This window comes from Hirundo rustica, chromosome 13 (assembly GCF_015227805.2).
Source record: "Hirundo rustica isolate bHirRus1 chromosome 13, bHirRus1.pri.v3, whole genome shotgun sequence".
NCBI classification, from domain to species: domain Eukaryota; kingdom Metazoa; phylum Chordata; class Aves; order Passeriformes; family Hirundinidae; genus Hirundo; species Hirundo rustica.
Genome location: NC_053462.1, coordinates 6,652,856 through 6,720,386, shown reverse-complemented (window position 1 = coordinate 6,720,386; position 67,531 = coordinate 6,652,856). Strand labels below are relative to the sequence as shown.

General features: G+C 40.5%; 1 protein-coding gene across 1 annotated transcript; it reads left to right on the top strand.

Annotated features, from left to right (window-relative positions):
• The first annotated feature begins 6,912 nt into the window (after positions 1 to 6,912).
• On the top strand, positions 6,913 to 58,604 carry MYZAP (myocardial zonula adherens protein). The gene is made up of 15 exons (XM_040077837.1): positions 6,913 to 7,030; positions 11,562 to 11,660; positions 20,677 to 20,835; positions 23,108 to 23,200; positions 25,573 to 25,686; positions 26,546 to 26,698; positions 28,813 to 28,938; positions 29,796 to 29,924; positions 31,667 to 31,752; positions 33,840 to 33,945; positions 44,188 to 44,271; positions 44,694 to 44,794; positions 53,149 to 53,844; positions 54,498 to 54,720; positions 55,354 to 58,604. Exons 1-15 carry the CDS (start codon positions 6,947 to 6,949, stop codon positions 55,489 to 55,491), a joined length of 2,391 nt encoding a protein of 796 aa, XP_039933771.1. The 5' UTR covers positions 6,913 to 6,946; the 3' UTR covers positions 55,492 to 58,604.
• Positions 58,605 to 67,531: the final 8,927 nt, after the last annotated feature.

Below are 67,531 nucleotides of genomic sequence, written 5' to 3'. Positions count from 1 at the left end.
CCCCTGATTTCATGAGTCAATATGACCTGATATTTTATAGTTAAAATACCTCCCCTTCCTTCTCTTCTACCTTATTTTCTTTTTATATGACTTTTAGTATGTAGAAAGGAAAGAAATAATAGAACAAACAGAAGTTCTTTCACTTACACTAAACAACTTTTATGGACAGGTCCCTGTCCCAGCTGTGTGTGTGAACAGGCAATGGGCCATGAAAGTCCATCAAGAACTGCTGAATTCCCATGTACATCATTCTGAGATGAGAGCACATGGAGATCTGAAACAAGGGAGAAGCCAAACAGCCGAGAACTTCTGTAGCATCTGTGCAGATGTTCCGGACAAATGCCTGGTTTTCATCATCCTCTACCCTGGAGGAGGGCTGAAATCAACCACTTGCTATTCTGGTCTTCTATCATAAGATAGAGCTGAAGCAGAATACTGGATTTGTCCTTCTTACTCTTGTGTTTCCTTTCCTGTGGAGAAACAAAGATGAAATATCTCATCTTCCCCTTTGTAAACTAAAAGAAGTCAGTCAAATACATGTAGTGATTTCCTGTCATTAATATTCCCACTCCCTGAAATATGTGCATTCCTCACACTTATGGAAGAACTTGCACTCCACAATTTATTTCTGCCTCAAAAATTTCCTTATTTCCTGCCACAATGACAATGCTGGAAATCAGAAGAGATCTATCATTTGCTATTATCTCTGGGGAGTGGAACATGATTTTAAATGCAGCTACCTGACAGTATAACAGTGGAGCTAATGGTGGGTGTGCCTGTTTTCTACTCTCCTACCTACCTTAACAGGTTCCCATTCGTGACCTGGCTAAGCCACACCCCTGTGTGAACAATGCTGCTGCTCCTGTGCTGCATTATGTTTATATGACATCTATGCTGAACTGTCCTGCTTGCATGACTGACTAAACCAAACCTACTGCTGGAGAATGAGTGGCAGCATTCCAGCATTTCACGGGGATCTCGAGCCACAGGGCTGTGGGCTGTGACCCCGTTGTGAACTAGATGAAAAAGGAAATGGTGAAGATGAATCAGGGGCTGGTACTTTTTCTGCTGAATCAGAACTGTACTGATGCCCTATATGCTTCAGCAAAATCTGAAGTGATGCTATCTAGATCCCTAAGAATTTGTGACTGAAAAATTAAAGTGCAATCTTTTCATTCAGATACAGAAACATGATAAATTAAACTGTCCTATATTTGTCTCAATACATTTCATATGTCTCAGTTGATTTTTAATTCCAGTCTTTTTTGAAAAACAAACAGAATGACTATAGAAGTGTAAAATTATGAGTTATAGACATGCTTAATGAAAAGCCCTCCCAAATAAAGGTAAAAATACCTTTTAATTGAGAAATCTGCCCTTCTAGGGCTTTGCAGCCTTCTTTAAAATCTTAATAGTAGGTTTTTTTGTTTCTCTTTAAACTGCTTTTAACAGTCTGGCTCTACAGATCACTTCTACCAGGCGTCCTTATCATCTTCCCTACTGCTCGCGTTACAAACTCTCTGAAATGCTCTGACATGGATACATAAAGGTACATGGGAGTATCCTGGTACTCTTGTCATTACCTGCTTGGCTTCCAAAGGACTTGCTCTGTGTTCATGCCCAGAAACAGCTTTTCCTGACTAACCCATTCCCTTTTCTCCTTTCTGTCTGTTCCAGGGGAAATTACTGTGCACATGGCATTGTATTACTTATTGAGCTGTCTAGAATTTTTTTACTTTGTTGCTGTATAGCTAAAAAGTACTTTGAGAATTCAACAGGAACGTGGACTTTAAATAGAGAGGATAACAATTAAAAGCAGAAGATATTAAAAGAAACATTTTCTGCAATTGCAGTCTGTGACTCTACATTATCAGTAAATATAACAAGGTATTATTGCAGGTAACTCCAGGAATTTAATTTCTATTCAATTCAACCATAATTGAAATAATTACGTAAAGTACATACTGAGGGCTTTGCACAAATAAAATGTGTATTCTGCGTTTCAAACTCCTGATGTGGGAATTCCTAATTTTCGATTTCTGTGTGAGATCACCAGGAAAGGCTCTGAGTTTTTGTAGTAATCTCGTATTAGCCATGTACCAAGAGTGTTAAGTGAGTGCAAACAGTTATATCAATAGGTCTGAGAAGGGATTTGATGCTTGTAGCTAAACCAAGCTGGACATTCAGGTAGCTGTATGTGTTATGTCAATGCAAAAGGGTAACAGTAACTGCAAATGCAGCGAAGATGGATTTGCCAGTGAAAGACAAAAGAGAAGAGAAAAAGACTCAAGAAAAAAACTACACAGTATTACATGTATTGGTTTGTATATTGCAAACAAGAGCACCTATGGGAACTGATTTGAGGGGCTTAGTTTCTGGTATGTGTCAGGCTGTATTATGACTTTTGGCAGGCTAAAATTTTCACATGAGCTGTAATACTCAAAAAAGAGAGCCTGATAGTTACATGGCGCTGAGCTAAGTGTATGTTTGTCGAATACAACCGTGAGAGCTGGCAGAAAAAAGAAACAGCTTTGAGGAAACAGTTGATCAAGCCTCCAGTTCTTGCTAAGTCTGGTTCTGAAATATTTTACATGCATCTGTCCATTTGATAATCTTTGCTATAAATGGGTTTCATGCCTTAGGGATGATGAAGGCAGAATAGATCTCAATCCCCCTGGAAAGTGTAGGCTATTAGAAGTTAATTATAACCCCATTTTTGTAGCAATACAAATGGGACTTTATAACCTTAATGACCACAAGTGTGAGTTCTTGTACAATTTGTAACTTCAATTATTCCCAAATCTCATAGTATTAATATTCCAGTTGATCATGTGTTACAGGAACTTTTTCCTCTGGATTGTGTCAGCAGTTAGCCTGAAGATGGACAGGAGGTTTTGATGGGAAAAAAACACCAACCAACCAACCAACCAACCAACCAAAAAAAATCAGCCTTTTACCATGTTCTCATTTAGGCAATTTGTTACGGTAAGACCAGGCTACCCAGCCCTGCTGTTCTAAGTGGGCAGACCTTCTTCCTGCTCCATGTACTACCTGCTCTGTGTCCATCTGGTGATCAAGGGCTTTTCATAGAAAGGCCTGTTGATTCTGTGACATCCAGTTTATTTTTCCCACAGCATAATGGTCTTTGGGACTCCTGGGGAAAAAAACATTTCAGTAATGCTAGTGATGGGAAACAAGGTAGTTACAAAAAACAAAAGAAGGTGCCTACACTTTAAATTTCTTGCTGTTTCTATGTAATTATATTAGCTTTTTCACAATAACTATTGCTTCAGATATTCATACTGTAGTGTCATCCTGTAATTAACCTGCTGTGCCTTTGGACCATTGTAGTCACAAAGCACTGGCATGTTTTGAAATGAAAGCTCAGATTCCTGGTTAGAATATGTTCTGCCACCATATTGCATATTGTCTGTGAGCAGTCTGTATGATTTTATACCTTTTGGGCAGTCTGCACAGCTGTAAAAATCAGCAGAACAGAGTTATTTTAGTCAAACTTATTCCCAGGTAATGATTTACTTTCTATTCCTCCATCTTGTTTCTGTAAACTAGTGCCTCATCCCAAGCACAGTTTGAAATGCTCACAGCAGTGTACCATGACTCTTGCAGGAAGAAAGAGCTTTAAACTGCGGCAGATCTACTTCAGATTATCAGAACCAAGGAGGTAAGGTCAGGGGCCTGGCAAACAGGGGCAAGCTGAAACCAAGCAGAGACTTCTCCCAGAGGTGTCAGGGAGTGAAAGAGAGAGACTGTGGGGAAAGAGGGAATGACTGTGTTAAAACTCCACAGGGTGTGAGAGAGAATGGCAAACGTGGAATAATGAGCTGCAGCCATGAATATATGTAGTGTGCCCAAGGCAAGCCACAGCTGGGCACAGGAGCACCTTTCCAGAGCAGAGGAGACCTGTTACTTGCTAGAAGTCTGGCACCTCTAGTACTGTTGGTGGGGAGTCAATTCTGCCCAGGAGGACAAGGGGGTGGTCAGAGGTCCTTTGACTGGGGAGCTATCACCACAGCAAACACACATTTTGGGGACCTGCTGAGTCAGTAGTTGTAGGTATGTCTTCATGTTTCGTAGCCCTTGTAGCTTGTTTTCCACAAGCTTTCCCAGCCACTTTTTGGGAGTGTTTATACTCTTCATGATCAGTGATTCTTCTGACATAATTTCACACAGAAATGTGGTGCCTGGTTTTCTTCAAATCCACTGTTCTCATGGGTAGGAAATAATGAACACTGCATACCAGTCATGATCTTCTATGCATTTGCCACCCATTCCCTGCCACTGTCTTTTGTCTGAGCCCAAGATCACAAATTTGTTTATCCTTTCTTAATCCAAAAATAATTCTAGAGTTCTTTTTCTAGCTCTGCTGTGTACATATCATATTGCTTCAACAGCTTCTCTTGAGCTTTCTTTTTGCCACCTGGGGACTACCATATGTTCACTCCATATAAGTGGTTGGCTCCATAATCCCTGTAGTCTAGGCAGAGCTTTGGGGATGAAGAAAAAGTTGTTCCAAATGTTGCTTTCATGCAAAGAGGGGTCACACAGGCTACACAAGGGATGGAGAGACTGCAAACGGTTGCATGAAAGGCAAGGCAGCAAACAAATTACTCTCATTACTAGAGTTGTGCATCTCGTTGGTGGGGAAAGGGAAGGAGATTCTGAGTGTATCCAAAAAAGGAGACTACTCACCATGCATATAGGTTATTTTTTCTTGGAGGATATTAATTTGACAATTAAATAGAAGATGCTCCTTTTCAAACAAATATTGGTAAGTCAAATAAACATGTCTTTCTGCTGTTTTCCAAGAAATGGGGAGAGCTGAAACAAAAATAGACATAACTGAGAAGACCATATTTTTATTGTCTGTCTATTATCCATGGACAAGTCTTTTGCTCATCTGCACTTATAAGATTTCCATCAAAATTATCAATATTCTCAAAGTTGATGGAGACTTTGCAAATTTTACCAGAGATGTGATCATTGTGCCTTACTTTCTCATGCCAATGACTTTTGTGTCATACTTGTACCATACAGGAAGGGAGGTCCTTTTCCATAGTGTAGTACAAGTTTAGTCTCTGTGCCCATTCTTAGAAAAGCAGTTGTGTTTATGCCTTGCAGTGACTGGGAAGTCCCACACACACACCTTGTTCCAGAGGGAAATACAGTCCCGAAGGTACAACTTGTAACTAACTAGGGTAATCTCACAGGTCTGTGATCTCCTTCTCAGCTGAAACCACAGAGGTCACCAGCTGTCTGCATACCAGAATTTAAACAGACTCATCAGAATGACCAGGAACAAGTGCTAAGGGATAGCCACACCAGTAGACAACATACTTGTGAAGGAACTTGTTCCTGTTGATTATGACACATCTAGTATCCACTTGCAAACCCACAAAAGCAGCATTACAACCAGGACTTAAGATAGGTGTGATTCATATGGAAATGCAATTGTTTGTAGGAACAAGACACCTTGCCACAAAAAGACTCGTGTAACACTCAATCTTGCCTTGAGAGAAATTGAAATACAAGTGGATGTTCTAATTTGTTCGCCTTGGGCTGTATTACCTTCCCCAGGAGGAGAAGAGAACAGTAATTGGGAAAACAAGAAAAAAGATGCTGCATACTAAATGCAGATGCTTCATTCATTCCTCTGCGCTGGGCAATTATTTCTTCCTTTCTTCTTCAGATCTTTGTCACGTCCATAGCTCAATATCCTGCCCTGGGGACAGAGAGTAGCGAGGAGAGGCATTGTGCACAGAGAGGGTGAGGTACCCATAGTTCAGTGCAGTTTCCATTTTTCCAGTGCGGATTTCCTCCCTTCAGTTCTCTGGTCGTTAACATCTTAACGGGTAAGGACATTGCATAGCCATAACTGTTTCTCGTGGTCTTAATTTAATTACATGGAGACAGGAGATAAATTATTTTTAAAATGCTGTTTAAGTTATTTTTCTGTCATTTCTTTCAAACAAAAGCACCTTCTTTGCTTATAACTCCCTTGATTACTGAGGAGTGTAGTGCTCGTGACTGATGCCCAAGGCTGCAGATGAAGGTGTGTGCCTAGGCCATGTAGGGTGATGTAGGGTTATGGTGCAGGGTTATGGGGTAGGGTTATGGTGTAGGGTTATGGTGCAGGGTTATGGTGCAGGGTTATGGCGTCCCCTCAGCCCAGATCCGGAAGAACTGAGCGTCTGAAATGCTGAAGTCCGCACCTGCAATCTGGCTCGGGGCCAGCCGGCTCGGGCAGACCACACTCACCTTGTTGGACCTTGGCACTGAGGCTGAAGCTGTCATTCATGCACTGAGCTGCATCGGCTTTGTGCCTGTCAACCCCGAGGCTGGCTGGGATCTGCGTGCTTTCTGATGAGCCTGGTACCCATTCCTGGAGCACGGACAAGTGACACACCTGGGTGCCTCACGAATTGCTGTGGGAAGGAGGGCAGTGTCCAGCTTTCACATAGCACTCTCTTAGAGTGCTCAAAGGTGGGTACCGGAGAACGGGACTGAGGGCCGCCAGTGGCTCCTGCGTGCCCTAACGCCCGTTTCCCAGTGCCGGGAGGTGCCTGTGTGACAGACGGATCTTTCTGGGTCTCCCCTCGACGCTCCTCTCCCCAGGCTGCACCCCGACTGGGCTGCACCCAGAGTTTCCGTGAGCAGAGGGAATGCCGCCCTGCACCGGCACCTCGGTGTCCCACAGCGACTTTGCCCAGTGTCACCCCACGCATTGGGCACTCCGCTGGCCCGAGAGCCGGCGCGAGGCCGCCAGTTCGGCGGGGCTGAGGGGAAGCGGAGGGGAAGCGGAGGGGAAGCGGAGCCCCGGCCCGCCCCCGCCCGGCCCCTGCGGCCGCCCGCGGCCAAGTGCGCGGGGGCGGAGCGGCGGCGCCGGCCCGAGGAGCCGCAGAGAGCGCCGGCCCGGCCGCCCGTGGGGATGCTGCGCTACAGCTCGGGGCTCACGGTCACCGCCACAACCCCCCGGAGGCCGCCCGGGGACGGCGGCCGCTCCCGGCGGAAGGTGCGCGGGGCAGCGCGGGGGGGCGGCGGGAAGGTCCCAGGGCGGGGCGGCGGGGCGAAGCGGAGGCTCGACGCCCCCCTCGTGTAGTTACCTGCGGAGCACCTTTCTCCTTTTCGTCCCCCTCTCTTTCCTTATTATCGGCGTTTTTAGGTGAAGCTTGCGGTGTGCGAGAGCATCTTTTTGTGCGTTCTTTGTAGCTGTGGGAAAGGAAGAGTTTCTGGGGAGTCCCGCAAGCTTTTTGTAGTTCTAGAGCCTGGCCTGTTCTGTAAACCTGCGGGGAAGGTGTGCTTGTGCTGGAGACTTCCCCCGCATCCTTGAAATGTGCCTGGATATTTACAATCGCGAACTCGCCTACCCTACCCTGAGAAAGCTCACAGTAATGATTTATATGGCAGTAGTTATTTAATTGTATAATCAATTCCTCAAATGCAGATACGTAATTTGCCGACTTTAATTTTTTCGCAAATGCACTAAATAATAACCATGTATTAATCTGTTTGGCTTGTAAAAAGTTGTTAAAACTCAGGCAGCTATGATAGGAATGTCTCTACAGCCACACAGCTTTAAATAGCCCCTTTCTCACTGCTGTTAACTGTGCTGCTATCATTGTGGATGTTGATTCCACATGCGAAAAAAGAAATCAAAGTGATAATCTTATTCTTACCAAAAATACACCCCTGTGACCATGATGTTTCTTGAATTGTGTGGTTATTGTTTTGATGCTTCAAAAATATGAATTCATAATTTAAAAACTGAAGAATATTGTGTTGCTCTGGTTTTACATGAAAGCAAGAGGGTCATAATGTTATTCCTGATAAAAAGATCCCCAGTCTTCCTAAAAAATGAAATTGCTAATGCATAAGAAAGGTTATGATGACTTGAAAATCATAGTTATGTTCCCTGTATGTCTTCTATGTTCCCATTGAGTTTCCCTGTTCTCGTATTTCTTACAGAAGTTACAATAAGGGAACTTCTGTTCAGGTGATAAGCTTCTTGTTTTAATCCCCTTGATAGATTTTACAGGAATGATGAACTGTATTTGATACACTCTTTTAAGAAAACTGGTAAAAATTTAATTTGTGACTACAACCCACTGGGAAGCTGTTGTCCCTTTTTTTAGTGAAGTGTGGCTCCCTTATCATGAGTTGACAGAAGAGGGGAGAGAGACAGTTAGAATAACTGTTGAATAAATGAAAGATGTGTGTCACATTCCTGAGTGCCTGTGGTCACAGGAAGAGTGCCCTTTAATTTTGTGTGGAATCTCATGGCAGAGATTGCATGAATGGAGCAGGCTAATCAACAGATAAATGACCAAAGAAAGTACTTTCTTATTTGCGTTTTAGGATTGAGAGTAAACATGCACTGTTTTTCTGCTTTCACCTTCAAAGATCTAAAGCCAACACTGGATCTTAGGCAAAGGGAGTGATTTTTGGCCATTGAGTTGATAGGGCAGTAGATAGTTACTCTACAAACATGTTATCCCCACCTTTTGTCAGTATCAACGATATTAAATTCTGGTGAGGTTGACCTCCAGGGCTGCTTTGAAGCTGGATCAATACTGAACCACATCTTTTTCCTGTGAGGCTCCTGTAAAATGCTTAGAGAGTGGTTGCTAGTAGAACAGCATGTATTTTTCTGTTGCTGTACTAGTAACTCTGGTTATTCTATAAGAGCATTGCTCATTAATTTAATTAATTTTAATGAAAAAAAATCTGTAATTATTTCAGCCTATAGTTAATTCTGATTAATGCCTTTATGGGTGCTTTGTTTTTTGGAAAGGGGGAAGAGGAGGCTGAAGAGCATCACTTAAACTGAATCTGTCATCTGTATTTGTTTTAAGTTGCACCCTAGTGATTTGAGTAGGATGATAAACATACATGTGGACTGTGGATCTGGGCCATGGATTCTCAGCATTTTAAATAAAGCTAGATTGTTTTTTTATTTCCTTAACTGCCGTATTGCAGTAGCTCTCCTTTATCCTGTCCCACTAGCCTCTTAAAAATTTGTTGAAAAAGTGTGTTTTCACCTGTTACTTTTCACTGCAGTCAGGAAACTCCTGCTGTCTGATGTTGTGTTGGGGTGAACCTGTCCAGTCTTTGTTTTCCTGTCCATTTTCACATTTGTTTCACAAATGATCACAAATTATTTCAGACAAGCTCTAGAAATGCCACTCATGCGTTGTTGGTGTCAAAAAGCCAGGAGGGAGCATAAAATGTTGGCACAATTAAAATTATTTATAATGTTGACTTGCCAAAGATACTGATGCTGCAAATTAAACAGAAGTCAGATAGTCAGATAGTATTTCTTTTTAAAAGTTATGCTCACAAAGTTACAATGTCAATGACATAAAGGTGAGGTGGAAGTCATGTCCGTTCCTGTTTTTTCTCACTTGTTCTTACTATCAGTAAGCAGATGAAGGAAATTGAATCACAGCTCTTTCCCTGTCAGAGTAGTTATCATCCTCCCCCTCCCCATTTTCTCTTTGCATTACCCACTTTGTTTCTGGAAATTACTTTTTTCTTCCTCAGTTGCACATGATCCTGCCACTGTTTGGCACTGAGTGGAGGTCTTTCCTGTTAGGATGTCATTTCCATTTTAAGCCATCGCTAGAGCAGTGTTTGCTGTGGAAGAAGGGCTTGCTGTGATTTCCATGTGAGCCTGCCCATTGATTTGGTCAAGTAAACTCACCGACAAATGGCACAGTGTGTTGTTCCTTCAGGAAGCCCTGCAGAGCAAGAACAGTGCATGTACAGTGTTCAGAACTGCTTCTGGGGGCTGGAGGAAAAAGCAGTGCCTGGTGTTGTTCCTTTCCAATCTCCCTGGTGTTTCTGAATTTTAGCAGATGAGTCTGTAGTGCTGTCCTTAGATAGAATGCATCCTTTGGTGCCTAGGAGGAGCAGGACTGCATGGCTACTTTATTACATTTGCTGCTGTTTCCCCAGGGATGCTGAGGAAGTCCAATTGTTGTAAACAATAGCAGAGTACAGGCTGTGTAAGTTTGTCCTAGCAAGGAACTGGGTGGTACTTTGCCACTGCTGTACAAGCCTTGCTGGGCACAACTTCAAGTCTGGAATCCTTATGATTGCCATTTGGGGTGGGGTAAATGATTTGGGGGTAATAGATAAGGCAAGGTGAAAAGGGCAAGTAAAAAAAGCTTGAATGATGACAACCTTTTGATTGTACAGTGGTTTTAGTCTCAACAAATGACCGTTGATAATTTATATTTCCAGTGTAGTTGTGATGACTTGACTGCCATCTGTAGTGGACTTCTGTGATTTCCTTCACAGTAGCCCTGTAACACCTGTGATGAGAAGGGCAGTTATGGTTCACTCACTGGTGTACAGGTACAGGGATAATTACTTATTTACAGTCACTGCACTGGGAATCTCTGTTGGCTATGATTATCCCCATAGTGATTGAAATAGGCCAGTTATTAGCTTCAGAGAATCATAGACAACCTCATTTCTCCTAACTTTGAGTTGTCAGTCATTATCTATTTCTAGTCATTTCAGGCATTTTTAATGTTTTATCCTAGCAATATGTTCGTACCTTTTTGTCCAGCTTTCCTTTGTTTGAAATCACTGTAAGAAAACATTGGCCTCATCTATCGCTTCCTGCACAGCACAAATTCACTTATATTCCCTATTTATGGCTCTGGTCTTTGTTTGCCAGTCTGTGAGTCCCTTCTTGTTGTAAACAGGAATGTTTTAAGAGGAAAGAGCCTTAATAAGCTAATGGGGAGAAAGGGCACGAGGAAATGATGAGGAAAGGTGATGTCAATTACCTTATGAATCAATGAGTTCCAAAGATGAGGAACTTACTATTAATGTATCTGGATAACTAATCTGTAAGTAGGAAGTACCACCAGCTTCTGTAGTATATGGAGACAGTCTGGTGTTCTTAGAACAAACATAGCAACCAATCAGTATCAAAAACCAATGTACCAAGTTTCATAATTTTAAAATGCATTTCATTGTTTCAGTATTCTTTAGCAAATATGAAAGCATAAACTGCTTTTAAATTTTGGGGGCTTCATGCCGCTTTGTGACTTCTTGTTCTAAATTTTCTAGCATATGGATGAATAAAATTAACAGGGAGGAGGCCAATACACAAAACATTGCTTTCACAGATATGTCTACAGAATAGGTTATATTTCACCTTGATCTTCTCATAGCTTTTTTCCCATTCTTATTCTTTATAATACAGACACATCTCACATATTTTTAAGAACTTTATCTATCTCAGGACACTGTTTCTTACTGGCCTTGCAGACCTGAAAGACCAAACAGGGAGGAATACAGAAGGCAGTACACAACATTTCTAAAATACAGTTGACAGCAGTAGTCTAAGTGCTATTGATTTGTCCTCTCAACAGATTTAAAGAAATGCCAGAAGAAAAATAGTGAAGTTGCAGATAGTGTTTCCATTTATTTTTGCTTGGGAAGAAGAATTTAAATCTCAGTACAGTTCATTCTGTAAAGCAAATTGTTGAAATCATTTTTGTAACACCTAAATCTTGTTCTTCTTTCAGATGAACGTGTGTAGGCTACGCTTAACGGTTCCACCGGATGAAGTGACACAGCCTGAACAGGGAAGAACAGGACCAAAGGAAACTGAGAGAAAGAAAAGTGTAAGTTTTAAGAATCAAAGTTAAATTCTCTATGAATAAGAGGTAAACATTTCCCTACACAGATGTTGATATTTGTTGCTTTGGCAGCTCAGTCATCTTAGAAGATTTAAGAACATGTAGAAGGTTGTCAAGGTGGGTGTGAGCTTTGAACCTAAGCCTTGGAGTTAGTGATGGCAAAACTGCATGGAAAAAAAGACAGTGGTAAAGTAACAACAGGTGATTTGTGACCGAGGTACCTTTAAAACTTGATTACTTCATATTTATATATCAAAGAGCAAGGAATTGTTACTAGGAACAGGGTCCTGTATTAAACAGGGTCTTGATCAGGATCCTCTTGATCCTAAAAGGGTTTTATATTTCGTGGAGGTATAACAGTGTGCAAGATTTGAGTATTAATGTAGTTGATGTGCAGAGGACCTTGATATCTGTGTGTGTCAGCTAATTTCAGTAAAGGGTGATGTACAAATAAGAAATTGAAGAATTCAAGATTGTTCTGAAATTGAAGGGATTTGAAGGTCATGTGCTTAGAAGGGTTCAGAAGGGCTTATGTTTTGCAGAAGTGAGTAGTGTGCACACAGAAAAAGAATTTAAAATTTCCTTTGATGCAGAACTTGTTCTATAAGAGCTGTTCCACTGCAAGAGATGATGTTTAATTAGTCTTAAGGATGAAGACTAAAAAGGGAAGTTGGACAGGCTCCACAACTTCCACATTTATACTTTGATAAATCAAAACCAAACAAGTTGGAGATGTTTGCCAAACTCAATGTCTAAATAGCAGTATGACACTAGGAAGAAAAACTATAGGACTTACTAGAAATAATTTCTTAGTGATACTTAAAGGCAAAAGTAACTGTAAAATCACTGAGAAAGACAAACATTCTAAGGAACACAAAGAAAAATGCTCAAGATAAGGATTCTTTATCAGTTGTTTTTGTCCTGGAGTCTTTTATACATTAAGGTTTTCCACACTGGCCTGGGAGAGTAATTTGTTTTTCAGGTTCTAGAAATGTTACTTACAGAATAGGTTAAAGAGAACATTAATGCAAACTGAACTTGGGCCACCATTAAATAGTAATAATTCATTTTGTACAGAGGTGTTTAGTTGGAACACTTAGAGTAGCTTCTCTGTCAGTCTCTTGTCAGCTTGTATCTGATTGCAGCAACCCTCAGACTGGCCTAAGCTTATGGACCCATTGCCCTAAGAGGAATCTGAGTTTGCTTTTGAGGAGGATAGATATTTACTCATGCCTTACTCACTTTATGGGTCTGAGTAATGTGATAATGAGAAAGGATTGTAAAGGATGAGGGTTGGACAATTTGTAGTGACTTTCTTATGTGACCAAGTTTTTTTCTCTGTGGGACCTTGCATTTAATGAGCTGTTATTTCGCCATAATACAAGTAAAGGCAAGTGGGCTTTATATCAGAGAATGTTAAGGAGAGGATATGGAGACAATAAATGCATTATTTGGCTCAGTGTGGAAAACAGTGATTTATAAGAGATGGTTCCTTATTAATTGAGACCAGAAAACACTGCATGCAATTTGAATATTGTATGTTCTGAGTAGTTTCTATAGTTCAGTACTTTTAGGCAATTGAAAGACTTATAAAGTCAGGCTTCAGAGCTAGATGGGATCTACTCAGCCAGTTTCATAGTAATGGAAAAACACTGAGGAATTGTGCTAACCACTTGTGTTTAACAGTTTCTGTGTGATTAAAAAAATAACCACAGACAGTATATCCATAGTGTATGGAAACAGCTCCAAAAAAATCACTGCTCATGAACTGGTTTTTCCTCATGTCTTTAAAGCCAGACAACAATGAATTACCTGTAGACTTTTATTGTCTCTGTAATCGATTGCTTTATTCAAATTAGTTATACAATAACTTAGAGTGTACACATGCCTCATGACTAGTCATGCTGTGATGCTTTTACAGCAAAGTTTAATTAAAAATAAAATCTAAGAACAATGATCAGGTGTCTGCTGGTCACTTGTGTTCAGCTGCCTTCATGTTAAGGAAATTGCTTAAAGCACTTTGAGAACAAGTTTTACAAATGTTAGATAATCCTCGCACTGTCCTGTGAGAACTGTGCCCCCTTTTTGGAAATAGAGATAATTGAAATTAGGGAACTGCTCTGTTTTCTACCTTGTGCTTTACAATTTAAGGTCAAAAAATCCAGCTTCAGCAAGAATCGAATCTCTTACTGGAATCTAGAGTTCTGTGCTGATTTTAATTGCTGACTCTAATTGCTGACTTGTAAGAAAATGGGAACATGAGAAATGCTTTTGGTATTTAAAATACATTAAATACTTACAGAAATGAACTGCAGGGGAATCTGTGGGATTGCACAGTTTTTGCTGGAGTGTTCAACCAAGTCAGGCAGTCAGAACCTGGCTGCAGGTGCTCTCCTGTTTGGGCAGGACAAGTCTCTGACTCTGCTGCTGAGGGAGGAGAGAAAAGACCTTGCAGTGTTGGAGGGAATGCCAGAAAACTATAAATACACCATGGTGTGACATTTGGTTGTAATCTCCTCTTGCAAATCTTTCATTAGAAGGAGGTGATTTTGAGCTGCCCTAATGTGACATGGTGACTGCTGGCTGTGTTTGTTGCTTGTCTGCATCTCTCAGGCTCAGTACCATTAAGAGGTGCTTCAGTTGCAGAATCAGCTAACGAACTGCACAGCAGCTTTTTCTGGGGCTGACCCCCCAATAACTTGTTCTGCTGCTTGATGTCAGACCAGAAGTGGTTCTTTATCAGTTATGTTGGTAGCTCTTGCCTTAGCCTTTTTCATTGGAGTCCACACTTCACAGGAAATTTGTGCTGTATTTCGTTCAGTCTGTATCAGTGTATCTGTAAGTTTCTAGATGAACTTTTTTACTGCTATGAATCCATGAAATAGAAATGAACCAGTGTAAGAGATTAAAATGAACTGAGGGATCTGGGTGCAACAAAATTGCTGCAGGCAGTACTGCACTAGGTTGTTCTCTCCCTTTTTGTGAAAGGCTGGCAGATGGTACAGAGTTAGAGACTGATCTCAGAAACTAAAGGGGGAGTGAGTTTGTGTTGTGTTGGATGTTTTATACTCATATTTAGGATACAATACCCTGATCATATTTAGGATATGATACCCTGAAAGAAGCACATGAGAACTCACAGATAGAGGCTGGTTGGTTGGGTTGCTTGAATTGTTAGTACTTTATGTAGAGAGAATCACAAATTATTCCAATTCTGTTCCATTATTTCCGTCCATGATAGACAATGGGTGACAGGAGTGTGAGGCTGTTTACTTCACCATGAAGTACAAAGGAATATTGTGCTTGGCACATTGTATGCGAAATCTGCATATCCTGAAGCCTCTCTTGTCTTTCATAATAAAGGGATACCAGACAATTGTAATGTCCCCGTTTGGGATCTGGCTTATTTTTATCCATCAGTTTCTTTCTTCACTGTCATGGTTAAATTTGGAAGTGTCATTGGAAGCTGCAGCTTTTGAGGGCAGAATGTGAAGATATGTATAGACAGACGTTTCATTTTCATTTGGCTACGTGGACAAGAGAATGAAAATGAGATAACACTCTGGAAACTTGTGTCACTTTATTGTCTGTGGCTTTCAGCCAAGTTTGACAAGTGTTTAGTCTTAAACTCAGTTTGGTACTTTGGCTGCATATATCCTCAAACAATTTAATTTTCTTGCTTTTTTTTTTTAAACATCACAACTAAGAAGTGAAATTCTTTTTACTTCCTAAGCAAGAATACAGAAGCATAGTAAACATTATTTTTTTTCTCCAGCAAAAAAAAGTAGGCTGTAAAGAAGCCATAAGGGGAATTTCTTCTGTACATCATGTTGAGAATCAAGCAGAAACTTGTGTCAGGCCGGGTTCAAGAATATGAGTGCAGTGAACATGGGGCTGTGGTGCACATGGAATCTAGGACAGTGCCTATTTTCTGTGCTGCTGCCAGCCCACTCCTGTCAGCAGAGCAGAACTTGTGCCTGAAAAATGTGGTTCATCTGCTACAGGTGATGTTACTGTTTCTCAGTCTCTCCAGCATTGGTTGCTCGATTTTTGCCGTGCACTAATTAAGCAACACCTTTTTCAAAACCTGCACTGCGTAAAAAACACAGGAAGAATTCCACTGACTTCTGAGGTTACTGCTGTGTTTGTTGTATCTTTGTTTCCCAATGTTAAACACTGGCATTCTGTGTACAGATTTCATGGGTTAGATACGGCTTTGTATAATGTCTGGCACTTCTCTTTTGAGATGGAGGCCTAAATTCAGCACCCAAGGAGCTTCAAAGTTGGAACATGTTCAGCGATGCTTCTTGCATTCTTCATGAATTTAAGAACACTCATGTCTGTTGTGGCATATTTTCCCTGTTGTAATACTATTTTAATGTAAAATATTCCTAAATGTAACATGATTTTCACAGGCTGTAGAGGAATATGAAATGACATAAAAACAGAACTACCTTTTGTCGGAGCACAGTAACTCCTCGGTGAGCTCAATGTTACAAATGTGTCATTTTTCTGAATAGAAAATATGTAACATCAGTAACAACATGAATATTCTTGTTCCTTGTGTAACTAGTGAACAGGTAAAAGATAACTGGATATTTTAGGAACACCTGGAATGTGGCTGCTAAGGAAAAGATAAAGCCTTGCTTATCTGATATAATTCTTGTTAAAAAGTTTTTGATGGTGTAGGTAAACAGAAGATCATGAATCAGGAAAATTTTAAGGCCACAGGGATACTTACCACAGAATTGTGTTAAGCATTACATTAGATGCCATTTTTTCTCATAAAAAGATGTGTCTTCTGTGCTTTTGCTTTTAATTTTGGGGCAGGGAGAAGTATAAAATATGAGCCTATCTGACTTTCATTTATAAACTGGTAGATTAGGAAGCAGATCGTCCCTCAGTTTTATTTACATAATGCAAGTAAAACCACGGGTCATAGAAAAAAGAGCTAAAAACTTAAATTTAGGGTTTGGTTTTGTAATATCTTCACCTCTTTCATGCTACTTGTGCTGCCTCCCTGGACAAAGACACAAACAGGATGCATGGTAATTATCAAGACTTTTGCAACCTTGGGGTGTAGGCTTCTGTTTCCAATGTTTATTAGTTAGGTAAACACAGTCAATGTTGCTCTGGTACATTCTGTGATCACAGCAAGCGCGGCTGGCTGTTGCTGCAGCACAGACAGGACGTGTTCCTGGAGGCTGACCCAGGATGTGTGAGCATCCACACCATGTGTCCTTGCTGTCACCTTGGGCTGTCACAGAACTGACTATAGGTACAAAGAAATAGTCACAAAGTGATTAAGCTAACTCTGCCTTTTCAGATCATTAGCTCACATTAGAAGGGATTTGGCTGATATTTTGACCTTAAACAGCAATGGTTGATAAATCTAATTAATCTAAACTTCCATCTTAAAGTATCTTCTGGTTAACTTTACAGTATTTACTGCACCTAAATTCTTGCATGTATTTACTTATGCTGTTATCCTCACTGAGATGCCTCACTGTAGATAAGAGTGGAGACCATTGAGGATCTGCTTGGAAAAATATCTGAGTTCTGAGAGTGGGTATGTATGGGACATAGAGGAAAATAATGGGAACTATTTGACTTTAAAAAAACCCTGTTCTGTATTCTTGAGGATGTGGAAGATCCAGGATTTGTGAAAGAGGAAGCATGGGAGAGAGGATGTGTCAGAGGAAGAACAAAGTACAAGGCAGAAATGGAAAAAACAGTGAAGGGAGGAAAATAGACAAAGGTTGGTGGAAGTAGCTTGAGAGGAGGCAAACTGGCAGAAGTGTACTCAGTGCACGCTCAGTGCTGCAGTTCTCTGGAGATACTTGAGAACTGAGCTACTCAGCTAGGCCTCCTTTAGAGGCAAAGCTGTATTGAAAAAGTAATCAACAAACAAAGCAACCACCTCAACCCTGCATTCAGAGGAGTTTTCTGATGGTAACCTTTCTCCTAAGAGAAGACTGCATCAGGTGAGCCCTTTTTTGGCTTTACTTATACAGAACCCTGAAACAAGTGGTCACTGAGAGGAAGTTAAGAATTACTAATCAGAAAAGGGTGACTAGAAGGTAAGATGGCTGGAATAGAACTTTCATAGCAATGAAAGACAAGACGAAGGTTAAGGAAATATGAGAGCAGTTACTTGTGTAGCTGTTGGCTCACACATCTTTAAAGCAAGCAAGAACTGAAATTTTAACAGGCACTTGTCTGGGGATTTTTTAATCTTCTGAAAGAGAAGTAACAAAGGCATTTTAGGAGGCTTGTGCAAATACAGATAACAAGCAAGTTTAGCATTGTTGCAAGGGACATGTAACCAGTCTGCCTTTGTGCATGTACTGTCCATTATAATGTAAATGTAAATCTGTTCATCTCTGAAATACATATGTAAGTGCCATGGGTGATTCTCCAGCTGCAAACCCATTGGTCTGAATTTGTAGGTCTTTCTGGGGAGGGGGAGGGGGGAATCCTTCAAAGCATTCCTTAGGAATGTGTTCATAATATTCTAAAAATAAAGAACTTGGTCAGAATTTTTATGCCAGAACTCTGCAAACAGCACTTTAGATAATTCTGCTAATGTTTCAGAGACACAAAGGACCTTGGTATTGCTGGTATTCAGCTCTTCACCTCATTAAAAATGAGTGATCATGGGCAAAGGGTATGGATTTATGAATTCAGTGTCTGGTGCCTTGGTAACCTCTAAACAATCGAAGTGATTATTCAGTCTGTTATCAGGAAGATGGAAACTTGTGTGTAATCCCTTTTTCCAGATGCAGGGGAGGAGCCACAATGAACTATGAAAGAAACTGTACAACCCTGGAAGCAAACAAACACAAAATAACTGAGTCATGTCCCCATCTGGTTTCTGTATTTCTCTATTTCTAAGTATGAGATGTAGGACTTTTGTTTGGGCACATCCAAACAGCAAAACAAAACACCCAATAATGCATAATTATGAAACATCTCATTTTGAGGATATGAAGCTTTGCATATAATGTTTTCAAAGTGCAAAATTATATCGTGTATAGGTAGGGCTTGTTGCCCAATGTTTTCTTCATTAAGTGGTTTTAAAGCTTTGTTTTCAAATGAAGGCTTACAGCTTTGTTGTTCTGTGCCTGAAAATTTCTTTATCAGGTGTCTGCCCTGTGACTGTTCCCTTCCCAGCCCTGCACACACACACACACAGAGCTGCAGCAACATGGTTAGACCATTAATGATGTGATAAAGAAGAGCATGTAGGATTTACAGTGTTGAGGAAATTCTGTCAGTGCCATGTGGGAAGGACACAATATAAAACAAATGTCTGTCTCTATCAGTTTTTCTTAATGCAAGTATATTTTCCTGTTAATTTTCCCCTTACCTAAAGAAGCATTTATTCTTATATTGACATCATAATTGTGTTAGTTTAGCTCCTAAAAACTGAGAGTGCTGCTGCTTTAGGCTGCAGGTGTTGTCTTCTCTTCACCATCATGGCAAAGACTGGAGAGCTACAGATGGATATAAGATGCTGAACTTCATCTCTTTAAGCCTCTGGTGTCAAAGAGAGTATTTAGACAATGCTTAGAACAAGAAAACCAAACCCAAACATATTCTAAAGTTAATGTTGTCAAGTGTCCCTGTATCTGGTATATCCAGTAAAAGGAAGTAAGTTCAGTAAAACCATCTATATCTGATTTTTCTCTAGAACTGACCTTTCAGAAACAATATGCAAAGCTTATCAGTAACAGCTGTTTCCAAACTTTTCATTCTAAATTTCCATTCAGAAATCACTGATTATTTTTAGGTTCCTAGTTTGCAAATATTTCACATTCAGTAAGAATATTTCCCCCTTTTTTAAGAAAAGTCATAATGTGGATGTCTTCATTGAAGGTAGTAGTTTAAATTCCTTGTAAGCAAGAAGAGAAATGAGTAGTTCTGAGGACTGACTCATTTCAGATGCTTATGACAGAAGGCTGTTTCCCTGGGCTGATTAGAAGGGAGGAGAGGTGAGCAGCCAGGTCAGGTGGTGATCTGACCTTGTGGATATTCATTTACATGCTGAGGGAAATGATTCCTGCTGTTTGCATGAAGATTTTTCCCATTAAGTGTATTGATGAGATGATCAAGAGGAGTCTGTGAAGGGTGGCTTGAAGCAAGACATGCAATTATTACAAGTACGTTTCACAAATTTCTGCAGGTCAATCATATAAAAAATGTCGGCTCTTTAAAGCAACTTCTGTTTACATAGCAACACCTGATTAAGGAGGTTCATCCTTCTGCAGTATTTACTAATACTGGAACACCCACATAAATGCTATTTCATAGCTTTGCTTTAGCTCTTCCAATGTCAGTTCTGCAACATCTGTAGAAGAAATGGAGATCTGAAATGAGTTTGATTGCTTTGGAAGTTCTTACTTAGCTTTAAATGCAAACTGAAATTCTGCTTTGTTTATCTTCAAGAAAAACACGTATTTTCTCTTTTAAGGAACACTGACTAAAAGGTTTTAATTTATGTTTCTTAGAACTTCCTATGTTTTTTGAGTAAACTTGTGAATTTTTGTTTCCTGTAGCAAGGAGTTTGGGAAATGAGGGATAATTCTGTGGTTGCAAGAGTTTAGAGGGAATTAGAGATCTCACAGTGTTCTGCAAGAATGCAGAAAAGTATCTGGTGGTGAATGAAAATAAGCCAGGTGAAGCTTTTCTTATATGCCTCTACCTCTCCTTGTACAAATCCAGCCAGCTATCTCTAGATGTGCCTACATGACTTCAACTGAAGGCAGTGGTAATTAGACATCTCAGTATTTATCAATTATAAGTTCTTCCAAAAACCTGAAGGCTGACAGGTTGGCTCCAAAATGTTTGGGACTTAGTGTTCATATGTACTCTTGTGCTTTCACTATAATTGGTTTCTCTCCTAGTCCTAAGTTACTGTGGTTTTATTTGGGTTTTTTTATTCTAGTACTGATTTTTTTTTATTTTATTTAATTTTTTTTAATTTTTTTTTTATTTATAGGAGCTCTACCATGTACCAAATGGGATGTCTCCAGGGAAGCTGTCTCATGGGATGGTGTATGGTGTTGTGCACCGAACTGACAACAACCATAAGAGAGAAATGGTGGTTTATGGCTGGTCAGCTGATCAGCTGAAAGAGGAGATGAATTACATTAAAGAAGTGAGTTACACTTTCACCTCAACATTTGTTAAATACCCTTTCCACATATCTACACAGAGCTGTGAGAGTATAATGGGACAACTGATGTCTAGCCAACATCTCAGTTTGAATTGGGAACCTACTCTGGTGCTGGAGGCTGGCCTTGGTGCTATTTGAGTTGGGAAAAAAAGCACGCTCCGTACCTGGGAACTGTGCTTGCTGATGGAAGAAACTATGTAAGCAGCACCTGAAAGGATAAAGTCTTTCTCTTCCTCTGCTTCCCCCATCCCCAAACCCCTCCAGCTTTGAAAAGGCTTCTAAATTAGGTGATAGTAAAATCACTTTGGTGTATTTTGGGGCAGCCTTAAAATAGTCAGCCTAGTAAGGATGTCTTTGTACTACTTTCCTTGTGCCTGCTCGTTTATCACAGATGGCAGAAGATCTGGAAAACAAAAACTGCATTTCTGATCCTGCTTGATATTTTTCTGTTCTTGAAACTCAGCATCTCTTTGCCCATCAGTCTGTCTCAGGTGTGGCAGTAACACCCTCATTACCACAGGGCAAATAATCTGACCTTCTCCCATCCACCTTCACCACCCAGGAGGCTGTTGGCCAGTGCTTATCGTGTTACACTGATTCAAGTGCAAACTGAGTTGATAGAAAAGGGAGGAACACTGACTCAATCGAGCACTGCGATCATGTGTGCTCCTCACATGTGCCTGGTCCGTGGCCATCAGCACTCGATATTCTCCCTGGTACTCCCAGGTGTTCACCACTCCCGAGCTGCTGAGGGTGGGGGCTGCAGGGCCTGGCAGTGCTGGCGAGGCACTTTTCTCTTTTCCTGCCTGGGGAGTTTCTCTGCCCTGCTGGGGTGGTGTCAAGGGACAGGGGAGTTGGCACACAGCAGGGCCAGCTCCCCAGGCTGCACTGTCTGTGGTAGCTGGGGATTGCTTGGGCTGGGACCATCTCCCTGCCCCTGTCGGTCCCTTAGGGAGGGACACGTCAGACCGGGTGCACTGCATGTCTTGCTCGTGCATTCGGGGTACCGAAGATTTCAGGAAAAAGTGGGAAAGACATGGGAGGAGACAGGCTGGCTTTTGCTCTTCCATCTTCTGGAAGCTGTGTCCAGCCCTGCTAATTTGTGATCTTTGGTCTGCCAGAGTAGTGTCGTCTTTAAAAACAGAGTCTTAAACAAGAGTCCTCAGCTTGTGCCGTGTACGTGCTGACTCAAATAGACCAGAAATGATGGGGATGGCAGAGCTGCTGACAGCTTCCTCTGCCTGAGCCAAATTTGCCAAGAGGGTGTGTGTGTGTGTGTGTGTGTGCCTGTGTGCCTGTGATGGGGAGGCACAGGGTGAGTGGTGCTTTCCTGAGGCGCTGGGCAGGAGTCAGCTCCCTTCTCTCTTCCCCATCCCAAAGGGAGCCCGTGGTTAGGGAGCACTCCTTGCATAGGTTTGGTGCCCCACTTTCTGGGAGGCAGTGGGGGCATTCTATGCAGAGCTGCTACAAACATCCCCTGCAGAAGTTCACCTCACCCCAGAGTGCAGACACAGGAAACTCACTGCCCTAAATGACCTGCAATTGGCCTGTGTTTGGTAGAGGTGAGGAAGGGGGGAAATAAAAGGTTGAATTATGGCAAAGGTTGAATAAAGGCAAACAAGATTGTGTGTAAAGCCAAACTGGAAGCCAGCTTGGGGGTTTTTTGAGGGTTTTTTTTTCCCTAGAAAGGCAAGGAATAATTTGTATCCATAGGTCTTGAAATCAGATTGAGTTCTCTGTTCTTCAGATTTGAAATTGCAATGGTAAATGTAAGCTTATTTGGTTTTAGTTAGACACAAGGCTAAAAGACTGAAATGAAAAGGGTTTATGTGCAAAGGATACCCAGGGGAAACCAACCACTTTAAAAAGTATGGAAGTATATTAAATCCATGCCTTTTTTTTTCAGAAACAATATATGATCAAATTAATTTTAATTAATTTAGCAATCAAGTTAGAAAGACATATTAATATTTCATTGAAATTATTTTTTTAAATTATTATTTTACAAGTGTTTAAGCATGTACAGAGAAGTATAGAATTACTCATAGTGACAGTTATTTGTATCATCCCTACGTAGACAAGCCTTGAGACTTAAGTTTTTGTCTTTTTTTTGAGAATAAATTGCTGTTATGCAGTGGTAGATTAACAATGGAAATTACAGAAAGTAACAACGAAGAACAGAGAAGAAAATTATGTCCTAATATATAAACAGTATAATCCAAATGATGAAGGCGTTTGATTTTTTTGACACCAGGTGAGAGCAACTCTGGAAAAAGTAAGAAAGAAAATGTATGGTGAATATGATGAAATGAAACGAAAAATACAGCAGCTTACAAATGAACTGAAAGTAAGTATCCATTCATTTGCAGGGAAAGCATATGGGAATAACTGTTCCACTGTTACCAGAACAGAACTAACCTCCCAAACCACTCCAGTTCACTGTTTTATGTGACATCTGCAGTTTCCTTCCTTTGTTTATTTTTCCATCCAGGAAGGTAAAGGAGGACAGGGTTGCTTTTGCATATGAAATTACTAACTGGCTGGAAATTCTTGGAAAGAAAAGAATGATCTTGATACCGTTGTCTGTGTGTACTGGTAGTTAGTGGAGATGAATGTAACAGCTTCCAGGTGCATTGAATAAATAACATGGTTAATTAGGAAAAACTGATAACTTGGAGTCATTTCAACACTTGCCTCTGTTTTACTGACTACTGCTTAAACACTAAGTAAAAGAAGTAGCAATATTCATTAGTATTAAAGTGCTAAAAATTACTTACCTTTCGGTTTTTAATGGAATATTTCAATGGTCATTCAATGACCTTTCTTCTGACATGCTGCTTTAGCAATAAAAGCTGTTGCACTCTGTAAAAATAGCCTTCATATTAAACTGCTGAGTTGTTTGATCCAAAAAAGTCCCCCTGAAAACTTGCTTTGAATTTATATTCAGCATTGATTTTCACAGCCCTTGTTCAGAGGAAGCTTTGGCAGTTAAAAGTATTCTGACTTCAAGGGACTGGGACCTTGACTTGTGCCCTTTTGCCACCCTCATTTTGAGGCTGTCAGTTCCCTGCATGCTGTATTAGGTACAAAAATCAGAATTTGTTGTAAACTGGTACTTTAATTCTGTGCAACCTGTCTCAAAAAGAGAGGGGGGAAAAAAAAAATCCCCCTGACTAGAGAGTAAGAGAGAGAGAGAACTCAATTTCTGCAAACAGCGTTAAATAGTCGTAATGCTGCCAACAAGACTCACTCTCCCCCTAGCATGCATGTGGGAAATGCTGATTCAGGTGCAGCTTTGTTGTCTTTGCTGCTGATCTTTACTGAATAGCAGTGATGATATCCTGCACTTCCAGAACTTCTGTCAGACCAGTAGAAATCCTGCATGAGTCAGAAATTCTTCCTTAATTAAGGGTTTCTGACCAGCTCTGACAGAATATCTAGTTCTGCAGCTAATCAGCAGTTCATGAAGCTTCCTTCTGACATAAATGGCACATTAGGAGACATCCTTCCCTTTTAATTAATACTCTAGACTGCCTGAAAGAAAGCACAATGTTGTTCTTCCTAATAATGTGAACTTCTTGTTTGGTTAGTTATTTGGGAGCTGATTTGGGTTTTACATGAGTGTTGTCTTTTGTGCTATTTGCAAATCTCGTTTAAAATCCTTTCTATACTCTTTGTTTCAGCTTTCGATCACTCTGCTTTTATCTTAACAACTTCCAGGACAACTTTTTCTTCGTAAAGTTTGTTTGAAATTTGCTCTTCCAATATCCTGCCCTAGGTTTCTTCACACAATTCTTACCTTGTATCTTTCTTAATCCATCCAAAGCATTTCTGCTTTTGTTTGTTTTACATGAGCACACATTTATAGAAGGTTAACAGTGACTACTTTTCCTCTATTCCCTATGCTGATCTAATCTGTGTACAGCTTGGTTACTACACACTTGTTCCCTGTATCAGTCCCTGGTGTTCTTCTGTTTTTATCAAGAAACAAATCTGGTCCATCAAAGATCATGAGCTGGGCTGGCTTCCATTAGTAACACTCTTTTCCTCTTTATTATTAAATCATTCATAATTATTTACACTGTTTGGCTTTTAGTCTCTTCTTGAATGATGTCATTTTGTGTCTTCCCCCCCTCCCTTCAGTTTTTAAGCACGTGTGTGTACATATCAGAAAATGGCTAATTTTCACACAGCAAAGCCCTCTGGCTTCCCCTCCCTGCTTTGTACTGCTTCATCCTTATGTCTTCTTGATGTTGCTTCTTTATGTAGCTGATTAGTCAGTTCTTTGCTAATTAAGGCTTTTCTACAATTCACAGTTCTAGATTTCCTTATTTCTTGCATTCTTCTGCTTTTCACTCTGAATTTTTACAATAAGCCCACTCTATGTATACAGTCTTTCTGAATAGACAGCTGCCAATTGTCCTCTTGTCCTTTCAAAAAGAACAGCTTATACAGTGATTACAGACTAAGAATAAACTTAGATACTCATGCCTTATTTCTGCTAGATTATTTGGATTTTAAGGTTTGTTTGTTTGTTTGTGAGAATATACTTTGAGGTCTGTATATTTAAAGCATCCTAGTACTGTGAAAACGACCTTGGCATCTTTCTCTTCTGCAGCTCTCTTGGAAAGAATAGGTAAACTTGATCATTATTCTGTATAAAACTTCTTTTTGTTTGTTTGTTTGTTTGTTGTTTTTTGTTTTTTTTCCCCTGCTCAGGTGACAAATGCTCATCAGGAATCCTTAGAGAATCATGTGCGAGTGCAGGCTGCAGCCTTAGATAGCTTTAGCGAAATGAACAGCTCCTTGACATCAGCATCAATAGACTTGCAGGTACATCTTCATAGCTGCTTCCCAGCCCACAGCTGCCTTTTCTAACACACATTTCAAAGCATACAGAAAACATGGATGACAGATACAGAGTCTAACACTAAGCAACATCATAAACTACTGTCTTGGATATCTAAAGCACCTAATTTAGGAAACAAAGAAAAATGTTGCAGAAGTTCCTGTGGTTTAAAAAAAAAAAAACATTAAAAATAGTGTGCAATAAAGAGATACTGATATGCAGTAGACAAGTCATGTCTCTATGAAGGATCTAAGGTGAAAACGTGATTTGGTCTGTATAGTGCAAAATGGGGCATCTCCTGACTTAGTTCTCCCTTCAGTTGGTAACAGAAATGAAGTGGCATGTTTGGATGCCAGACACTTGCGAGATTTTACGTACCTGTGAAATGCAGGGGGAGGGACAAGGTGGGAATCAAGTTTCTCTTTTAAAAACTTCTGAATTCCCACATATCTGAGCTGAACAACTTAATGTCTCTGCTTTCTTGTATGTATCAAGAATGTTACATTCTTGTACATTACTTTCTTGTGTTCAGTCCACTGCATTTTGTATCTATGGCATGGCCCTCGGAGAGAAGGGAAGATTATTCATACTGAAATATATCTATGTTATTATTTTTTTAATAGTGTTCTAGGACTTGATTTCACTGAGTATACTCCTCCCAGTAATACCTTCTAGCAACAACAAAAGCCATAATTTTAAATGTTAAAACTTGCTAAACTGTTCACACTGCATTAATATGTCAGGAAGCTCTTTAAATGTGTTGTGTGTTTCATAATCTCTTGCCTATATTCATTCATCAAATTATTTCTGATTTTTAATATGTGCTTTTCCTCTCTCTTCTAGAAAACTCTAGTGGATGTTACATTGGAGAACACTGACATAAGGGAACAAATAAGGAATTTAAAACACACACACGAGCAATCTATGGAAAAGCTGAGAGAAAAGCAAAAGCAACTGGAAACGGCACAAATTGAAAATCAGTTACTGAAGTTAAAGGTGTGGTATATAAACTCCCCTAAAAACATTGCATTAGGTGGATGTTACATGAATTTCTTGGCCTTATCTGTAAAGGGTTCTTCATTCTTCATGCCCTCGAGCTCTCTTATTCCTGTGAATCCATACTGGTTTAATAACAGAATCTCAGCTGGCGACAGGCAGTCTTCCCATAACATGGGCTGCAACATAAGAGTCAGAGATGTTGACAGGTGAAAATTGAAACCATTAAATGGTTATTAGCGTCCATTCCTAATAAGTGAAAGAATATTACAACTCTGCACGTTGCTACATGAATTTTTTGGTGTTGAGTTTCTTTGGTATTGCACCATTTTTAATAGGTAGTCTGTTAAGTCTTATGAGCATGTGGTCAGCAGGTAAGAGCAAGCATCTTCAAAAGAGAATTAAGCTATTTCTTTCAGAGAAATGCAAGGGAATAAAACACAAACTGCAAGGTTTAATATGACAGAAGGCCTGACCATATTCTCCCCTCATCAGCCAAATGCATTCCTTTAATCTCAAAACAAACAAACAAACAACAACAACAACAAAAACCAGAAAAACCACAAATTAAAAAACCCTTTTGTCTCTCAAAAGGTGCCAAGACATCTGGGAATTCATTCTTGGAGGGAATGTAAGAGGATGGTGTGGGATCTGGGACGTTAGTGTTGAAAAGCAGTAACTGCTGTGTACCATGATGACATTCTGGGTGGAGAACACACCTGTGGGGCTTATTGAGGAGGTTTGATTTATTCATAAATCCATGATACCTTAGCATGGAGATGTTACTTAAGTGTATTATAACAGATGCCCTGATACATCCACTTTTTAATGCTTGTTTTTACTGTCCTCATTGCTCAAGGTGTAAGGAAAGGAATGATGGAGATAAAAGGCCAGAGACCCTGTTCCAGTTCAGTGTATCTTAAGGAATCTAGGGTTTAATAATTGGCTTTCTCTAAATGATACGATTCTTTCAGGCTTCCTGAAATATGGAAAGTTCATTTAACTCCACACCCTCTCATAAAGTTGGCCTAGGTGAGATGACAAAGGGGACAATTGCAGTACAAGTGGAGTCCTTCAGGGCTCATCCCTTCTACAAGAATGAAGTGCACTGTTGTTTTTCTACAGGGTACTAAACAAGCTTGTTTCTGCCATGCAAGGTGAACCCAAGGGTTTACTAAACCTTTTGGTCCTTGAAATAGAAAAAAAGTCCAACCCAAATCTTAACCATCAGGACTCTGTATTTTGTAGCTAAGTGTGGTGATCAGCAGGGAACACTTTATTCCTCCTCTTCCTGTCATTTTTGTAGCACCCACAGCATTTCACTATGACCTTGGCTGATTCACAGCATCTCTAGGAAGAGAACTAAGTCCTGTACTAGCTGTTTTACTTCACTTTTATTGTTTTACGTAGGAGATGGGCCTAAGCTGTAAATATTCTATCTGATGTTTAATTACTGAGGGTGTGGTTCAGTCTGTTTTCAGCCAACAGCAGGAAATCCTGGCTCTGAATTACCCTGTAGCTCTAGTAAAGTTTCTGGTTCTGTTGTTAAAAATTAACCTTTCCACACCCCTAAGAATTTTAATTTTCAGTTTGATTGCTTTGCTGCATGGTTACCCCAGTTCTTATGCCTACACAAAGAGCAGAATGTGAAAAACCAAGAGAGGGCAGGGAGGGTACTGCCATAAAGTATTGCTTTGAGTATTTATGGTCATTTAGAAACTGGAGTTGAGTCTAGTCTATCTCTAGTCCATGCTTCAGTAGGGTGCGGGGAGACAGCATCATTTCAATGGAGAAACAAACCGAGTGACTCGGAGGCTGTTATGGAAGGGTTCAGCAAGGAGGCATGGCCTGGTCTTGGATAAGCAATGACTGAATGAGCTAAATTCAGACAACGTGGAACTTGATGGAACAGTAACTTCTACAGATTCAAATTATATGAATACTGGCAAAATGCTGCACATGGTCTTGATGCAAATGGAAATCTACTTTTGCAATGTCAGATTTATAACAAGGGGGAGCTTAACCTCAAACTCTTATTTTCTCATCACGTGAACTCTCTTTCTCCTGCTGCCAGCAATACTGTACTTACTGATGGGAACCTTCCTCTCTCATAGGTGGAATCAGCACAGGAAGCCAATGCTGAAGTCATGAGAGAGATGACCAGAAAGCTGTACAGTCAGTATGAGGAAAAAATGCGAGAAGAGGAACAGAAACACAAGGCTGAGAAAGAAATGCTCCTGGTATGTACAGCCAGTCTGTAAGAGCAGGGCTTAGTTTGGGTGTCGTTTCTCAATCACTTCATACTTCGGAGCTGATGCGTGTTCCTTCACTTCTGTCTCTGTGATTAGTCCAGACATAGTTACTGAGCTTTCCAAAATTTGGGGGTTGAAGGACTAAGAAAAATCTGGGTTCAAACATTGTAATGTCAATGATAATCTAGATTTCAGACTCTGAAATAGGGTAAATAGGTTTTTATGACTTCTGATTCTCTAAAAAAGGAAATACAATGTCCAGTTTTAAGCGACAGTGTAAGAAGGAGAAAGGGAACTACTTCACTGGATGCTACTGGAGCACAAACTCTCCTGTCTCCCAGTTTCCCTCCACCCCCAAGTTAAACCTTTCTGTGAGCAGTCAGTTGTTGGATTTTTTAAAATGATAGAGTCAGATAATGATGGAGATTGAAGATAGATACTCCTTTTTATTCATATTGCTTTACATGTATGGAAAGTAGGAAGCTGAACATGGCTGACTATGGTGTTTAGAAAGCTGTCTTTTGCAGCAGCATATTTTTCTCATGCTGTTATTTAACAGCATCCTCAGGGAAAGGGAAGGGAAATCAGCTAGAAACAGGTAAAAATTTCTCTTGGATTGTCATTATGGTGCTCTACCAATACCTGTGTATTTCAAAATTCCCTCAATTTTTGCTCTATATAATTCACTTTTAGGATCATAACTCTTCCAGATTTCTGAGCAGGTGTAGTGAAAAGCTCTGAGCTCTTTAAGAGCTATTAGCCTGGTCCTGTAGCTGGAAAGAAGAAGAAATATTCCTCATTAATATATTAGATGTTAACGTGACTGTACGTGTTCTTGTTTGTAGGAGGAAACAAATCGCCTTCTGAAGGCTATTGAAGAGGCAAATAAGAAGATGCAGATTACAGAAACAAGCATCCAGGAGAAAGACCAGAGAATTGGTGAGCTGGACCGGCTGATTGAACGCATGGAAGAGGTATGAGAGCAGATTGCTGCCTTGAGAGGGAATGCACAAGTGCATGGAGGACATTTCACTTACTGTTCTGCTGCTCAGTGCCATATCATTGCTATTTACATCTTAGTTATTGTATTTACGTCAGTAAATGCACCTGGACTGCCACAGATACCCTGTGATGAGGAAGTGTTTCTCTCTTCCTGGTGGTCCTTACAGGGCAGCATTTATTTAGGAAATGAACCATTATTTTAAAGAGAGAATTTAAAAACCATTCAGTGTCACTTTAGCGTGCAAGGTGTCCTAATCTAGTAATAATCATGAATGACCCAGAGTCTCTTAGAAATGTTGTGGTAGGTCCATGGAGTGCACATAGCTCTGTTTGGGGATGGGTGAGAAGCTGATGGAGAGCCCACAGGGTCAGGATTAAAGGGAGGGCAGGGACAGGTGACATTAGAGTGGGAGCTACCCAGTCAGGAAGACTAAAGGGATGAGGCCCTTTACAGACAATGGGAGCAGCCTCTTGCTCACAAGCCCTGGTCCTCTTGGGGATTTTCAACCACCCTGACGTCCTTTGGAGGGACAACACAGCAGAGCACAAGCACTCCAGGGTCCTGGAATGTGCTGATGATAACTTCCTTCTCCAGTCGATAGAGGAGCCAGTGAGGAGAGGACCTTGTTCTCACAAGGAGGAGCTGCTGGAGAATGTGAAGCTCAAGGGCAGCCTTGGCTGCAGTGACTGTGAAATGGTCTAGGATGTACTTTGGCATTTCTCATTTCATTCAATAGCTGGCATCTCATTATTTTTAAAGATTTGCGCCTCACTACCTCAAATACAGTAGCAGAGAGTGTTTTAGTAGGTGGAGGGACTACAGTCTTCTGCTCTTTCAAATTAAGTGGGTTTTTTCACCAATTTCACTTTATTGTAGTACATATTTAATATCAGTATTGACTGAGAAATACATTTTTATAAGCCAGTCGTGTTGGCTTGACTGGTTAGCCTAATGTGCATTGAGCCCCTTTTGTCTAATGCTTGCAAATCCATTAGCAGAATTAATGATTACACTGAGAAAGTACTCAGCTTAATATGCCCCTGGCTCCATTAACTTCATCTGGGCTTCAGCCTAGGACTTTTAAGTATTATGCAGTGAATGTAGGATCACAGTACAGTTCACAAGTACAGATGAGTTCCTTCACATTCCTTAATCTGCTCTTATCTGGCTGATACTCACCCAGTGAAACTGAATGCCTCTTAAATTCCCATCGAGGAGGATAACACACTCACACTGCTCTGTTAAATTGTTCGACTCAGACCCCAAGTCCTCAGAGATCTTCACGGGCACTGTGCTGGTGGGCACTTGAAAGGTGGGGGGGAAAGCCACAGCAATACCCTGTATCTCAGCCTTGGACTGGGAGATGGTTTTGGGGTGATAATGTGGACAGTTTGACATTTATGTAGTTAAAGATTTTGACGACTCATCTTTTTATTGAAAAAATTCAGTTTCAAGTACAGCCGTACATTTTCATATAGGAAATTGAAAACTGATCTTGTTTCCATGCATAGTTGGGAAATTGATTTTATTATTATTTTATTATTATTATTATGTATTCTGTGCTCCTTGGCTATAGGAAATGCATGATTTTTTTTTTAAAATTAGTTTCTATTTTAATTTCACAAATGATGTTTTGAATTGCAATGAAATATGCTTTGTGAAGCCTTTACATTTTGATACATGGAGAACTGAAAGATAACTTTTCTTGCTTAGGAACGCCACCAGCTGCAAAAACAACTTGAATTAAATGAACTACAAATATCTGGAGCAAAATCTGAAAACAACTCCGACAGTGAAAGGTGAAATATGACTTGCCTGTGGAACTTCTACTGTTGCCAGGAAACTCCAGGGGTTTCTTTGTTTTTGTAGACATCTGATTTTTGCTTTTCTAACTTTAAAACTGCAGTCTAGTAGGGATTGTCCATCTGAATGTAGGTTTATTTACATGTAAAGTATCAAGACAATTATTTTTTGCAACAATGACCACCTTCATGCACTTTTTCTGAAAAGCTGTTTGCAAATGTGTCGAGTCCATCGTAGATGGAACAAACAGTGACAAATCTGTGACTTGCATTTTTCTTAAATCTGCATTCCCAAATTCAGAGGAGTATGTTCCTGACTATGAATACTTTCACTATCTACACTCAAAGGTTTATATGACACTGCTCGAGTGGGTAAAGATGAATTGGATTACTACTTGTGGTTCTGTGGCACCCAGAAATTCAGTTTTAAGGTTTTGGGCATCCTGCTGTTCTTTGGGAAGCATAAAGATAAAAGGAGGTGCCTGCTGAGAGCTTCTCAGTGCCTTGTATTGATCTGTGACCAGCTTCTCTGTTTTCAGGGTAAGAATGGCTTTTCGCAGCAGTCTGTTAAAATTATAACTTCAAGTGAACAGATGTCGCTTGCATACAACATCGAATATGGAGATGAAAGATAATTGCTGTTTTCCTTTACCTCTGAATAACCCAGACTCTTCTTGCTTCAGTGAATCCTTTTTTTCAGTGTGAAAAGTTACACTGCAGTAAAAGGGTAAAGGCAGGAATTTGTGCAATGCAAGCAAGCTCACATTTGCAATCTATGCCATGCAAGCAATGAATCTATGTTCAGATGATGCTGGTTTATTCTTAAATTGTCTTTACCTGCCTGTACCTTATCAGACACTCGAGCTCCAGCTTAAGGAAGGATCTCTTCCATTTCTATCAATGCTTAAGATCCTGAATCTTCCAATGAGATTCAAAATATGTGCTACAAACGCAATCAAAATATAAATTAAGGTTTTGTGAGGCCTTAATATGCACAAGTGAAAAACCTGCAGCAATGCTTTGAATTTTTTGAGTCCTTGTCAAAGTGCTGCAGTTACATTTCTGCAGGGTACTTCACTGTTAATAGAGACTCTTTTGGGGGGAAACAGCATACAATTCAGTCATTCACTGGAATCATGTCTTCCAGTTTGCCATCTGCTGCTTTGTCTTAGAAGGGTTTTTCTATTTGCAGCTTTAACAGTTTTTTTTTTCTGCTGTGCACAGACCAAGATGAAAAAAGCCTTTTTGTTGTTGATTCCCCTCCTCCCATTCTCAAATTCTGTCCAGTCCCGAATCCAGGAGTACAGCAGTTTATTTTGTAAGCAAGCAATTGCTTTATTTGTCAAATTTAAAGAATTAGACATTCAGATAAAAATGTAGATTCCCATGGCCAAAGAGACAAAATCTTATGGAAAAGCCTCACTCCTGTTTCCTTGCATATTCTAAACCTACTTTTCTGGCAAGCTGCCAAACCGACTTGTGGCAGGAGTTCTGTGGGAGTTCACTTTCTGTATTAAACATATTTGAAGAAATGCAGAATCTATCTGAAGAGTTGTATGCACAAATTTAAACCATTCATAGCATTCCTGCTGACTGCTGAGGAGTTAATACTATTCCAGTTAGCATTCTGCTGCTGTTGCCAGCTCTGTCAAATTCTTGACTCAAGGCTCCCCTGCAGTAAAACAGCTTTGAAAGCAGACCTGCTTCCTGGCTTTTGTTTAGCATACATTTCCAAAATATTTGCCAGTAGTAGTAAGTCAGGCTAAATGTGTCTCTCTGAAGCTAAAGATCTAGCTGTTTAAAAGCCTTTCACTAAAGGAAAACACATCTTGAGATGAGTTTTGTCGCACTGTTCAATTGTTGACACTTCAGGCTCTGAGTAAGCACGTCAGTATGCAAGACTCTTGGGTGGAGATGGCCACTTGGACTAAGATCACATTAAAATGTACTTTGGACAATTTGACATCTGTCAGTGCAATTTGACTTGCCTGTCCTGATTTATGGTGGATTGTGGGGGTTGTTCTTGTTCTGCTTATACTGCATAGCTCCCCACTCACAGGCTTGATCCTTGCGTGTTTTACCAGGTCGCAGCATTTGGAGGAGGTAGCAGCCAGCCTGAGAGAGAGGATCAAACATCTGGATGACATGGTCCACTGCCAGCAGAAGAAAGTCAAGCATATGGTTGAGGAGGTGAGATGTAGTAAAACAGCTCAGAGTCTTTGGGGAGCACTGATTCTTTTAGTACATAATCCAAAGAGAACTGTGTTCTTTGTGCAGTTGCCTTATGCCACCTTTGTTACAGTGGAAGCTGAGTTAAGCATCTGGAGGCAGTGAAGCAGAAAGAGTAGATGAAAGCAGTTGAATCCAGTGGCTGTGGGTTATATACCGTGATCTTTAGGCTGACACTAATTCTGTATCTCTTTGTGGGTGTTCAGGAAATGTGACACAACTTTCAGCTCAATTTGAACCATTCAGAGGGTACCTCTGATATGATGCAGTCCAGCCATTAACAGTCTGCTTCCTGTACACTGGAAGGCAAATCTGACCTTTATTGTTTTGTTCCTTTGGTTTTGGGAGATTTTGTTTGGGGGTTTTTTGTTTGTTTGTTTAATGTGGTTCCTCATAGAAATAGATGAGCAAGCACAGTTTTTCACTGCTCATCTCTCTTACTCTGATATGGGGACATCATCTTAGCTGCTGGCATTTGCTGGATAGATGCTTAGGTTACAGGCTACCTATGTGTCAGGAAACTGTCCTGCAGTCAGAAGGCTGTAATTGCAAACGTTTCTGTTTCTCCAAGTGGAAAGAATGACATGGGAAATAGCTAAGTTTAAATTGGAGCTTTACAAAGCTGACTGACAGCTCTATTAGATGAGCCTCCTACTGCACAGAGGATGGGCATTCATGAGATACCTTTGGTTTGTATCTGGAAATCATACACCATACCCTCAAGATACTCAAATCTAAGGCATTCTTTCTGCATTCACAGTGTGCTTTTACAGGATTTCTGATTAGGCATGGAGATGTTCCACTTTTATTAAGTTTGTATTTATATGTATTTACGTGTGCTTTGTTTTGTAAGGTTCTGATGTAGTCCTTTTGTATGATCAGATGTGTGACACTAAGTGTCTTTTACACAGAGGGATTAAAGTTCTTCTGTTGTATCAGACATATCAAGTCTTGAGGTTTTGGTTTTAGTTAAGTTTGCTATTATCATTGTTCTTAAGCATCATAGCTGGTCTAAAACTGAACACAGTCTTTATACAATGGTATTTTATTAAGGAAAATATCTCCGGTCCAATAATCCAATCCATCTAATTAATGGATTATGGGAACAATTATTTAATCTGTTTCGTATCTCTGTACACCAGAGATTGTATTAAGAGTTTTTTCTGTCGGTTCTAAACAAAAGTTCTAAAGGATTTGTGATACATGGTGCACCCCAATGAATCTAGTAATACGTGAGGATGGTGGCCTAAATTTTGCCCTTTATTACTAAATATATTTTAAACTTCTGGTTGTAACTTGACCTCTAGTGGGCTCCATTGGTATAACAAGTCCTTTCAGCTCCATGTTTTGTTTTGGAATAAAACCTCATATAAAGCTTGGGCCAATGATTATGATTTATAAATATTAGATTTAATATGAGTTTATCTTGCTAATCCCTTGTAATGTATCTTCTGTTGCCTTCATATACACAGAAAGCCCTCCTAGACCATCTGGTTATTCTGTTTAATGAATGTTAGGTGACCACATCACTACTTAATTGTCAAACATGCCTGCTTCTAACTGCTGTCTGACTGTCTGCTTTTCAGATTCAGTTAAACTTCTATCAGTCTTGACGTCCACACAGCCATAGGGTAGATATTTTTGCTCTCTCCTTTAATCCTTGTGTCTTTTAATTTTTATTTTAATTCAGCTTCCTTGAGAACTGCATGAACACTTGTGTAGCCACATCTATATTTTCACTAGTGAGCTAGCGTACCAGAGGTTTGATCAGGTCAGGTGGTACCAAATACATCAGATATTTAATGTTTGGGGCTTTGTTTCTTAATTTTGTGCTATTTGTTGTTTGTGTTTGTACCATGCTTGTGAAAATATCCATAATATAGTTGTCATGCCCTGTTTGAAACTGGACTCTTAATTAAAGGCCTAAAAACAACAGCTTTAATAATGCAGAGAAAGAGTCGCTGTTCACCATGGGGCAAGAGAAAAAGCATTGCAGATATGTAAGTCCTCAACTATCCAAGCATGTGGTGCTTCTCATCATTTTGTGCTTTTCTCTACGTAACATTAGATAAGTTTTTTTGGCTCATTTTAAGCAAACAGTTGCTAACTATGCCATAGAAGCTGAAAAATTAGCAACAAAAATATTGAAAAGGAATGCTATCTGAAGAGTCTGTTCTGAAGTTAGGTTAAAAACTAGTGAGCAGCAGCACTAAAAATATCTGCTAGAGTAAACAGAGAAGATTGCACTACTATTAAAGTCCCGGAAGACATGTTCATCAGGTTATATTTAAACACACATCCTCCCTGCACTAAATTTAGCTGATTGCAGAATGTAATGGCAAGGAATATCAAGAAAAGTGTAATGAAAAAGCCCTGTTACTTATCATTGCAGTATTTTCATGGCTGGTATCCGTAAAATAACTTGCCATCTTAGGGTTTATGAGGGTATTATGATATTGATAACTTGCATTTAAATAATGAAGAAAAAATAACCAAATAATTCAAAAGCTAGAAATCTTGCTTTCTGAAACACTTAGCTTCTCTGTGGCAGTCAATAGAGTGAGACCAGGCTAACCTGGGAAACTCAGGAGAGAAATGGAAGGAAAGTAAGTAGTCAAAATTATCAGCATTGCTTATGTTTGAAGGTGAAACAGAGCTACTGTATGAGCTGCTGGGTGAGAAAGCCTAAACTTGTTTGACTACGGGATGAGCTTTGTTTAGTATAAATCTTCATATATTGGACACAGATCTGAAGTAAAAATAAATAAGGGGTTTACTCTTCCAGTGTAAATCACAAGGAGTTTATGCTGTTACCATCTCCAATTCAGAGAAATTGGAGAAATGAACATGACTTCAAAGGGATGCTGAACCAACAAGATGAACTGCTTCAAACTCCTATGGAGAACTGTCAGAATTGGACAAGTACTGAGATGAATCTCCTGGCTGAAAAAAGTCACAAAATAGATTGCTCCTAAGCCCTTTTTGGGAAACATGACAGACCGTTTGCAAGTGACAGATGTAGGACATTCTGTGAAAGAACAGCAAGCAGCCAGGAGGAAGTGAGAGAGAAGCTTTGTAGTGGAGTTTTGTGATGCAGCAGGCAACTCTAACACCTCTGCTGCTACTTTGATGACATTTAAAAATGTGTTAGGAGGTGGTGGTCAGTCCTAACTTAGGCATGAAAGGGGATGCTGGCAGAGAAGCACCAAATGTAGGAGGCCATGGAGGTAAAGAGTATTAACACCTTCCTCTTCATAGATCTCATCATGTTGGTACTGAATACAATGGTTATGTGATCTTGGGAACTGAGCCCAGGCAGAGGATGACACTCCCAATTCAGTGTGCTTAGCAAAAAAAAATAATTTGCTTCTAATTTTTTTCCTCTGAAAATAAATCCTTTAATCTCAGGCATGAATAGAATCTTTTCCACTTGATCTGGTCAAACCAGTCATAAATTAAGTAGAAGCACAGAAAATAACTTTCAGAAGAAAAATAAATGGAAGAAATAAAATGGAAGTTTTCTGGACTTGGTGACCTTCAACATCTCTGTGTGTTAGCTCTCATGCACACACATTTTTCATCCTCATAGGGTTTCTTTTCTGTGAGAGCAAAATTTGCTGCTCATTAGTGCACCAGCTGAGCAGAAAGTTATCCTGCATAGTCTTAAAGCCTCATGTTCTCATTAGAGAGAGATTGCAGATGATTTAGGGCTGACAGATTTATCCCTGTGTTGAACTTGTTTGTTAAACAAATCTATTTGTTCAGAGCTTAGTGTAGTACATTTTAAATGTAGTGCTGGCAGTTAAAAGTGCAGGACTTGCACTTGGCAGGTGTTTAGGAACCCAGCCCTTTTCTCATACTATTTGTACAACACAGGCTTTCAAAAAACGAGTGAGGAGAGACAGATGGCCAGCGTGGGTCACCCAAGGCTCAGATTTTTAGCCCTTGCCTTTGTAGCTATCTTTAAGTATGGCTGGGCAGAGAGAGACTTGCAAAGGCATTCCAGGAAAAAGACAGTTTGTGAGAGGAAGAATTTGCAGAGAGACTCACAGGCACAGAGGCACCACAGGAAGCTGCTACCACACTGTTCCCTTCAGGGCTGAAATCGCTCTGTGAGAGGGGTAAAAGCTTCTCTTCTAAGAATCTATTTGATGGGTCAACCAGTTCATCCCATCTCTGCCACTGTAGGGATTGAGACTTTCATATAAGATAAATGAAATACAAACCATAGATTTTTAATTCACAAAATAATTATTTTGTGGCTTGATCTTGATTTCAAACTTGGAGAGTTTTAAGAGAGGTTTAGTTTTGAGATTTATGCAATTCACTTGGAAATGTATTGCAATTTCATTGCACAGTAAGCTTATTTTATATGTAATGTTGTTTCATTGTTGAGAACGAGGAGAGGGAAGGAAATCAACATATTAGCATTCATCTTTTGCAAGCAAGGCAAGGGGGTTGATGCAGATATAGGAGGCTGTTCTGAAGGGATCTGAAGAAAAAAGGATATTTGATTTCATGCCGAGAAATTATCTACAGAACTCAGATTTCACGTGAAATGCCCCTAACTACTGAATTGAACTGTCTCTAGGTCATGGCCCATGAGCTGTTCTCCAGCTTTAGTCTCAGATTCGTTGGATAATAAATGGTGACCAGACACCAGGGAGAAGCTGTCTCCTGTTCTGCTTGGGAAGATACTTGCATGAAAGGACAAAGTGCTAATGAGCAAATGATATCCCAAATACAGAAGATACTTTGTATTCTACAAATGGAGTAGAAAAAGAAGAATTTTTTTCCAAAAAATACTTAAACATGTGAAAACATCTGTATCAAGACAATCCAACTTCGGATATATAGTGATATATGCCTCTTTCAGTATGGAAGAACGGTTTCAAGGTCAAGTAAAAGAAGCCACACGGAAGTACAGCGGAGGAGAAGATGGAATTACCAACAACTGATGCCAAACTTAATAACCAAAATCTGCATTGCATAGTACCTACCATAAAAACAAACAACAACAAAAATGCCAAACAAGAAATGTAGAAAGAGAAACCCACCTTGGGAGCTTGGAGGAAGAAGATAAAGGACAAAACATGAATAACTTGCCACACCCTCCTTCCCCCTCCCCAGTACAAGTGTTTGGCATTCCTCAGTGGACTTGAGCAAGCAGTACCTTGCTTATCTGTTGGCAGAAGTAGACTCACTGCTTGTTTTTGGTGAGAGGGTTTATATCTGCATAACATCAGCACTTTCAGCTGGGAATTGCCAGGCCAAGTCATTAATTAGAAACTTGCTCATTATTAAGGTAGTGCTTAATGAGGTGGGTTGATGTGCAGACAATGAGCCAATGTCTGTAACTCGTTAGGACGCGTCAGCCCCTGCTCTAGCATTACATGGACACCAACCACGGGATAATGTGTTCTTAGAGCTCATTCATTTAGGAAGGTCTCCATGTTGGTGCATTAACCTAAGTCAGTCAGTTGTTACTTTTTCTGTAAATGCAATGTGAGTTTTAAAACACAAAAAGTATGGGTAAGTTGCTCACGTGATTTAAGGAGGACTGAAACACAAAGGTGCTTATTCCTATTCACTGTATTATGCTCCCTGAAAAAGTTTCAACTCTTGTCTAGCCTCTCATAAATACCAGTTAAGGTCCAGTAAAATACAGGACTGAGGAAAATCCTGTTCTCCCTGTACAGCAATTACCTCTGAGAACTCAGGCTAATGTTGCAATGTCTTGTCTGTCTTGTTTTGTGCATGCTGTGTAGCATCTGTTTGTCCTGTGTAGTCATATTTCTGACCAGTTTGTCCATGTCTCTGTATCCGTGTTACTGATGGTAGCCATTAACGGTAGATGAATAAGGAAAATATAAGTATACCTGAATAATATGATACTTAAATATATTAAAACTATGTTCTGGTAAATATTGTAAACTAATGGATAATACTGTTAAGTGGTGACTGAGTTTACCTAATAGCTGGCATTGTTCCAGTCCAGGAGATCACTGTATATGAGTTTAATGCCTCCAAATCTCTGCCTGAGTTACACAGAAGAAAATAAATTTTCCCATTTCAAGGTTTCTATATAAAGGTTCTACATTCAAATACAATTTTAGTTTTCTCTCAAGATGCTTTTTCTGCTTTAATATCTTTGTAATTCTGTTGACTTTTCATTCTAATACCATTAGTCGCATATCCAGCATTTCTTTAGAGACTCTTCTTTTTAGGTCTTGCAATTCTCCAGTTCTCCTCTTGATTGTTCTTCTTAGGTATTCTGTCCATGAGATCAGTTTAATGCTGTTGACTCTTACATCTCACTTTCCATCTTAGGGGAGCAAGATTTAGTTGCTTGGTAGTGCAGGAGAAAGTCAGAAGTGCAGCTCCTCCTAGGAGGTATTTACACAGCCCATTCGAGTAATGTGACAATTGTTTGGTATTTGGAGACTCTAATAAGGTGCAGCAGTGAGAAAGAAAGAGATCTTCATCGATGGGATGGACAAGAAGAATAGAATTATCTGGGAGATGCAGCAAGATAAAGTGACTCTAAATCTGGAGATTGAGGCAGTTTGAGAAATGACCTCAAGGTTTCAGAAGGAGGCAAAAGCATAGAGGTGGTAACTGCAATAGGGTGGAAACAAGGATGAGAGATCTTAAAAAGAAGTGCGTGACCATATTAATCCTGAGTCAGTGGATAAATTCAGGATGATTCACATTCCATGTTGGACCTTACGTGCTGACTCAGATCATTAGAAATTGCAGTGGCTGTGTGAAATGCAAGCTGCACACCCAGCACCATTGGCAGGGAACTTCATGGGTCGTGCCAGGATGGGGAGAATTAGGTGTCCTTTCTCTGCCCGGAAGGGAAATGCCAGGGACTGAGGTGTGATGGCTGAAGGGCTGAGAGCAGGTGATGCCCCTCAGTTGCTGGCACACCAGATAAATTACAAACTGGAGCATAGGCCTTGTAGCTTTGGTCTTCCCAGTTGTGGAATAGTCAGATGTCTCCCAGCTGGAGAAGGGAAAGCAGGAACGATGGATACAGTGGCTTGGGGGAGATAAGAGGGAATGAAGGGGTAGGAAGAAGGGTGACTGCGTGGCCCAGGGTTGCTAAAGTCACATTATTACTGTTAGCAGAAAGGATTGAGTGGGTCATTAATGTAACTGATATTTCTAAGTAGGTTGTCAGTTTTGTTTGAGTGTTTAATGTAGACATCAAGGTTATAGAAATACAGGTGGAAATGTGGAGTCTTAACAATGTAAGTTAGGTCAAGAATTAAGTGCTAGAGAAAGTCTGTCCGGATGTTTCTGAAGAAGGTTGGAAGAGAGAGCCTGAAGGATGTACCTGAACAGCACTTGTAGAAAATTATGAAGAAATCTGAGAGGGTAGTTGTGCAAAAGCCAGGTTTGGGAGCAAGTTGCTGAGTTCAGTGGGCAGAAATTCTGAGGTCTGCAGACACAGCAAGGATGAGGTGGATTATAGGCCATGGGCATTGACCAAAGAAAACATAGGAACATCTTGATGATAATTTTATCCTGGAATCAGTCCAGAAATTACTTGGGTACAAGAGTCAATCCATGGAATTAGAGAGTCTTCGGCTCACACTGATTTGTTTCTGACCGTTATGGCCGAACTATTCTGGCCACCACTCAGGCCTGGAGTTGAGTATTGTGTTTGACCCATCTTGCTTCTCCTCTTCTTACCTTGCGTTCAACCCAAAGTCAAAATCTATTGCTCTGCCACCTGCCAGTTGTTCTCTTGCTTTATGCAGCTTCTAGAAACAAAGAAACTCTCAAGATGTCAATTTGTGGGTTTGGGGGTTTTTAAAATTTAATATAGTAATATATTAATGTAAACTCTTAAGAGTTATTTCTGTTTTTCCTGTTTTCCTGTAACATACCCTCTCAAGGATTAATCAAAGCAGGTTTTCATTCCTGGTGTTAATGGTGTAAGATGATGTGTACTCAAGTCCTTATCCAGTAAATAAACTTACTTTTATAGTAAATTACTGTGCTGGAATGTGTCATCTGTGTCAGGCCACTTGTTCCAGCCCTTGGACTGCAGAAGCTGCTGAGGCAGCTGTTTGGCCACGTGCTGGGGGTGCAGCATTCCTGCTCCATTCTGACCCTGCTTTCCTTCTGCAGTGACCTCACAGGGTGCTGCGCTGCATCCAGGGAGCAGGACTGCAGGACATGCTTCCTGGTGCTGAAAGAGCCTCTCATTTTAGCACCTCAAACACAGCCTCTCTGCTGCATTTATTTCTCCTGAAATGTATTTGGGGTGTGTGGCTGTGTCTGAATTCCTAATGTTTAAAGGTCCACCAAAAGGTTTTATATAGGTTACACAATTCACAGCCTGATCATTCTGTAACCTGCATGGTGTAACCACTCCATTCTGTTTGGCCGCTAGGCTGGGACACGGAGCTTGTGATGATACATTCTCTGCAGAAAAGAAGGCAGAGTTAAAAAATCTGATGTAATTCTGGGGCAAAAGCATGGTTTTAATGGGTTCTGACTGGTACTATGTAAACATGTTACAGAGAGGCTGGAGGTACCGTTGTGTATGCTTCAGTCTGCTGCTCCCTAGAGCATCCTCACCAAAATACAAAATGTCTTTCTGGAGTTCAGTTCTGTGTTTGGGAAGGGGAGAAAGCTGTTTATCAGAGTCTTCCTTTTTGTATTCTCTGTTAGATTTTAAGGTGTCCATGCTCATCTTCGCCTTCAGACTACTCTAATTAACTCAAAAACATCTGCAGGGAGCTGTGTTTCTCTAGCCAATGTGAAAAATAAGCAGAACTTTAATTTTAACTTATACAAAATCTACTTGTATGTGATGCTTGGTGAAAACTATAGTTACACTCAATTTATTTCATGTCTTAGGATATTTCTGTTATAGAATAATATATTAAGGTAAATGCCTGTGAAACACTAGAGTTTGGTCTTGCTTTTGGATGACAGATAATTTGATCACTTATTTGGAAACAGAAATATTTTGTGTTTGATGTAAAAACCAGCCTAGGCAGCAGATGGAGTTGATTATTTTCAATAACAAGCAAGACTGGCTGTGTGTCAGTGTGATCACACAGCTGTGCTTGGCTTTGGGCTTCTTTGTGTGGCACTGATTATTGGTGTTAGTATTATTTCCTTATATGCATAGTAGGAGAACAGAATATTAATAGAAAAGATCCAATTGAAAGTCCTTAGAGAATTTATTTTTTCTAAAGTGGAGTTTATTGGCAGGACTGAAGCTATTCAACCAGGGAAGACATAACTGACTTAATACAGTCATACTATTAAACAAAGTTGGAATTAAATATTAAGATCAAGGTATGTTCTAAGATTTTCTGAGAATGCTACAAGCTTTGTGTTTCTGTGAGTGGAAAACGGAAATGATAATAGCTTTAGACGACATGAGTAGTTTTTACATGGACTTTAAAAGAGAAACAAAAGGAAATACCTGATTCTGAGAAAGATGGATGATGATAGCACTCCTGTATTCTGTACCTGTTCAGCTGAAAACACTGTAAGGTGTTTATGTTTTAGCTTTTCCAAGTAACAACTGATTGTTGTGTCAGTGACGTGATACCTGAAAGTCATGGAGACTAAATTAAAGTTCACTTTGTGTTATAACTTTCCATTTTACAATTCAATATGTGTATTTGTTTTGCTTCATTTTTTTTTTCACAGTTCTGTATGTTCTTGTTTAAATATTTTGTAATTTCTAGCTGTACTGCTGTTGTTTTCTTTATTGTGCCTTGAGTATTTTATCTTTCTCTTTTAGCAGGATGGGAATATTTCTATTAATCACTGTTTCCAGATATGCTGACAAGTTTTACAGTGGTGGTTTTGGAGGGGATGTTAGTGTTTCTTCACAGCATTGACTTCAATAAACAGAATTTTAAAGTGACTGGTGAGAATGCATGGAAAATTTGACCAAAGTACTCAGAAATGGTCATTCTTGCAATGACTGCCAGAAAAAAATGAATGTGTTCTGAGTGTTCCTTGATTTCAGTTCAGCTGTTCTGAAAAATGAATTCACTTTAGTAAAAGTCCACTAAATTTGGCAGCTAAACCAGGGATTAAAGCCATTTGTGAATACTTACAAGTATTCAGTTGTTTCTGAACAATAATATTAAACACATTTTCTTCCTGTTTTCTTCCTTTTCCCATCTCCATCAGGCTAAATGTCTTTGTTTTTCTTCATAGATTGAAATGCTAAGGAAGAAAGTAAAAGAAAAGGAATTATTTATAATACAGCTTTTAGACAAAATCTCTTTCTTAGAATGTGAGGTAAGACATTACTTTTTAAGTTTACATTATTGTGATTATTTTAGGAAATCAAATAAAATTTGAACCAATGCCATCCAGGGCTATCTGGATGTATAATTATTATAAGTATTTGCTGTTCTTCAAATGGAAATTAAACTTACTACACCAGTCGTACAGTCAGGAATGTATGAAATAAAGTCTCAATATTCACACTAAGTTTCTTAACTTAAAATTTTATAATGGTTTTATAACTACTTAAACCAGAAGCTTCTGAATAGAACTGTTGGTTTAATTCATATTATTTCCAGAATTAAGGATTTCTTTATTTTCTCAATACATACTTTTACACTGTTTCTTGTAGGGAGAGGGCAATGTGCAATTTTATTTCCTTGTTTAATTACCTTAAATCAAATAAACTTGTGATGAAAATTATTGTTTCCCAGAATAAAGAATTACAAGATAAAGTGGACTACTTAATGGAAAACCAACCAAAGACCAATATAGAAACCAGAGATACTGGTGTAGAATGTGATCTTCCATACAGGTATTTACTTTTTCTGCTTGTTTGTAGGAAAATTCCTCATAATGTCCCTTATGAGTGCTGTATTAGTAAACCATTTTGCTAATAAACTGTTTAAGTGGATTGTGGAGTTTTAAAAGAGCACTTCACTCCTAGGTGCAGTTTACTACAGTGATTTATGGTTTAAGATTTATTCTTTTCTTAAAGATGCAAACATACTGCAAAGTCTAGGGGAGTAGTTATTGCCAATAATGCAATTTAAGTTGAGAAGTCAGAGAGGGGAGTGTGAAGTTGTGGGAAGTTGTGGCACAGAGTGGCTGCTGGGGACAGCTCTGCCCAAGGCTGCCCAGCACTGGCTTCGGGCACTCCTCACCCTCTGTGCCTGGAGGTGTGACCAGGACCCCTGGGAGAGCAGGGAACACCAACAGAGTGCTGTAGTAACTCTGGAGATCCCCTGGCCCAGGGTGGAGGATTGCCAGGTAAACAGTGCCATGACATTGCCATGGCTGCACCGGAACGCTGTTGCTGCTCTGTAGTGCCAGTGGCTCTAGAGCCTGGCTTTGGGAAGCTCAGGTGTGGTACCAGTGGCTCTGGAGCCTGGCTTTGGGAAGCTCAGGTGTGGTACCAGTGGCTCTGGAGCCTGGCTTTGGGAAGACTGGGTGTAGTGCCTCCCCTTTTCCCCTGCTTTCTCTGCCCTGAGCCTGTAGCAGGTCACTGAGCCCTGGGAGCAGAGCTCTGCACTTGCACTTCAGTATTCCCCACAAGTCGCCAGAGGGAAGGGTAAAACAGGAAACAAAACAGTAAAATAAGGAGGACCACTTCACATTATTTTTATTATCAACAAGTAAACTTGTTCATTGTAACCACCCTGCAAATTGAATAGTTTCATTTGAGGAATGTAAATTAGCATATGAAATCAGCAAGCAAACTAAAATTTCCTTCATAATTTAAAAATAAGTTTGGAGTTCAGCCTAGAGCATATTTTAATGGCATGCATTTTGGAACCTTAAATACAGTGTTTTTTCATTGAGGTTGTCAACAGAAACCTACCTTTTTTGCCCCTACTTGGGCCCCTCTGTACGTTGGCATAACCCCTACTTATCTGATACTTTTCCTCTCTTTGAGATTTATCTCTATGTAGGAATGCATCTCTGCAGTTTAGATTTCATGGAATTACTCTTAATGATTGTGTTCCTAACTGCAATATCACTCTTTATTTCTTGCAGGACTCTTAGTCCTAATAACTTTATTGCTGGGCATTCCACCGTGAGCACCAGCAAATGCCATCCTAGAAACGTGCCAGTATCTATCTGCCACGGTTTTTATCAAATATTCTTTGTGGCATTATAAGAAAGAAATATGGAGCATACCAAGTGCACTGATAAGTTTAATTTTAGCCTGTCCATATCAACACAAGGGCACAAGTTCATTGCCATGGCATTACGAGCCCAGCTGTGTGATACTCTGACCTTAACTCTGTAAGCTTTCTCTTTTCTCCTGAACAGCACAAGCACTGAGAACAGATCTCCTGAAAGTCCGAGGCCGGTGAGGACGTACACCCCGTTCAAGAGAGTGCTGGAATTTAGCACAAAGAGCAGCACATCCTGAGCATTCAACTCATCGAGCTTTCTAAATATGAGCAGATATCTTGCACCTTTGCAGCTTGGTTAGATAATTTTTTATCAATTCATAGAGAAGAGCAGCAGCATGGAGTCTTGCTAAATTTATCCTGAAAACAGCTCTTTAGTAACTTGATACCTGAAGTTACTACTGATGTTAACTGTGGCAGGATAGGGAAGCAGCAGTCAGGCAATGTTGCCTCTTCAGAAGCTGTCTAGCGCAATGTGTCATTTCAAATGCCTGTAAGAAGGACTTATATAGCTGTACAGTTGGTTTTTTCCCTCAATTGTGTTGTAATTTGGTTTGTGTCATGAAGCTCTAATATATTCTGCTGTCAACACTACTGGAGCAGTACCTGAAGTTGTGCTGGTAGAGGGAATTGGTGTGGAAGCTCCTAATCTGCCCAAACTGAGGGTGGCTCACACCTGTCCCAGAGACCTGGTGCAGTTCAGGGCTGTCTTCACCTGGGAGCTGCTCTTCTGTGCCCAGCACTCTTTGTCTGGGAGGGAGAGATGAACTGCGCTGTTTAAAACAATTCCCTCAACACATGCCAGATGAGTATTGTGTTTGTTGCTCAAAACGGTAAGGGATGGAGCAGATTATAATGGAATTTGCTTTCTTGGACTGAGGCACTGGTTTGCACTTCCTCAGTCATGGGACAGAGTGACCATGGGTGACACATTCAGTAGTAATTGTGTAGGAAAATCCCTGATGCTTTATTTATTTACTTTTCCATTCGAGGAAGGAGTTTTCATTAAACAAAAGTTTGCCTACTGCAACCTGCAGCAGTCCCTGCAATTCCAACAGCAATACCAATCCCGAATCAGGATTTGGGGTTTTGAGTACTATTTTTTTTGTCCAAAGCACCTAAAATCTTGACTTTGGCTTCAAAGTAGCAGCAGAAATTACCGTATCTAGTACTGAACTAATTTAAGTATATATACAGGGTATTATTTACATCTTGTTCTGATCTTCCACTCTTAGTGAATTTAAAATGAATTAGGAATATTTTATTTTAATTCTGTTAACATGAATGAAGGACTCTTTTTTTTTCTTCTTTTTTTTTTTTTTTTTTTAATTACAGTACCTGCAACAGAAAACAAACAACCTAGGTTCTGTATGATCAATATTGTTCTTGCATGCAGTGTCAATCCCAGGAGGTGCTCACTTTGCCACAAAGCTTCCCAAGGGGATTGCTTTTATCTCCAGCCTAATGCAATTCAGTCCTGTCTATTCAAATCAAGTACACTTACGAAAGTTGTATTTAAAATAATAATGTTGGTCTCATATTGAACACACAAGAAGATGAGTACTAACTGATTTCAGGGATAAACTTTGTACCTGTGAAATCTTATCTCCATCTAGTGGCTGATACAGCAAATATTTGGACAGTGTCTGTTTTTGAAGAGAAACACTAAAATTAATCCTATCAGGTATATTAATGTCCATGAGGGATGCAACTTTAGGTCTTACAGAATGTCTTCCAGCATTTCTGTGCCCAAACAGTCCCTCTATAATTCAGGACTTGAATTCTGAACCATAGTTTGTGAAAATTACCTTCAAACTTTAAGGATGGAGGTGGTATTTTTAGATAAAAGGAGATGCATGTTGCTGTAAAAAATGTTAACTGACAAGTTTAAAGAAGTGAAAATCCTTTACCCCTCTGATTTTGGCCAGAATTCAGAAAACAGAGCCTGATGACTGAGGTGCTCCATGAACGGTAGTAGAGGGCAGGGTAAGTATCCAAATAATGTTTTGACACAGACTTAAAGGAAGTTCATTCTACTTTTAATATACTCCCGAGGATCTCCTGAAAATGCTGCAAGTTGTTTTAACTCTGAGACTTGCAACATTGTGATAATCTGCTCAAGACTTTACCAGGAATGCAGCAAGGCCTTAAGTTTTTACTGTAAATGTGTTCTGTGTAAATTTTGTCTTGACTGTTTGATGAAATACGGTATTTTTTTCTAAACCAAATAAGGACTGAAGTCAAAGCTGTATTTTAAAAGCATTTTGACATGGGGTGAGCTGGATGACCATCACTTGATTGGACTACTGGTCTAAATTTGGTTGCTGTGAAGAACAGGAGAGAAACTGTCTTTACATCATTGTGTTACATGAAAATGTAGAGCTTTACAGTCAAATGAGCAGTAATGTAAATTAGCATAGATAATAACAAACCTGACTGAAAAGACTGTAACACTTCTGTATAAATTTTCTCAGTTTGAGACTGAGTTAATTAGTACTATCACATTAGAAACTAGTAAAATTTCTGTAAACAGCAATAAAAGCCATATAGAAAGGGCCCATAAAGTACACTAAATATAAGTCAATTGTATGACTACATTTGTACCATGATAAGTATTCTTTTGTGATATATTCCAGATACTCTGGAAAGTATTTTGGGATACACTTTTCATATATGCTGTACAAATAATATATTACATTGTATGCTTTTAATACATCCGGTATGCAGGACATGAAAAGGATAAATTGCAATAAACACCGTATTTAAAGTTGTTCTGTTGTGTCAACAATCTTTTAGAAATAAACCTACCTTAAAACGTTGCAGACTCTTGCTGTTCACAACCTTGTTTGTTCCAAACACATGGGAATGGAAAGCGGCTCCTGCGGAGCCCCGATGTTCTCGTCGGTGTTTCCCTTGGCAGACAGGCTCTTGAGAACAGGAAGGCACTCCCTGGCTGAAGACTTTCTCAAAGCCAAGTCACAAAAGTAGATGAACTTTTTCATGAAATAAAAAACTACTGACTTGCACAGGATAAACAAAAACTGGGCAGCACAGCTCTTGGAAAAAAAACTCAACAGCTTCAGATCCTCCAGATAACATCTGAATCCATCTGGGATGATGTTCTCCAGTCTTGAGCAGGATGAGACTGGAATGGCTGTGGCCCATCTTTATTTACAGTTTAAATCCACTTAATGACAATACAGATTTATTCCTAAGACTATAAAAATAAAGCAATCTATGTGTCAGCTAAAGAAGAGGTTGTGCAAACATGACAATCACAGTGTCACAGGTTTGTAATGCTCAGAGAAAGAAGGTCAAGTTTTTAAGTCAAATAATGCTTCCCTTTTCCCTGAGCTGAATCTGTATTCAGCTCAGATTGCCAACAAACCCTGATAAAATCTTGTTGAGATCGGCAGTGCTTGGTGCTGAACCCACAACATGGGATTCTGGGAGCTGGATACCGATGCTTTTCAGAGAGCTCTAAAAACTTGACATCTGAAAACTTTTGCATGTGGACACATGAGAACTTCTCTGTGCACGAAGTCTGTAATTCTGCACAGGAAATCCCTGCTCCACAGAATGGAGATGTACATGCTGAGAGTTTCATTCCACTTACATTTCACTACATTCTTGTTCAGCCCCTGGGGCTATTTCCATGTGTAAAAGAAAAAAAAAAGTGCATGAGAGACTTGCATTAAGGCCCTTCCAGCCCTACATCAAGCACAGCATGGAAGGAACACAAGAAAAGGACACAGGAGCCATTTACAACCCAAGGTATGTGAATACTGTCAAAAGAAAAAGGACTTGGTGATTTAAAGAGAAAATATATAGAACTGAACAACTGTGAGGTTACAATATTCTGTAAAGGCATGTGATATGTAGGCAATGCAATGATCTGATGGTTGCTTCCCAGTATGTTGATAGGTATAAATACATACAGATTGGCTTTTCAAATGTTTAGGGATTTTTTTTTTTAAGAAATAAGGTTAAAGAAAGATTTTTTTTTTTTAAGGAAAATAAAATGAATTATTACAAAGGTGCATCATGCTGATAAGAAAAGAGTCTTTTTCTTAAGTAAAAATTATTCCATTAAATTCCAAATACTCATACCATTTTTTCTTGTTATTTTGGATGTGATTTACATTGTATCTGTAGCTTGTTTATTTTATCCCTTTCCTAGTGAAAACAAGTAACATTTTATGAAGTTGAAGAAAGCAGAAGACAATGACTACAGCTTTTCTTGTAGGAATAATACTAAATTACTAAATCTGTATTTCCTTCTTTAAATTTGTATCGAAATTGATGCTGTCTCAGTTGCATTGCATCTAGATACTGCCCACCTGTTCATAACCAAGAATCTGTTTTTTCCAGCGCCTTCCAAATTTCAGCTATTTGTTCATCATTCTGGAACTGTGGGTTACCTGTAAACAGACAATGTTACTCTAAAATTTAACACTCCCGAACTGTAAAGATGAACTATATTCCCTCCCAGTGAACTTGGACAAATACAGACTTAGTGAACAGCATTCCTGGTCAGGTACAGAATGATCAGTTGGGATTCCCAGGAGCCATGTTATTAACATTTAATTATCTTCATTCTTTGCTCTACTTTTTTTTTTTCTGTTTATGCAGTTTAGTACAAAAAATGAACCCACTGTAAATACTAGCATTGCTTTTCTGTTCATGTCGTAAAGCAGCTGAAGATTTCGTGAGAGCAGTGGTCTAATGAGATTGTTCCTTCTAGATTCTCATTTCCCTGTTGGCAGGAGCGGTTTCTATGCCCAGTGTTCCCACACTCTCCTATCTGCAGGATCAAGTGCTCCTTCTTGCAAGATGCAGAAATGTGACACAGATGCATGAATTGAACCTGTGTAACAGAGGTACCAATTCAAAGAACTTGTGTCCTGTAAGGAAAAACTCAGTGATTTCCCTGAACTCTTAGGCAAAACACCCCCCACACATGATCCAGGTAGTGAAACGGTCTCTTCAAGTAGTCACTGGATGCGTTTTCTCACCCTGACTGTGGTATTTTTTCCATAGGTAGCTGCCTGCTTGATTAATCTCATTTCCCGCGGCCCTCAGCCTTTCCCTCGGCCGTCCAGCTGCGCAAACAAAGGGCCAGGCGGACATTTCAGAACGCTTCCTTCTCCAGTCCCTCCGGCTTGGCCCTGCCTTTGTCCCGCTCGCAGAACAACGGCTCTAACAGTCCCTGCGAAATGTGCCTCCACTTCTGCTCGGATCGAGAAACCTCCACTGGGATTGACTTTTAAATCTCTGGGAATCGCCATTCGCTAATGGCCCACTGCCGCTACCCGGAGAGGCTCTCTGAGGGCAGGTGTGCCATTTCAGGAGCCCTGGAGTCAGGGCTGGCCCACAGGCAGGAATCCTGAGCGGTTCTGGAATTCTTTCTGGGATGCTGTGGCCCCCCTGGAGCCTCGGCAGGACCCGCACCGACACGAACACGCACCGCCTCAGGCACGTGTGACCCTGCAGTAAAATTTTGCCGATTATTCACTTTAAAAATGTGGTTGGAGCATATCCATTGAAAAGATGCGTATTTCACCAGAAAAAAGTACTTAGATTTTAAAATAAAGTATAGTAAATATAGCATAACATAGGCAAGGAACCCCCTGGATTTGAAAGTTATCCATTGACCAAAAATTATAGAAATTCCCAGAATTATGAGAAAAATTGTTTTCATGCTTCGCTTACTAACTTCCACAGCCAAAACATGTCGAAAAACTTAGAATACCAGACTGGTCTCCGGGGAGGAGGAAAAGTCGAAGTCTGCTGAAGTGCTACCCCAAAAAATTGCAAGGTGTCGAATTGCTCTCAAACTCAAACCCACAGCCTTTCTGCGCTGCTCTGCGTGTCACACGTGCCGTACAGGGCACAAACCGCAGCTTTCCCCGCTCTTGTTGCAATTCCCGGACGACGAAGGCGGGGCCCCAGCGGGGGCTGAGCGGGGCCCGGCCTCCCTCAGGGCCGTGCGGGGCGCGGTGCGGGCTCCGCGCCGTCCTTCGCGATCCCGGCAAGTCGGGCCCTGCCGCCGCGCCGTCGCTTCCGGCAAGATGGCGGCCGGCGGGGCGCTGCCGGGTGCCCATGGCGGCGGCTCCGGGGCTGCGCGGGCGGGCGCTGCCCGAGCTCCGCGAGATGCTGAGGCGGCAGGAGCGGCTGCTGGCCGACCGGTGAGGGCAGCCGGAGCGCGGGCGCCGAGGAGCGAGCCGGGCGTTCCGCCGGCTTCGCCCGTCCCCGCCCGTCCCCGCGCGGGCGGCAGAGGACGAACCGCTCGCTCCCGTTCAGAGCCTGCGGGGCCGGCGAGGGCGCGGTACCCCCGGGCTCCAGCGGCTGGGGATGCGGGGCAGCGCTCAGGTTGTACATGTCACATGTACATGTGGCCCTGCTGCCTGCGGGCGCAGGAATGGACGCCTGTCCAGGGAGGAAAGGCTGGGAGAACTGGGATTGTTCAGCCTGGAAAAGGCTTTGGGGTAACCTAATTGCGGCCTTCCGGAACCTGAGGGGAGCTTGCAGGAACGATGGGGCAGAACTATTTGCAAGAGTATGTAGTGACGGACAAGGAGGGAAGGGATTCAAAGTGAAAGGGAGTAGGCGAGATACAGAAGGAAGGAATAACTCTCTGTGGGGGTGGTGAGGCACTGGAGCAGCGGCTGTGGCTGTCCCATCCCTGGAAGTGTTCAGGGTTGGGTTGGGCTCTGAGCAATCTGCTCTGGGGGAAGGTGCCCCTGCCCGTGTCAGGGGGTGGAACGAGATGATCTCTCAGGTTCTTTCCCACCCAAACCATGACACGGCTCCTGTGTTTCACTGACAACACGTGGTTAGTGCTGTGCTGCAAGTGCTTTGCATCTTGCCGTTTCAGAAGTTTCGTATGTAAATAAGAAGCTGATGTTGCAATGTGAAACCTGTCCCACTACCCATTCTAATAAAACTTCTGTATCTCAGGTTGAAATAGGATTGTTTATAATAATGTTTGTTTGTTTGTTTGTTTTAGGAAGTTCATTGCTAGGCTTCCAGATAAGGGTAAGAAGATCTCTGATTTTGCTGAAAAGCTGAAGCTTGCCATTTTCCAAGAGGAAGAAGTAGCCAGGACAGCTGAGCTGTTATCTGCTGTCAGGTTGGAGTTTCAGGCAAAACAGGAGGAAATTAATACAAGCAAACAGGAAGTTGTCCTAACTGAGGACACAGTGGACAGTTCAGATTCCTCAGTCTTTCATGAAAACTCTAATATTAAAGACATTTCTGACATTTCTGCTGAAAGGCAGGAGGCAGAATGCATTGAAGAAGATGTCACAAACAAAGCTTCAGAAAATCAAAGGACTCAGAGGAAAAATAACAAAGTAAAGACTGTTACAAAGGATCAGAATAGTTTTTGTGACGTTGTCTCCAAGTCAGCCACAAGCAATCACCTGAACAATGAACAGCAAGTCTCCCAGAGCGATACTGAGGATGGTACAGAAAGTACAGTTGCTTTGGACAATAGTAAAGAGGCCTTGGTTGATGCCTTTCAAAGAGTTACAATCGCAGATGGGGAAAATAGTGAAAAAATACTGGAAAAAGAGCAGGATGTGGCAGAACATAAGGGCAACGTGTTTGGAAGCCGGCATCCCAAGACACCACATTATATTGAAGTTCTAGAGGCCAGAGCCAAGAATCCAGTCATAAAAAAACCCAAATTTAAAACAAATGTGTAAGTATTACGACATAGAAGAACCTTTTGTGAGATACCTGATGTGCATAAAATTGGAAATGGTACAGAACAGGCATGATGGCTTTATTTTCTAGTGATGATTAAAGAGATTTAAAGTCTCATGACTCAGAAGATTCGTATGTTGGTTCTTTAGCTTTAAATGCCACAGAATCTCAGTACTGAGCAGTGGTTTAATTCTACCCATTTCAAACAATTGTCATGAGTCTTCAAAGAATTTCATAGCTTAAGGTGTGAAACCACTGAACAATTGGTAAAACTTTTGGATCAGTTCTAGAACATGTAGAACTTTTTTGCTTTTTCTGCACTTTTAGGTAAATTACAATTTATGTTGTCTGGTCTGGTACCATTAACAGTTTGTACCTTGTGTGGCTCCCAAAGCATTGCTACTTCAGTTTGCTAATAAATCAACAAACCAGTTTGATTCACTGTCAGGAGTAACTTGTGATATTGTCTCTTTGTGGAGAAATAGTTCTGTTTTTTCTGAATGCTGTTTACTTTTTATTTGTCTATGTTTTCGTAGCACTTCAGATACATTTTCAACTCCTATTTGTTAAAAATAAGTTTTGAAACTGGGGTTGTTCAGCCTTGTGATACAAGTTTGGGTGACAATGTAGGTGTTTTGTGTCTTCCAGACTATCAGGAGAGCAGAGTGGATCATCTCATGGTTCCTCATCCAGTCGATCACCTGGGGGATTTGGCTCTCCAGTTCCTCCAGAGGAGAGACGACTCAGAGATAAGAAACACTTGGATGACATCACAGCAGCTCGGCTGCCACCACTTCACCACTCCCCTGCCAAGCTGTTATCCATAGAGGAATCCATAGCAATTCAGATACAGCAAAAAGAAGCTTATGAGGTATGAATTTACAATTTGGTCTGAAAATGATATAATCAGGATCACTCCCAAGAAAGAAAAGATAAAGGGATCTTGTCATGATGGTGAAGAGGAAAATGAGATGGGCAGACTTTGAGGAAAGGCACTTTGTCTTTCAATTCTTTCAATGGTATATTGGCCTCTGAAAGTATTAGTCCTACATTAAGCACAATCTCTGTGTGTTGAAATGCTGACCTTATTGCACTTCCTTCACTCCCCTCTTCATTAAAGAGTTTTGGCCCTTGCAGAAATGGAGGCCTATGAGAAGGCCTGTTATAATGGATTTTGACTCTCCAGGTAGTGTCAGGCTAATGTTTAAATTAGACACTACTGTAGATATGTTCTGTTAAAATTGACATTAGTGTATCACAGCTGGGGACTGCCGCTTAAAGAATTTCAACTCTTACTAAAAAGTGTGAAATATTAATAGCATAGTTATGTATAAATGTGAAGAGAAACCTGAAATTTCTTTGCTAGTTACTACAACTTTTAATTAAGGCCACTTTGGAATTACTGATGTTATGATGTCAAGTTTATATTCTAGTATATTAGTTTATTCATGAGAGTGACAAATGAACACTTTTTCTAACCTGTGTATTTTTTTTTCTGACATAGGAAATGCAAGCCAAGCTGGCAGCACAGAAGCTGGCAGAGAGACTGAATATAAAAATGCTCAGGTTTGAACCAGAGGGAGAGGCCTCAATGCAATACAGAGAAGTGAGAGATGAAGATTATTTTTCATCAGAAGACTGAATACCTGAGAGGGTGTCTGTGCATGAGCTGTGTAATTGATCTTTATGCAGTACTTCTTAAAACCCAAACCTGAATATTGAAAATGCCTCATCTAGTCAATTTCCTCTTAAAATTTTCACATGACCACTCCAGGAAGGGTTCAGTGTAGACATCATACATATACATGTCACAATTATTTATCAGTCTCCTTTGGGGGCTATTTTTTGAGCACTTGGGGCAGTTAATCCTTGTGGAATGCCCCACAGTTCTCAGCTTTAGCAAAGTGAGCTCTCTAATACAGTTTTGCAGGCTCTGATGGGTCAGCTACAAGAGAAGGTTTCGTCTGTGCAGAAATGTGATTGCAAAGGGCTTTGGCATGAAACATGTCCTTAAAGTAAGCTGAGATGGCTGTGAACTGCTCACATGTATGACAGTTCTTGTCTTGTATAAATGTGAGCTACTTTTACCTATTTAATATTACCTTGCTTTTATGGTATGGTGAAAATACCTGCCCAGAGAGTTACAATAAATACCTGATCTTTACGCTGTAAGGTAGCTTCTAATCACATGAGAACCTGTTTCGGTGCCTGCACCTTAAAATAACACTTGCTGCCCTTGTGTTGTAAATAGGTAAGAATTTAAAGTTACTTTGTAACTCAAATTCCGTTTGGGCTTTAAGGGACTCTGCTGTTTGATTTTTTGTTATTATGGCAAAGCACATCAAGAGATCAAGTTAATCTGAAGACTACTATTTTTATTAAAGATTTTTACGTTTTTCTGTATTTTTGTATACTGCTTTCATACTTCGGAGGTACTATTTTTCATAGTCCAGTACTGTAAATTAAGAGGTCCATCCTCTGGTTTTCTTAGAGAAAGACAAAATACAACCTTCCTTACAAGACCATGAATAATAATACGCATTTTGAAAAACAAGACATCTTACCTTTCTTTCACCTGACAAGTAACTAACAATGGTATTTTCTCTGTGGACTAGGATTTTCTGAGCCTAATTTGAGTTCAGTTCTTAAAAACAAACCTCAGAGATTCCTTGTATAGCCTGGTATCACCTGTTTTCCAAGATGTTGCCACAGCTGTGTGTGCAGGGCTGTCCCTGGCTATGTACATGTTCCTGCAGGAATGATATCTTTGGAAACCAAGGCTGCTCCAGCTGCAAGTCATTCAAAAAGCTGCATGGGTTTAAAATGTGGGAGGAAGGTCTCAGTCACTTCTTGAGTGCGGGCAGCACTTTCCTAGAAGGCAGTAACTCTCTCCCAAGTACTCCACAAGCCCTCCTGGGCACAGTCTGCACAGTCCTTACCCTGGCACTGCAGCTGACAGGTGGAACTGCTGCGAAGCTAATTGTGATATTTTTTAACTAGGTCATCTCTTGCTCTTTCCTGAACTCTTTCCTCTTGCAGCCTTCTTGTTCTCATTGTTCATTGGCTTCTCATCAGCTGCTCTTCCCTTTTTCTCATTAGGCTCATCTGCTGTCACTAAACCCAATCCATATTCTACAGCCCTGCACCAGCCATTCCCTTTCCTCTGACGTGCTGCTGTGTGTGTCTGTGTTTAACTCCTGCCATGTGTCATGCATCCTCCTGCCTCTGCTATCGTACCTTGCTTTCTGGAACTCCATCTAAATACCAGCTGTGCACCTGGCACCTCCTGTGTGCTTCACTCCCTTGAATACCTCACAGAGACCTCAACGTCTTTGTGGTTTTGCCATGACTGCTCTCCTGAGGCTTTCCTTATTTCCTGTTTTGGTTTCAGACTCAGCAGGTGTTTGTCATTTCCAGGCCTTCTCACCCTTCTATCTTCTTTTCATACTTGGGGGTTTTTTTTTCCCTCCTCTCTTGTTTATGCTCCTTCTTCATCCTCCCAGCTTCTCACCATCACTTGCCTTTGTCAGCACAATTCTTTGGCTTGTTTTCAGCCATTCACATTCATCCCTCATCATCCCTGTTGATGACCCAGTGGATCCCAGTTGTATCTATTTCTATTCAGCACATGGTTCTGACTCACTGGCCAGAGGAGTGATCTCCTCTTGTGGATGCAGATCATCTCTCAGATCAAGGCTTTCCATGCTGCCAGGTGCATCTTGTCATCAGCCCTCCCATTACTGCAGTCTGTACTGCTCAAGGACAAGCAGCCTCCTAACTCTATGGACTTTCCCTTTGCTGTTTCATGAGACATAAATTACCACTTTCAGGCTGTTTGCATCTCTTCCCCTGGTTAGCATCCTTGCCCTTATCCTGTACTGACTGGGCTGTCACACCTCTAAGATGCTGTGTGTGTTTTCTCTGTGCTGGCTTTTCTGTGCCAAAGGAACTCACACAAAGCTGCACAGTCAAGGACTTGTTTTCTAGAGTACTGAAATTCACCTCTACCTAGGCTTCTGCTGACCACACGCTTCTCGCTAAACCAACTCTTTTCCTTGTGCTATTAACACATACTTTTGCTCTCTAAACTTTGTAAAGCAGAGGCAGTTTTCTTGATCTTTATTTTGATAGCATTCAACATGTTGGGCCTTTGTCAAAATGATCCCTGAATGGGCAAACTTCACCCTTAAGGGGAGGTAGGGTGGGGTGGAAATCACTGCGGTAACAGGTGAAGTGCATTATGTATTTGTTAAACAACTAGCAGCTGTTCAGTGCAGTTTTGGGGAGTTCTTGTGGAGGAGATTAGTGTGTGAATACAAAGCCAAGCTAAAGGTATGAGTTTTAAGTTATTATTTAAAAGTTTGTAACACCTAAAAGCTTTCCTGGGGGCTGCTGCTTCCGAGCAAAGGTATGCACTTTGATTTAAGGTTCTGTGAATGATAAAAAAGCAAAGTCAGTTTTAAAAAGTGTCCTATGTTAAGGAGGATATGCAGTCTTGTAGTCTGTGAAAGGTTATAGTACAAGAGGATCATGAAAGGATTTGTTAGATAAATCATGAAATGGTTTAGTCACATTGAAAAAAGTTCCTGATTGAGTATGGCATTGCTGTTGTGTATTTCATTGTTTCTCAGTTCCAGATCATTTCAAAATGTATATTGAGAGCTGAAGAACTTGTTCTCTGTTTTGAGAATGGACTGTTATATTGGAATGCGCTGCTAACACAGTAAAAATAAAGAATAGATAATTAGTTTTGAAGTTGTTCACATGAATAATGTTTTGTTTTGACCATGTAAAATTCAGAAGAGAATTGGAACTGTTTTGTTTCAGTGTTTCACAAGGAAAACACAGAGATGGAACGAGGAAATGACTGCTATATAGAAAGAGAAAACTAGGAATGCAAAGGGATGAGAAAAGAGCTCTGAGACCTAAAGCTGGCCAGTCTTGTAGGTCTGAGAGATAGCACAGAGACACAGCTTGACTGTGACCTGTGAGTCAGAGGGCTGTAGCATGTGATGCAGGGATCTGTGCAGCACCAGCTGCAGTCCCTTGATTTCTGCATTGCTGGGAGTACCTGATTCCCAAACTGCTCAGAAGAAAAGCCCTGTAACAGATTTTCTGTGTGGCAGCTTTAACCTTTCCTGAGGGAGAGAACATGCAATCTGGTTTGCCTGCTATGGTGATAACATTATCTAGAGGGTTTAACCACCTAAAAATTTATCATAAGTATTTGGGAAATAAAATTTGAAGAAAAACCTACGTGCTGCTGGACTTTATTTTTGGCAGACTTTGAGACTAACTAAGGGTAGAAAAGATAGTAGTTGCTTTTCCTGTTTTTTAGAGTTCTGTTGATAGTGTTCTGCCTGGCTTGTGGACTACTTCTAAGGGCCACGTGATCAAAAAAATAAACATCAGTGAGCTCCTGTGTGGAGGAAATGGGGCTGGTAAATTGAGAGAATTTGGGAACTGTGGCTCTGTGCTGTGGAATTTCTGAACCTGCCACAGGCACACAGTATCAGGAGTCAGGGAAAACAATACCCAGGCACTGCTGACTGCTGAATCAAAAGCCGAGAGGGGAGCCCCTGCAGAAGGCGGTGGCGGTCCGTGAGCAGCCCCAGGCAGGGGGTTCGGGGTCTGTGTGTGGAACTCGCAGACACCACAAGCTGGCAGCCTTTAGCAGCCTCCCGGCGGCCGGACCTGGCGGCCCGAGCTGCTGTCCGTGTGGATGTGGCTGCTGCTCTGCTCCTTTGTGCAGCTCCATTGCAGGGCCAGCTCCCTGCATCAGGAGCCTCAGTCATGCGCCGTGCTGGGTTTTGCCAGTTTAAAATTAAAATTATCTGCAGCGGGACCCGGTTCTGGCACGGTTTGGGTGGTGGCTGGCTCATCCTCTGCCTTTAGCAAGTTAGTGCCTGCAAGGAGTGTACTTGGGCCAGGGGAATTGCAACTGGCCTTTATTACAAATGGAAATGAATGGCATAAAGAGGACAAGTTGAGGGAGTACTGTGTTGGAAGAAGTTGTGTCCTACCCCGTGGGCTCTACTGTAGGAAAAGGCAGCTTTTCTCAGCTTTCCCAGCCCTGCTTCTTTTTCAGAGCAGGATAAGAAAGCAGCGTAATTTCTCCAAAGTATTTTGTAAGGACGATTTTTTCAGGGTGTAGGTGTTGCATGTTGTGGCCTTGTTCCAGGGAGGTGCTAACTGACCTGTATTTTCCATGAGTTTGTGGTTTACAGGTTGGTTTGTTTGTTGCGTATTTACTGCTTTTAGGGTGGTATGTGTGGAGATCACCATTGAGATTTCCTGTTCTCCTAACTTTTGGGTTTAGGTTGTGAACTCCCATGTTCTGGGAGGGAAAGGGAAGCTGAAACAACATTTATTTTGTTGTGGTGGTGTTTGTTTTTTAGTCAGCTAATGATTGTGTTTTGTTCTCATTCTCTGCATGCTATGTCACTGCTGCCACTGTGGTGGGGAAATGTTAGCTGACTGCAGCCCAAACATCTTCCAATCACACTGACTTTTCATGGGACATGGATGTGCAACTGCATTGGACCCCTTTGTAAATCCATACTGTAATTATTATTATTATTATGTATGCAAAGCTTTAGAGGCATTTAGTCATCTCTTGTTTAAAGCAACTGTTCTGATCACTTGGTTATTAAGCTTTTACTAAATTGCCCCTTAATTTAGTGAAGCATGAAAGCTCACTGTAATACTGAATTGGAGTCAAAGCTTGATTCCTCTAGGAACATTTATGTGCAAGTGCTCTGTTGAACTGGGATATTGGCTCTGTGTTTTGTTTAATCTCTGTGTGCAAGGCAATTTGTGAATAAGAGTTGTGAACCAGTTACTGGATGTGAGGAGACATAAATGAGCCCAGTGAAATGTGTGTGGGAAGCAAATTGATTTTCAACTTGCGAGAATCCTTGAACTAAGTATTTCACTTCTAATCATGTAAATATGAGTGAATGTGTCCTCCAGCCAGCAGTAAGTTTAAGAGTGGTTTCTTGACAGAAAACTTGTAAGAATTTGTATTGACACCCTCATTGCTTTTCTTTCAGGTTTATATTGGGGACCATAATTGTGTCATGCATGAACTGGCAGATTTCCACTGAAATCATGAGGGATATAAGTGGAGCCATAATGCTTAATGAACATATTCCTATTTCCTCCCTCTCTCCACACAGCTGGTATTAATGTACTTGCTTATTAGATCAAGACAGTGATATAATGTGGCAAGTGGTTGCAGGCCAAGGTTTGCTGAGTCCCTGAAGCTGAGTACTTGATAGGAGATATTCTTTACACACTTCTGAATAGAAATTTCAGTTGTAAAATTTCTGTACATTTTTTCTTTTTTTTTCCCCCCCTAAAAAATGTTTTCTCAATTGTTACTTGATGACAGTAACATACACATTAAATGTAGTCTGTGGTGGGAGTGCTGCAGCTCTGGCTGTAACAGCATGAGATCTGTTGCACCCATTTCTGAATTGAAGCTGTCATCTGCACTGCCCAGCCTGTGCTGCACTGGGCCCAAATACTGACAAACCTTGTACTGCAGGATCACAACTGAACGTGGAGGAGCAAGGACACCCTTTGTAGACCTTGGTGAGGGAGAATGTGAGGCCAAATGCTCAGCTGTTAGGGCTTTGCCTGGTAGGTGGATACAACTTCCCAAACTGACACTGCAGGGAGACTGAATTACACTGTCAATGAGATTTATGTTCCCAAGTCATTTAAGCCGTTTTCCATTGAAGTTGCAAGGTGCCTATCCAATAGATCAATGAGAACTAAAATTCCTCACCAAGAGAGGAACCTGGTATCAGTACCTGGGTACTCACTTGAAAATATGAAATAGCATTGGCACTCTTTTCTTCAGCCATCTTACAGCTCTACTTCCACTTACATTGAATTAACATAGTTTTTCTTCTGTTTTCTTACAAATCTTTAAAAATGAATCTTCCAGAATTTACCTACAATGAAATGAGCCCTCTGATTTTGGGTAACAGATTTTATATATATATATATATATATATATAAACATGAGATAGGTTATCTGATTATTATTTGTATTTGAATGTATGAAACCTTCAGAGACTGTGTGATAAGCTCTTTCTGTTTCGGTCACTGTTACGAGTGGTCTGTGTTGTCTCCTGATTGTTATAAAAGTCTTGATGTAATTGTGGTTTCCAAAGTTACAGATCCATCAATTCCATTTGTAATTATGTGTGAAATTATTTTGTCATTGACTTTCTCCCTGCTCTTTCCTTATGGGGGAAAAAAAAACCCAAACAAACCCAAGCCACACAAATTCACAAAACCTTTCTTATATGTAATCATGTTTTCTTTTCTGACTCAGGTTATTTCATATTGATTAGAAGTTCCTAATCCTTGGTTTCACGTGTCTTTTTCAGAACTGCTTTAAGTTGGCATTGTACTGATTATAGTACTGCTTAAATAATAGCTGATGATAAATATTATCCGTGCACAGACATTGGGCATCATCATGTGTCATGCCTGCAGACCAGTTTTTTTTGCCTGCACGGCAGATTTTTGTGGCTCTGAGCCAGGAATTTTAATGAAAGAAAACATCAAAGATGCAGAAGAAATGAGAATATTAGTCAAGGAAGATACACAGTGATGCTCTCTGATAACCCCTGGTAATTGACATTAGAACTATGTGGGAGCAACTTAAATAAACATCTGGACACTGAGTTTAGACATTTCCAGTGACAAAACCCAGACAGATCTTCTGGACTTGCAATAATAAATATTTCAGCGCAGTCCACATGAATCAACTTAGAATTCTGTTTTCAATTATTCTAGTTTTATAAATATATCATAGTTAATTATTCAGGGATACAGTTTCTTTTGAAGATTAAGGAATTTGATGTTTGCTTCATTCACATAAAGTTTCACTTTTTTAGTTGTATCAAACTTACTTCTGTTTGTACAAAAACAATAATGCAAGCATGCCAGAAGCCATTAAAGTAGAATGCAACTGAACTTTTCCTGGGGTGGAAGGGCCTTTTCTGAAATTCCTGGCAGTGCACTCTATTTTATTCCAGCTACGGTAACCACTTAAATTGTGCTGAAAAGAAAATTACAAATAATAATTTTTAAAAGTTATTCTCAATATTTAGAAGATACTTTCTTTATCTTTTTTACTTTTGGTAATGTGTTAGATCTAAGAATGTGGTATCCCTTACAAACAGTGAAGAGATGTTTATATCTAACAAAGTATTTTTAAAAGGTAGTAATGAAGCTACAGGACTGAATGGAATACTGGTTGCAGCCCAAATCTGATCCTAGTATTACAACTGTTAGGAGTCAATGGCTAGCAAAAGCACGCTCAGTTTTTGGGTTTTTTCTATATTCTTTAGAGAAACCTCTACTATGAGCTCGAATTGCAAAACCACTTTTTTCAGGAGGAATGAATCATGTCTCTGAGGTTGAGGAGTTATTTCCACATTATATTAAAATTACTCTATTCGTGCTTTAAAAAAATATTATTTTAATAATTTTGAGGTGATCTGTAACTTTGTTGCTGGGGGCTCTGGACAAAATGAGGGATTCTTCTGAAGTGTACTCAGGATTTAGGAATCTTCAGTCTCCACTTTCAGTTTAATTTATGCTTCCCCACAGCCTGGCCTGTCATCAGCATGTTTCTGCAGTTCCCTACCCTGACTGTCACTAGCAGGAGCACAAGTGTAAACTGGCTGCCACTGTTGCTGAGTTGTGCTATACCACTGGATTAAGAAAATTTTCGGGGCTACTGTGTTAGATGACCTGCAGGTCATCATCCCTTTCAGAGGTGAGAGAGGCAGCCACGAGTTGGGTACAATTCAGAAAGTCTCTCCTGGGCTGGCTGGCAAAGTTGCTCGTGCGGCAGTTCAAGTTAGAAGGGACGTCAGGAGAGCTCCTGGCCAGGCTCCTGCACAAAGCAGTGAGTTCTGAAGCCAGGTGACATTGCTCAGGGCCTTAATCCAGACTGGTCTTGGAACCCTCCAAGGAAGGAGGCCTTACAGCCTCAGGATTACCTATTCCCAAGGCCTCCTGTGAGGCCAGGGGTGAAGCCTCTCTTGTTTCAGCTTATGCCTGGCTCTGTCTTCTGATGATGCCCTTATAGGTACCGGAGGATGCTGTTCAATCCCCTTGAGGTCTCCCCATCTCCAAGCTGAACAGGTACTCTGCTGGCTCAAGCAGCTTGCTCTTTACCAAGACCCTCAAGGCTTTTTCAGCAGGGTTGCTCCGCAGCTTGAGATTTCTGGGCAAATCATAGGCAAGCATGTTGGGAAGTTGTAGGCTGACAAGTGTATTGTTTTTTATTCTGTCATAGCTCTCTCAGATGAATAAAGTATGTTTTCTGCTTTCATATTCTGAAAACAAAAAAGTAACCTAGGCTCAGATCAGGATAGCCATGCTATCCAGAACTTCACTGTTAATTAAAACAAGGCAATTTGTGCTTTGTAACCCTTTCTACGTACTATAAAAGTGATGGATAAGGAAGCACAGTGAAAGCTATAAATCAGCCTTGAGTCTGATAATCTAATAAGAGCATCTCTTTGGTGGTTTCACCTCTTGCTCATTGATCTGTAGCTTAGTAATTAATTTTCCTTAGTTTTATCCTAGTATTTATTAGAATACCTAATTCTTTATTGCTAAAACTATGCACCGGAAATTTGTAGTGTTATAGTTCAGACAGTGCAATTTATTCATTGGTATAGGAACACAGAGGAGGAAGACAAATTATTTAGAGGTTTATTACTCAGAGAGGTGCGCTTGAGGAAAGACAGAGAATAAAGCAGAATGGATAAATCTAAGGGGAAAATGTAGGTTGTGAATATTAAGTGGCTCTTGTAACAGGAATTATCTGTTGAATGATCCCCCATGGGAAAGTGTTCAGTTCTCACTGCAGGTGCTCACAGAGCACTGACTGCAGAGAGCAGCTCTGCACCGAAGAGGTAAATGGGTAATTGGCATGTGGGGATGTTGCTCTGTGTGTGCTGCCCATGCCGTGACTGCAGCATTCCCTCTGTTACAGGGCAGCCACTCTTTCCAGTAGCATTGGTGGTTAAAACCTGAGGGTGTGGTTTGGACACCTTAACTCTCATGGAATTTAAGGGAAATTGCTCATCAGAATCTTGAATCTGAAATACATTGACAGTTCTGATTTCTTTCTGCAGTTTTGTTTTCTGATCTTGTTGAAAGGATGGGGCAGTATGGGTAAATGCTTTGCTTATCAGCTCTGCCCCATTCCAACATTACTTTTTCCCAAGAAGGAAAAATGCTGATAAAAAGCGGCAATAAAATTAGCTTCAAATCATTTGTAGCAGATGAAAATTCTCTTTATGCATTCTTTTTGTGCTTTGTCTTGACCCTTCATTTGACTCAAACTACCACATAGCAGAGAGGAAATGAAGTTTATAGGTTTCTGCTTAATGGCTGTTGAGACACTTGACATATGTACATTTAAAATGTTAAATCATTTCTCTATTTCAGTATTTTTATTTCCTAAATTATTATTAAGTTTTGTAGAGACCCAAAGATAACAAACTTCTAGGTAGTACATACATTAAAAGCTGACTTTTGTGCTGATGTGCCACATACTTATATGCAGAGAAAATTGAAAAATGAAAAGAATGCAAGATGTAGAGAAAATGTTAATCAAGTAAATATTTCATTAGATGCTAAAGCTCTTACTTTCTTTATAAATAGCACTTTGTTCAAAACAAACAAACAATCAAAAAACCCCAACCAAACCCCACAACCAAAAGCAACCCAGCAAAGAGCATATATTGTTATTAGGTTATCAGAATACTCCTGCAGAAAAGAGTACAGGTCAGGTATATTTGACAGATGCTGAGAATAGCTCTGTTCTCTATCTTGCAAGCAGTTCTCAGGGTTATCAATTGCATTTGGCTTTTAGCATAAAGGTTGTTGGCAAAGTACCATGTAATATTTCATCCATTATGCCTGTCTTATGAAGTATCACACACTTCTTCCTAGACTAGGTGCTCCCTCTCCCCTCCACGCAGATCAGACTGTGCTTTTACTAGTGGGATGGGTCTGTGGGAGAGTCACCCGAACTGCACTCTCCCTATCTTTTAAAAACAGGGAGATGAGAGATAAAGTTTCATAGGTCTGGAGAGAGCAGCAGTTTGTATTTCAGTATGTGTCACATCTGTCTGACTTGTGTATGTGGTCCATAACTCTCTGCCAAGCTTTGGAGGGAAGTGCTCCAGAGGACTTGGTGTGCTCTTTTCTGCGCTGTAGTATGTAAGAAAGGATAACTCTAAAATATTTGGAGGCTCTAAGAATCGCTGATACAGAGATTAAGATGAAAACCCAGTACACCTTTTCCACATGTGTAAAGAAGGACAGCATGACACTCATTCTTAAACCTAGCCTATACTTATGTTCCCTGCAAAATTGATGTCTAAGTAAATAGCTTTACTGGTGGAATAGAGGAGACGTGAGAGTCAGATTACACTTCATCACAGAACTTGATATGAAATCCATACTTTGTTGCCTGGACAGTGCAGTGAGATGGATATCTGTGGTAGTAATGTAAGAGGATGTTTGTAGGAGTGCTATATGTCACAGGGCTGCCCTGGATCAAATAGCATTTAAATACATTGTACATGGGCTTTGATCAAGGACCACGGAGCCATGTCTAGCCCATGGAGAACCAGGGGACCCACTTACAGCCTGCCACTGCAGCAGGAAATGTTTTTCCCATGTTATGGTTTCACTGTTATTAATGCCGGTGCTGTATAGTACAGGATCACCCAACAGTACTAGTTAAAGCAGGATACTATGTGGATACACAACTTACTCCTGTTTTCTGTTTAACTGGAACAGTCCCAGAGTGATGGTTATGCTGCCTTTATGACCCTTTGCCAGCTGTGTAAAGACAGTACTCAATCTGGCACTCAGCCTGCCAGGGGAAGAGTGTTTTTCAGAACAGCTGGAACAACTGAGACTCATGTGATTAGTCTGAATCACTGTTGCTATTTGTTTCACCTGGTTAAGACTAGGTGCTTAAACTCAGGTGATGTCTGAATGAGCCATGTTCTCAGGAAAGTCCCAATTTGTGTTTCTGTCTGAAGATTTGATGTCCCCTCTGTGATCACCTTGTTCCCCACTGCAGAGCTGTGCCATACAAGGCATTCCGTGGCTTTTGTCATTGTGCCAATGTTTCGAGGCTGCCATAGTAATCTTAAAACCTAAAGCAGAGAGAAACCAGTTTGTTTGGTTTTTTTTTTCCCCTCCCCACAAAAATGGCCTTATTTGGGACTTGTCTTAGAGTTTGAAAATTGTAACTAGTGTTTTGTATGATTAATGCACTCCTGGTGTAATGCCATGAGGCACCAGGCAGCACCCTGCCTGCCTTGACAGGGCGATGGAAGCAATGGAATCTCAATAGCACCAAGCTCTGCCTGGGTTAATAAAGCCCAGCTAATGAACACTGTCGTGCCAGGTAACTTCATGTCAGTAGAGTAACCAACAATGACAAAGTTTGCATATTAAGAGGGTTTGAAAATATATTTTTGATATTTTTATTGATATTACAGGTACATGCAACCTTGCCTGATCCCATTTCTATTCCCTTAGCTCAGGGAATATAGCGGGTCTGTTTGTAGCTTCTGACTAATGGCTTAACTCCAACTCTAACACAATTTTCTGTGGAT

Bases quoted from the DNA above. Each gene is read 5' to 3' on its own strand.
- MYZAP (XM_040077837.1), top strand. From the start codon at position 6,947: ATGCTGCGCTACAGCTCGGGGCTCACGGTCACCGCCACAACCCCCCGG. The intron at 20,836-23,107 runs GTGAGTTACACT...TTTTGACACCAG, and splicing joins AGATGAATTACATTAAAGAA to GTGAGAGCAACTCTGGAAAA. The intron at 28,939-29,795 runs GTATGTACAGCC...TCTTGTTTGTAG, and splicing joins CTGAGAAAGAAATGCTCCTG to GAGGAAACAAATCGCCTTCT.